Source organism: Mangifera indica, chromosome 13, assembly GCF_011075055.1.
Source record: "Mangifera indica cultivar Alphonso chromosome 13, CATAS_Mindica_2.1, whole genome shotgun sequence".
NCBI classification, from domain to species: Eukaryota; Viridiplantae; Streptophyta; class Magnoliopsida; order Sapindales; family Anacardiaceae; genus Mangifera; species Mangifera indica.
The window spans coordinates 8,531,042-8,603,130 of NC_058149.1; the positions used below are offsets into that span (position 1 = coordinate 8,531,042).

Genomic DNA, 72,089 nt, shown 5'->3' on the forward strand with positions numbered 1-72,089 from the left:
CAAAAATTAGAAAAATTTCAAACATTTTTTTTAATGTTTTGACTGTGACTCTTTAGGACAAACTTCTTGCTAAATTCCACGGACCTTTCTAACCACTGAACATCGTCAAAATGGTCAAAATTTTCTTATCAATTGTCTGGTTTATTCTATGATGTGGCACTGAATGACTAGGTGTGATCCAATGATGCAATTTGCAATACGTTGGCTATTTGTGAGCCGTTCATCTAACTCTGCATCAGATCAAGTGGATATGATGTTCTAGTTAGTGAAAGGTGAACGGCTGATGATCAGCTGGACAGGAAAGTTGAAGTAAATGAGAAGGCGTAGGTTATGATTGAAGTGTGAACTGGTTTCACGTGCAGTTGAATAAGTACATTAACGTACTTTTCTATACGTTAATGAAAATATATGATGTAAAAGTGTCATATTATTATTTTCCATCAAACGATCGTGACCATTGAGTTGGTATACCCGAACCTGACAATTTATATATATATATATTTATATATGGCTGTGTTGTGACATAAGTGGGGCATTGGGTCCATCATGTTCTCGAATACCACGTGCATAAACCATTCAGTGCAATGCTCCGAAATTTGATTATTATACGGCCGAAAGACTTATTGCCCGCGAAGGTATGATAAAATCTTAAATTTTTATTTTTTAATTTTTAAAAATTTAAATATCTATTTATAAATAAATTTTAATTAAAAATTTAAGTTAAAATTAAAAATAAATTTATTATTTATTAAAAAATTTTAAATTTTATCATATTTTCCTCTCTAAATTTAGAAATCTTATAAATTTCTCTAATTTAAAAAGAGAGGAAAAAGTGATTAGAGAAAAAGATAAAATGGAAGGGAGGATGACCAATAATCAAAAATAGTAAATCGGTATCGAAGAAAAAAAGAACAAACCATATAGGGTATTTATTAATTTTCAAACTTTAGGTTAGAGAAAAATTATAAGATTTCTAAATATGAAGAGAAAAATGTGATAAACTTTAATTTTTTAAATTTTTTAATAAATAAATATTTTACCCCTAACCGTAACTAAAATTTTTAATAGAAATTTATTTATGGGTAAATATTTGAGTTTTTAAAAGTTAAAGAATAAAAGTTTAAAATTTCGCTATACCTTGGGTGGGAATAAGTCTTTTGGCCTTACTATAATCCAAGAGTTTGGTAAGAATAGTTGGTCACTTATTACGTATAGATTAATGGTTGTGGGTCGCTATTATGATTCCACTTCTACCAAGTCAACTTGTAAGTAAAATCATTTGCAACAACTAATAAACAATGACTAAATAAGTTTTCAATTCAAAATTTATAATATATTTTAGACTCAGTTATCATGATAAGTAATTAGGTAATGTCAAATCTATAATGTATAAAAACAAAAGTTTTTCATGTGCTTACAAAGAGGGATTTAACTAAATTCAATAAAACGTCTTTATATCAGTCATCTAGTAAAATGTTAACTAATTCTTTATAAACAAAGATGTTGTTGATGTAAATGGAACTCTCTCCTATTTAAATTCGAAACATGTATTCAAACCCTAGATTAAGAAAAATTTCAAATATATTTTTCTTTTAAAAAACTTGTACATAAAGAGGAAGAAAAGAGGAGAGATAACATACAAAATACAATATGCAACATAAAACCTATTGTATTATACTTCTATTAATGAAAACACTATAGACATGAGTATTTTGATTATTGGACTAAACCACATAAAAATGTCATGTCTTATATATTTCTTTTATTTGTTTAAATTCATTTTCTTACACATGGTAGTAAAGTCGCTCAAGTCCTTTTAGATTCTACTCACTATTACTAAAATTTATCTTGTATACAATAATCGGTGATAAGAAATTGCATCAATAGTGTGACATTGAAGGAGGGTACAAACACATATCACACTCTCACAATTCTAACAATGACTTGCATAAAATGACATTGAAAAATACTAGACAACCGATCATTAAGTAGTTCAAAGAGTAATGTCTCTCACAAAATTAGTTTATTTTCAAGGTTGACGCATCGTAGCCTGAGCGAGATACTATTCCAAGACTTCAAATTGATCTTTCTAATGTTGCTTAATCAGCACACAATCTTGCTCATTTGCTATATACCATAACAAAAGAGCCAAGTTTTAGGAGTGAAACGGTTGTAGACACATTCACACTGTATAAGAAGACTTCTACTCTTCACCCTCAACATTAACAAGAGTGATGAACCAACCGTTAATATACTAATTGTAACACTTTTCTATAGACATATATCCGTTAAAAAGAATATGAATTTAAAAAGATATGTTAACTTAAATTCTCTAAAACTCATGAATACATTTGTGGGTATGCATGATTCTGGTATAATACGGTTTTAAAACTTTTTCAAACTAAACTGAAAAAAAAAAAAGTTTGAAAAATTTTCAAACCAAACTGAAAAAATATAGTTTGATTCGGTTTGGATTACGATTTGAATATATTAAGAATCATTCACTTTCAAATATAGATGGCAAAAAAAATGATGCATAAACATATCTTATTATGCAAAAGAAATACCATGTCAACATAAATAATACAATTCAAAAGTTCAACATAATCATCGTTTTACACTTTAAGGAAGTTTAAGTAAACACGTCCACTGACGATTTCTATCCGACATCAAAAGATTTTTGTTAGATTTCAGTGTTTTCTACGCTGGGAAACCATTAGAGAGGGAGAGGCCTTATCGACGGTAGGATTGACGACACATTAGAGAAAATCATTGAGAAGAGGTCGTTGAAAAGAGAAAATGAAAATTTGGGGTGTAAGGAATCTTTTTAAAATTTGAGGGGGGCGCGTTATCTCCAAAATATGAAAACCCTAGGAACCCCAAATGGGGAGATGAAAAAGTAATTTTTTAAAATTAAGTTAAGTTTTTTATATTGAATTAAAAGAAAAATGGTAAGTTTTTAAAACTAAAATGAAAAATAGAGATAAATTATTCTTTTTTAAATAATGATTTTGCCCTTAATAATAATAACAAAAATTAACGAATGAATGAATATTTGAGATTTTTTAAATTAATGGATGGACATTTAAGAAAACAGTAAACTTTGGGGTGGAGGGGTAGGTGTTTGGCCATTCACAAATAGGAAACATTAGTTCAAATTTGTCATAAATCAGACAACATTCCTTTTATTATACAACAGTTTTCTAATTATCTTGAAATCACTTATCTGAATTTCCATAATCATAATTAGAGCGTCATTGTTCTTTTACTAAATCAAGAACACAACTACACCTATCAAACCACAACCTTTTGCACTTTATAAGATAGTTATACATGTAACCTAACTTTCACTAATATAGATTCCTTACGATGGGAAGGGTAGAATAGATACACTTTTTAACATTCAATTATGGTTCTAACCTTTTTAATACAACTCTCTTTTATTACTAAGAGTATTACAATATCTTATACGTAGACTCTTACTATTTATGGCGGAACCGTATTAAAAGTTGACTTTTTTATATGTCTCTTTATATTTTTACATTAAATTTAAGAATGGTTTAATCTATTTCTCGTCGGTGTAAATTTTGACACTAACAATTGATCTAAAATAAAAGTGATGTTATGTATTTATAATAAATATTATTTTAGATATAAATAATGTGTTATGATATGATTTATTATTTTTTTAATTGACAAAAATAACTCGATACGATCATAATTGATTTGAATGTTTTGAAGAAGTGTTATTTTAATAGAATTTGTTAGAAATAAATTATAAAAATGTTAAAACACAATATCAATAATAGTTGTATATTTACAAATTATATAGTTGTAATTACTGATGTTATTTTTTATTTTTATTTTATTATTAAGTAGTAAGATTACGATTTGGTTAATTAGATTATTGATGTATTTTAAAGGTCTTCGTATGTAATTTTTAAACTATTTGTAGATAAGGTAAAATATTATATTGTGTATTTTATTAATAGTATATTGAAATAATTTGGTGAATAAATTATAATAGTAAAAACACTTTAGAGAGTGAAAATAATAGTTAATTTACGGTCAATTTGAATCAAATCGGATTAATTCAAATATTTAAAAGTTGGATAAGGGTTAAAAAAATTTAATATCATTATAATTTAAATCAAGTTAAAATTGAAGATTTTTGATATGAAATTCGAACTAATATAATACAAAGACGACCCTATGACCAGGTCAAAAACTTTCACACTTCCAATATTATATTATCGCAAGTATAATTAAGTTCAATCTTTCCAAATTTGAAATCTTCAAAACTGGCTTCAAAGAAGTCTTTGGTCTGTCAAACTAGTTGTCATCTAAGAATCTGACGGCCGAATGTTTCCTACAATTCGGATAGAATACTTCGATGCCACACATCTCAACGACCAACTTTTTATCATTAATACATGTTACCTGTAATATTTTTCACCAGAACTTCCGAAATGGATCTATTGGAACCTGTCTAGTCTGATTGAAACTGATTTTTTCAACATTCCCTTTGAGGGTTCAGTTCAGCTAGAATTCTTCAAACTTAACGGAATTGAGGGTTGTTTTTTTTTTTTTTTAAAGAAAAAATCTTTCTAAGAATAATCTTTCTGGCTCTATACCAAAAGGTATTTATCCATCTTGTTTATCCATTTCCCATAGATATTTTTTTGTCAATAAAATAATCTATAATGTTTAAAATTTCCGCATCATGAAAATTTTAGGTCATAACTTTTAATGAATAGTCTGAATGACAAAAGAAAATGTTACATATATAAGAGTACATGAGTTCAAATCTTTTTTGATAATATATTAAAATTAAATTTTTAACTTACTTAATTCAGTGATTGTAAGATTTAATTTAATCAGTGTGGGTAGTTCTATCTTAAAATAATAATTTGATTAGGATGAAATTTCTCATTACAAAAAAGAGAAAATTGTGTCGCAGAGGGATCAAATCTCCATTCTCTTAATGGAAGCACCAGCAAATGTTGTGTTCAGTAGCTAGCCTTATTCAATAGAGGATAAACCGATTCAGCATTCAAGCCGGGCCCAAAAAATCCACAGCACATTTGATACTATGGAGAGATACTTGTCAACTTTTTTTCTTTTTAAAGTAACAAGTATTATAAACAAGACGAAATGACTGTTTCCGATCCAAGGTTTGATGTAATCCAACTTTTTATTGTTAAATATTAAAAATTCAAATGTCTATCTATTTATTAAATTTTACTGTTATAATTAGAGATAAAATTGTTATTTAAAAAAATTAAAAATTTATTACATTTTCACCCATTTTCAACCATTATTGACCAAAGAAATCAATTGACAGGACAAATCATTTGTCTTCAGACAAAGATATGATTTGTCTTTGTCTAGAGATAAAGAACAATCTTTGTTTGGAGATGAAGAACAGTATTCGTCGGTTGGTTTCCTCAATTGGTGGTAACCAAAAATAGAGTGGGATTGAGAGAGAAGCTAGGAGGGAGGAGAACATTACTGTTGTCGTCGTCTCCAATTGCTGGTAGAGTACTGGAAAAATCTAAGGGGGAAAATGTAAGTTTTTTGAACTTTGGGTGAGGGAATTGTTAGTTTTTAAAGCTAAGGGGTAAAAATGTGATAAATTTTTAAATTTTTTCAAATATTTTTATTAAATAACAATTTTACCCTTGACAGTTATAATAGAATTCAACAAATAAGTGAGTATTTGAGTTTCTGATAATTAGCAGATGAAAAATTAGGTTTGCACCAAACCTTGAGTGGGAAACAATTATTTGACCTACAAACAAAATGAGAGTTGAGGCCTCAAAGCGAGCTTAAAGAAAATAACTGAAGCTTATCTTGTTTTGAGAAAGAGCAAGATAGCAAAACTAGACAAACAATGAAAACCAAGAGAAGAACACACCACAAGACCAAACCAAGGACAAACCGCTTAGATATATTTGTCATTGAGTCTATTAATGAAAAGCTGATTACTGAGATGAGTACATTGCCTACCAAAATATCACATGACTCCTAATATAAAGATTATTGTCTTTCTGAAATATGACCTTGCCAACATGTGAACATCATTTTCAACACCCCTCCAAATCTTAACGTGAATATATATAGACAACGAGGAATCTCATTTGAGTTGAACTACTTTTTTGGAAATAAATTAACAACATCAAATAGAACAAATTCTAGATTTAATAACCAACCTCACATTACTTAATTAAATAAATGAAGAATTTAATCTTAAAGTATCATCAGAAGAAACTTAAATTCAAACTCTTTTATATATGAAACATCTTCTTTTGTCACTCAAACAATTCCTTGATATAAAAAGACATCATAACATGAATTTTGATGATATCTAGATTGTGTTGATGAGAATAAAAGAGTCGTTTTCCATGTGAATCTTAGTAAAAACATCTACGATTTGTATATGTGATGGCATGAAGGTAGTTTTACTTTATCTTTGATGGAATTCTTTCTTCTAGCACATGAAAATTCATTTCAATATACTTTGTGCATACGTAAGAAGACAAGGCTTGTTGTAAATGGTTGTATTAATAGATATTTTATTGCGAAAATCGTTAGAGAACTTTCTTTGATCTTCTTTTTCGAGTAGTCATTAGAACAAGTGTGTTTCATCCTATAAAAAGCACGCTAAATTAAGGGGTGCAACTTGGCGTAAGCAATTAAGAAGAGTAAAATTATAGAGAAAGTTTCATCAATATAACAACTAATCAACTCTTTAGTATTTCTTTCGTAAGTTTAATTGAAAAAGAAATTGACAACGTAACATCAATCAATTGCATATTTTGACATTCCCTTTTTTGTAACCTCTCCGTCTATTGGAAACTAACATAATAATCAACAAAGCCTTATTTAGAAACGAAAACTTAAATAAGAAGAATATAATTATTAAATATAACCAAGGAATAAAATAATAATACAAAACTGATTTTATTTTCCAACCCAGAATATCAATTTATTGCAATTCACTTGGGCTTTAGATGCAAGTCTTAAAAATAGCCCAATTGGCCCAATACCGCAATTCCGTGGCCGATTGGGCATAACAACAGCTACTGGGTATGCGGTGCCAATTGGTGAGACGCCCAACCGTTAAATTAATTAGAAGAAAAAATCAATGAAAGAGATTTAAGGTATTAAAATAGAGTAATACCATAAACATCTTTTTTAAATATATAAATAAATATAATTATATATATTATTATGTAATTAAATATTATTTTATTTTTAATTTAAAATTATTTAATTACATAATATATATATTTATATATTTATATACATAAAATAAATATATATAATTTTATTGGATAAAATAAGATATTTGGACATAATAAAATCAAATAAAAAATATGTACACTTGTGAGGTGGGAAATTAGCCTTTCAATAAACAATGATAATTACAAAGAATGACGTAAGACATCGTTTGCTTTTAACTTTTTCAAATAATAGAAAATTATCATAAAGTTTGAGTGGCTACTTTCTTTTACTTGTGTATTTTTTTTTTGAGTAAATTACATTGTCCCACCCCAGGTTTGATATAAAGACACTTTGCTACCTCTTAATAGCATAGATAATATTTTTATCCAAAGTTAAACTATATTAATGAAAAAAAATTCTGATATAGTGTCAAGAATAAAATCACTGTTATCTTTTTAGTATTTTATTTTTTAAAATTATTATATAACTACAAATTAATAAAAATTTAAAAACTTTTAAATATTTAAATGACATAAAAACTCTCTTATATCTTTTTTTTAATATTTTAATCCTTTTTTTTTTCTATGTTTTTAGTTGTCTCTCACCAGCTCTTTTTTTCTAACAACCCATAACCTTTTAATTTACCTTTTCTATAGTACACTATCTTTCCCTTTTTTTAATACAAATATTGTTGTCCTCTATGACTTTTTCTTTGTCATGATTTTATACTATCTTGACTCGATACCCATCATTTGATTAAGTCATTGACAACTCAATCAAGTGAAAGAGTCATCAATAGCAAATCAAATTAGGACGCAAAAAAAGATAATAGGGGCTGAAGCTCGTGACCACATTTAGATTGTGACACTGGTGAAGTAGTAGTGTTGGTAGGTAGGGTTTTTAAAAAATTTTAGAGCCTAATTTGCAAGTTTTTAAATCTTTTAATGGTTAAACGGTTATAGTTAAAAGATTTAGGTTTGATCTATTAAAAAAAATTCTAATTTTGAATGAAAGATAAATTACTATTTTACCCTTATAATATTAATTTTTTAAGTTAAAAAAAATATTATATCAATCAAAAAATGGAAAAATGTTTCTGGGCAAGCCTGTGGTTGGAAAAACCAATTTACTTTTTTCATCATTCTCACTTTACACCTTCTTCATCAGAAACCCACTAACTAACTACACAGATATATAATAATCTAGGCTGGCTGGCAAATTCATGAAAGTTATGACCTGTCGAATTAATAATTAATTTTAAACATTTCAGGGATAAAGAAAATAATTTGTTAATTACCAACAGGTCCTTTTCTTAGGAAGCCATACAGATAAAATAATTATACCATTTTTAGTGGTGGTTGAATGACAAAAACAATAGCGATAATGTTGAGCATGGCTTCGGAACTGAAGGACCACAAACTTAGGGGATTGTCAATTCAATGGAAACAGACAGTTTTAAGGCCACAGTTTCTCTATTATTCAAAAGTCTATCTAAAACTTCTATAGGACGAGCAATTTTACCTTAAATTTTATTATATTTATTAATAAAATTTAAGGTAAAAGGCTAGCAATAGGTTAATAGCTAGTGGTGAATTTTTATGGTGTATGGCTCAAGTAATCTTTTAGGCCAAAGTCTATTATTAAACTCTAATACATTAAATTTTGAAAAATCAATTACTCAATTATAGTTATTAAAATTAACAAAATTTATTAATATTAAAGATATAATTATAATTTAATTAGTAATATTAAAAAAACAATTTTATCTCATTTTTTCATTTTAATTTTAAAAATTAATAATTTTTCTCAACTAAAATTTTGAAAATTTAATCTCTACCCACCCTTCCCAACATTTCATTTCTTTCCTCCTTTCTCCGACAATTGAAATCTGACCAATAACCCAACTTCTTTCTCTGTTGACGCTCTCTCTTGCCTCTTAAAGATAGATGAATTAGCCAAACTGGTCGAAGACGAATTGTCAAATTGAAGCATTCATTGTGCGATTTATCAATTTGTCTTTGCCATCAACTCTTTAATTCGTCTTTGTTGTTGTGATCCAAAGACAAATGAATCAGCTCTTCATCATTGGGTGATCTTCGGATGAGACACCCTTCATCTTCGTTTGAAGATCGTATAAACACAAATTGACTCTTTGCTTGTATCTAAAATGAAACCCTAGAGGGGATTCTAGAGAAGATGGGTTGTTAGTGCTGATTGAGAGAAAGTGTTGACAGTGAGAGAATATAGGTTGTCAGTTGGATTTCGGTAGCTAGAGAAAGGAGGAAAGAAATGAAATCTTAAGGTGAAAAAGTTAAGTTTTCAAAACTTCGACCAGAAAAAATTTTAAAATTTTAAAACTAAAGTAGAGAAATTAGATAAAATTTTATTTTTGTAATATTACTGATTAAATGATAATTATATTAATGAATTTTATTAACTTTAACAACTGAATGGTAGGTATTTGGGTATTTAGATTTTGAAACTTAATGGCTGAAACTTTGACAATGAAATAAACCTAAAAATAAGTCTTTTGATGAATTTTTTATTATCAAATATGAAATATTATCACAAATAATTATCCAAATCTATATTAAGGAAAAATGATAGTGATTTAAAGTGTAAATTAGTTTTGTATTTGGTCAAATTACATGTCTTATATTAAAGAGTATGTTGGTATATTTTCTAAAATTTATTTTTTATTAATATATTATTGTTAAATTATGAAATTAATTACTAAATTATTTTTTTAGCGGTCATTTATTGTTAATTTTTTTTTTCTAAAATGGTAGATATGTTAGTTGTTATTTTAATTGAAAATGTGGGTATATGTGTCCTAAAAATTTAAGAATTAAGAATAAAATTATAATAAAAATAAGAAAACTTTGTTAATATATTTTTTAACACTTAAAATAAAATGATAATGAAATTACCTTTTATATTAACTGTTACATCATATTTAACAATAAAATATTACTGAAATATATTATTATCTAACAAACCAAATAAATTAATTTTAATAATAAAAAAAGATTATTAGCATAATCAAATAAACGTAAAATTAAAAGTAATGCCAAGTTTATAACTTTTTATACTAATATTAAGAACTTAGAGTGAGTTTAATAGAGTAATATTTTATTATTAAAAATGAAAAATTACTTTAATGATAAATTATCTAAAAGATTACTGGTTATAAATTATTATTATATTTGATAAAAATTAATAGGTTTAAATGATATTATTTTACTTAAATATCATTGATATAATTATTATAAAATTTTTATCATGTTGTTATATTAATTAAAAATAAGAGTATTTTTGTTTTAAAAATGAATAAAAAATAAATTATAATAAAATTAAAATTACTTTGATAATACTATATTTTTCTACCCAATTAGCCTAAAAACAACTTTTACCGCTTAAATACATAAATTATACTTTTCCATTTAAAGTTTCACATGTATGACAAATACTTAAACTTAAATATTTTTTTTGAAAATTTTAATACTCTACTAGTTTCGTTAACTTGTGATATAATTCAAAACTTAATATACAATTATAAAAAAGTAAAATCGTCGTTTTTCATTTCTCAAATTTTGAAAAAAAAGAAAAAAGAAAAATAGAATCGTTTCCTCCTTCTCCGATAACAACCATCCAAGTTCCCTCTTCATCTTTACAAGCTCATTTGGCAGTGTCACTGAGGAAAACACTACTATTTCTTCCATCTTCTTTGACAACAATTCATCACAATCTCACATAATCAATACAGATCCATTTATGGGATGCACCAGAGAGCTTTGGTACCAATAAAACACCGATCTCAATGAACTTGTAAAATGTCAACATTTAAATGAGAACACTATAGACATGAGTATTTTGATTATTGGACAAAACCACATAAAAATGTCATGTCTTATATATTTCTTTTATTTGTTTAAATTCATTTCCTTACACATTGTAGCAAAGTCGCTCAAGTCCTTTTAGATTCTACTCACTATTACTAAAATTTATCTTGTATACAGTAATCGGTGATAAGAAATTGCATCAATAGTGTGACATTGAAGGAGGGTATCAACACATATCACACTCTCACAATTCTAACAATGGTTTGCATAAAATGACATTGAAAAACACTAGACAACCGATCATTAAGTAGTTCAAAGAGTAGTGTCTCTCACAAAGTTAGTTTATTTTCAAGGTTGACGCACCGTAGCTTGAGCGAGATACTATTCCAAGACTTCAAATTGATCTTTCTAATGTTTCTTAATCAACACACAATCTTGCTCATTTGCTATATACCATGACAAAAGAGCCAAGTTTTAGGAGTGAAACGGTTATAGACACATTCACACTGTATAGGAAGACTTCCACTCTTCACCCTTAACATTAACAAGAGTGATGAACAGACCGTTAATATACTAATTGTAACACCTCTCTATAGACATATATCATTTAAAAAGAATATGAATTTAAAAAAATATCTTAACTTAAATTCTCTAAAACTCATGAATACATTTGTGGGTGTGCACGATTCTGGTATAATATGGTTTAAAAGCTTTTTCAAACTAAACTGAAAAAAAAAAGTTTGAAAAAATTTCAAACCAAACTGAAAAAATATAGTTTAATTCGGTTTGGATTATGGTTTGAATCTATTAAAAATCATTCACTTTCAAGTCTAGATGGCAAAAAAAATGATGCATAAACATATATGCAAAAGAAATACTATGTCAACATAAATAATACAATTCAAAAGTTCAACATAATCATTGTTTTGCACTTTAATAAGGAAGTTTAAGTAAACACGTTCACTAGCGATTTTTGTGTGACATCAGATGATTTTTGTTAGATTTCAATGTTTTCTACGTTGGGAAACCACTAGAATGGGAGAGGCCTTATTGGGGGTAGGATTGACAACACACTAGAGGAAATCATTGAGCAGAATGGTCATTGAAAAGAAAAAATGAAAATTTTGGTGTGTAAGGCAATGTTTTAAAATTTGAGGGGGGCACATTATCTCCAAAATATGAAAACCCTAAGAACCCCAAATGGGGAGATGAAAAAGTAATTTTTTAAAATTAAGTTCAGTTTTTTATATTGAATTAAAAGAAAAATTATAAGTTTTTAAAACTAAAGTGAAAAATAGAGATAAATTATTCTTTTAAAAATAATGATTTTGCCTTTAACAGTAATAACAAAAATTAACGAATGAATGACTATTTGAGATTTTTTAAGTTAATGAATGAAAATTTAAGAAAATAATAAACTTTGGGGTGGAGGGGTAGGTGTTTGGCCATTCACAAATAGGAAACATGAGTTCAAATTTGTCATAAATGAGACAACATTCCTTTTATTATACAACATTTTTCTAATTATCTTGAAATCACTTATCTGAATTTCCATAATCATAATTAGAGCGTCATTGCTCTTTTACTAAATCAAGATCACAACTACACCTATCAAACCACAACCTTTTGCACTTTATAAGATAGTTACACATGTAACCCTAACTTCCACTAATATAGGTTCCTTACCGTGGGAAGGGTAGAGTAGATACACATTTTAACATTCAATTATAGTTTTAGCTTTTTAATACAACTCTCTTTCATTACTAAGAGTATTACAATATCTTAGACGTAGACTGTTGCTATTTATGACGAAATTGTATTAAAAATTGACTTTTTTATATGTGTCTTTATATTTTTACACTAAATTTAAGAATGGGTCAATCTATTTTCGTCAGTGTAAATTTGACACTAACAATAAATTTAAAATAAAAGTGATGTTATGTATTTATAATAAGTACTATTTTAGATATAAATAATGTGTTATGATATGATTTATTATTTTTTTATTTGACAAAAATAACTCGATACAGTCATAATCGATTTGAATGTTTTGAAGAAGTGTTATTTTAATAGAATTTGTTAGAAATAAATTATAAAAATGTTAAAACACAATATCAATAGTAGTTGTATATTTACAAATTATATAGTTGTAATTACTGATGTTATTTTTTATTTTTATTTTAATATTTTATTTTATTATTAAGTAGTAAGACTGTGACTTGGTTAATTAGAGTATTGATGTATTTTAAAGCTCTTCGTATGTAATTTTTAAACTATTTGTAAATAAGGTAAAATGTTATATTGAAATAATTTGGTGAATAAATTATAATAGTAAAAACACTTTAGAGAGTGAAAATAATAGTTAATTTACGGTCAATTTGAATCAAATCGGATTAATTCAAATATTTAAGAGTTGGATAAGGGTTAAAAAATTTCGATACTATTATAATTTAAATCAGGTTAAAATTGAAAATCTCTGATATGAAATTCGAACTAATATAATACAAAGACGACCCTATGACCAGGTCAAAAACTTTCACACTTCCAATATTATATTATCGCAAGTATAATTAAGTTCAATCTTTCCAAATTTGAAATCTTCAAAACTGGCTTCAAAGAAGTCTTTGGTCTGTCAAACTAGTTGTCATCTAAGAATCTGACGGCCGAATGTTTCCTACAATTCGGATAGAATACTTCGATGCCACACATCTCAACGATCAACTTTTTATCATTAATACATGTTACCTGTAATATTTTTCACCAGAACTTCCGAAATGGATCTATTGGAACCTGTCTAGTCTGATTGAAACTGATTTTTTCAACATTCCCTTTGAGGGTTCAGTTCAGCTAGAATTCTTCAAACTTAACGGAATTGAGGGTTTTTTTTTTTTTTTTTAAAGAAAAAATCTTTCTAAGAATAATCTTTCTGGCTCTATACCAAAAGATATTTATCCATCTTGTTTATCCATTTCCCATAGATATTTTTTTGTCAATAAAATAATCTATAATGTTTAAAATTTCCGCATGAAGAAAATTTTACGTCATAACTTTTAATGAATAGTCTGAATGACAAAAGAAAATATTATATATATAAGAGTAAGTGAGTTCAAATCTTTTTTGATAATATATTAAAATTAAATTTTTAACTTACTTAATTCAGTGATTGTGAGATTTAATCTAATCAATTTGGGTAGTTCTATCTTAAAATAATAATTTGATTCGGATGAAATTTCTCATTACAAAAAAGAAAAAATTGTGTCGCAGAGGGATCAAATCTCCATTCTCTTAATGGAAGCACCACCAAATGTTGTGTTCAGTAGCTAGCCTTATTCAATAGAGGATAAACCGATTCAGCATTCAAGCCGGGCCCAAAAAATCCACAGCACATTTGATACTATGGAGAGATACTTGTCAACTTTTTTTCTTTTTAAAGTAAGAAGTATTATAAACAAGACGAAATGACTGTTTCCGATCCAAGGTTTGATGTAATCCAACTTTTTATTGTTAAATATTAAAAATTCAAATGTCTACTTATTTGTTAAATTTTATTGTTATAGCCAAGAGATAAAATTGTTACTTAATAAAAATTAAAAATTTATTACATTTTCATCAATTTTCGACTATTATTGATCAAGGAAATCAATTGACAGGACAAATCGTTTGTCTTCAAACAAAAATGTGATTTGTCTTTGTCTAGAGATAAAGAACAATCTTCGTTTGGAGATGAAGAACGGTATTCGTCGGTTGGTTTCCTCAATTGGTGGCAACCAAAAATAGAGTGGGGTTGAGAGAGAAGCTAGGAGAGAGGAGAACACTACTGTTGACGTCGCCTCCAATTGCTGGTAGTATAATGGAAAAACCCAAGGGGAGAAATATAAGTTTTTCAAACTTTGGGTGAGAGAATTTGTTAGTTTTTAAAGTTAGGGGATAAAAATGTGATAAATTTTTAATTTTTTTAAATATTTTTGTTAAATAACAATTTTACTTTTAGCAGTAACAATAGAATTCAATAAATAAGTGAATATTTGAGTTTTCGGTAATTAACAGATGAAAAATTAGATTTGCACCAAACCTTGGGTGGGAAACAATTATTTGACCTACAAACAAAATGAGAGTTGAGGCCTCAAAGCGAGCTTACAGAAAATAACTGAAGCTTATCTTGTTTTGAGAAAGAGCAAGATAGCAAAACTAGACAAACAATGAAAACCAAGAGAAGAACACACCACAAGACCAAACCAAGGACAAACCGCTTAGATATATTTGTCATTGAGTCTATTAATGAAAAGCTGATTACTGAGATGAGTACATTGCCTACCAAAATATCACATGACTCCTAATATAAAGATTATTGTCTTTCTGAAATATGACCTTGCCAACATGTGAACATCATTTTCAACACCCCTCCAAATCTTAACGTGAATATATATAGACAACGAGGAATCTCATTTGAGTTGAACTACTTTTTCGGAAATAAACTAACAACATCAAATAGAACAAATTCTAGATTTAATAACCAACCTCGTATTACTTAATTAAATAAATGAAGAATTTAATCTTAAAGTATCATCAGAAGAGACTTAAATTCAAACTCTTTTATATATGAAACATCTTCTTTTGTCACTCAAACAATTCCTTGAATGTAAAAAGACATCATAACATGAATTTTGATGATATCTAGATTGTGTTGATGAGAATAAAAGAGTCGTTTTCCATGTGAATCTTAGTAAAAACACCTGCGATCTGCATATGTGATGGCATGAAGGTAGTTTTACTTTATCTTTGATGGAATTCTTTCTTCTAGCACATGAAAATTCATTTCAATATACTTTGTGCATACATAAGAAGACAAGGCTCGTTGTAAATGGTTGTATTAGTAGATATTTTATTGCGAAAATCGTTAGAGAACTTTCTTTCATCTTCTTTTTCGAGTAGTCATCAGAACAAGTGTGTTTCATCCTACAAAAAGCACACTAAATTAAGGGGTGCAACTTCGTGTAAGCAATTAAGAAGAGTAAAATTATAGAGAAAGTTTCATCAATATAACAACTAATCAACTCTTTAGTATTTCTTTCGTAAGTTTAATTGAAAAAAAAATTAACAACGTAACATCAATCAATTACATATTTTGACATTCCCTTTTTTGTAACCTCTCCGTCTATTGGAAACTAACATAATAATCAACAAAGCCTTATGTAGAAAAGAAAACTTAAATAAGAAGTATATAATTATTAAATATAACCAAGGAATAAAATAATAATACAAAACTGATTTTATTTTCCAACCTAGAATATCAATTTATTGCAATTCACTTGGGCTTTAGATGCAAGTCTTAAAAATAGCCCAATTGGCCCAATACAGCAATTCCGTGGCCGATTGGGCATAAGAACAGCTACTGGGTATGCGGTGTCAATTGGTGAGACGCCCAACCGTTAAATTAATTAGAAGAAAAAATCAATGAAAGAGATTTAAGATATAAAAATAGAGTAATACCATGAATATCTTTTTTAAATATATAAATAAATATAATTATATATATTATTATGTAATTAAATATCATTTTATTTTTAATTTAAAATTATTTAATTACATATACATAAAATAAATATATATAATTTTATTGGATAAAATAAGATATTTGGACATAATAAAATCAAATAAAAAATATGTACACTTGTGAGGTGGGAAATTAGCCTTTCAATAAACAATGATAATTACAAAGAATGACGTAAGATATCGTTTGCTTTTAACTTTTTCAAATAATAGAAAATTATCATAAAGTTTGAGTGGCTACTTTCTTTTACTTGTTTTTTTTTTTTTTTGAGTAAATAACATTGTCCCACCCCAGGTTTGATGTAAAGACACTTTGGTACCTCTTAATAGCGTAGATAATATTTTTATCCAAAGTTAAACTATATTAATGAAAAAAAATTCTGATATAGTGTCAAGAATAAAATCACTGTTATCTTTTTAGTATTTTATTTTTTAAAATTATTATATAACTACAAATTAATAAAAATTTAAAAACTTTTAAATATTTAAATGACATAAAAACTCTCTTATATCTTTTTTTTTTATATTTTTATCCTTTTTTTTTCTATGTTTTTAGTTGTCTCTCACCAGCTCTTTTTTTCTAACAACCCATAACCTTTTAATTTACCTTTTCTATAGTACACTATCTTTCCCTTTTTTTAATACAAATATTGTTGTCCTCTATGACTTTTTCTTTGTCAAGATTTTATACTATCTTGACTCGATACCCATCATTTGATTAAGTCATTGACAACTCAATCAAGTGAAAGAGTCATCAATAGCAAATCAAATTAGGACGCAAAAAAAGATAATAGGGGCTGAAGCTCGTGACCACATTTAGATTGTGACACTGGTGAAGTAGTAGTGTTGGTAGGTAGGGCTCTTTAAAAAATTTAGAGCCTAATTTGCAAGTTTTTAAATCTTTTAATGGTTAAACGTTATATTTAAAAGATTTAGGTTTGATCTATTAGAAAAATTTCTAATTTTGAATAAAAATAAATTACTATTTTACCCTTATAATATTAATTTTTTAAGTTAAAAAAAATATTATATCAATCAAAAAATGGAAAAATGTTTCTGGGCAAGCCTCTGGTTGGAAAAATCAATTTCCTTTTTCATCATTCTCACTTTACACCTGCTTCATCAGAACCCCACTAACTAACTACACAGATATATAATAATCTAGGCTGGCAAATTCATGAAAGTTATGACCTGTCGAATTAATAATTAATTTTAAACATTTCAGGGATAAAGAAAATAATTTGTTAATTACCAACAGGTCCTTTTCTTAGGAAGCCATACAGATAAAATAATTATGCCATTTTAGTGGTGGTAGAATGACAAAAACAATAGCGATAATGTTGAGCATGGCTTCGGAACTGAAGGGCCACAAACACAGGGGATTGTCAATTCAATGGAAACAGACAGTTTTAAGGCCACAGTTTCTCTATTATTCAAAAGTCTATCTAAAACTTCTATAGGACGAGCAATTTTACCTTAAATTTTATTATATTTATTAATAAAATTTAAGGTAAAAGGCTAGCAATAGGTTAATAACTAGTAGTGAATTTCTATGGTGTATGGTTCAAGTAATCTTTTAGGCCAAAGGCTATTATTAAACTCTAATACATTAAATTTTGAAAAATCAAATACTTAATTATCAGTTATTAAAATTAATAAAATTCATTAATATTAAAAATATAATTATAATTTAATTAGTAATATTAAAAAACAATTTTATCTTATTTTTTCACTTTACTTTTAAAAATTAATAATTTTTCCCAGTTAAAGACAATTGAAACTGACCAATAACCCATCTTCTTTCTCTATTGACGCTCTCTCTTGCCTTTAAAGATAGATGAATTGGCTAAACTGGTAGAAGACGAATTGTCAAATTGAAGCATTCATTGTGCGATTTATCAATTTGTCTTTGCCATCAACTCTTTAATTCGTCTTTGTTGTTGTGATCCAAAGACAAATGAATCAACTCTTCATCATTGGGTGATCTTCGGTTGAGACACCCTTCATCTTCGTTTGAAGATCGTATAAACACAAATTGACTCTTTGCTTGTATCTAAAATGAAACCCTAGAGGGGATTCTAGAGAAGATGGGTTGTTAGTGCCGATTGAGAGAAAGTGTTGACAGTGAGAGAGTATAGGTTGTCAGTTGGATTTCGGTAGCTAGAGAAAGGAGAAAAGAAATGAAATCTTAAGGTGAAAAAGTTAAGTTTTCAAAACTTCGACTAGAAAAAATTTTAAAATTTTAAAACTAAAGTAGAGAAATGAGATAAAATTTTATTTTTGTAATATTACTGATTAAATGATAATTATATTAATGAATTTTATTAACTTTAATAACTGAATGGTAGGTATTTGGGTATTTAGATTTTGAAACTTAATGGATGAAACTTTGACAATGAAATAAACCTAAAAATAAGTCTTTTGATCAATCTTTTATTATCATAAATAATTATCCAAATCTATATTAAGGAAAAATGATAGTGATTTAAAGTGTCAATTAGTTTTGTATTTGGTCAAATTACATGTCTTATATTAAAGAGTATGTTGGTATAATTTCTAAAATTTATTTTTTATTAATATATTATTGTCAAATTATGAAATTAATTACTAAATTATTTTTTTAGCGGTCATTTATTGTTAATTTTTTTTTCTAAAATGGTAGATATGTTAGTTGTTATTTTAATTGAAAATGTGGGTATATGTGTCCTAAAAATTTAAGAATTAAGAATAAAATTATAATAAAAATAAGAAAACTTTGTTAATATATTTTTTAATACTTAAAATAAAATGATAATGAAATTACCTTTTATATTAACTGTTACATCATATTTAATAATAAAATATTACTAAAATATATTATTATCTAACAAATCAAATAAATTAATTTTAATAATAAAAAAAAAAGATTATTAACATAATCAAATAACCGTAAAATTAAAAGTAATGCCAAGTTTATAACTTTTTATACTAATATTAAGAACTTAGAGTGAGTTTGATAGAGTAATATTTTATTACTAAAAATGAAAAATTACTCCAATGATAAATTACCTAAAAATTTATTGATTATAAATTATTATTATATTTGATAAAAATTGATAAGTTTAAATGATATTATTTTACTTAAATATCATTGATATAATTATTATAAAATTTTCATTATGTTGTTATATTAATTAAAAATGAGAGTATTTTTGTTTTAAAAATAAATAAAAAATAAATTATAATAAAATTAAAATTACTTTGATAATACTATATTTTTCTACCCAATTACCCCAAAAACAACTTTTACCCCTTAAATACATAAATTATACTTTTCCATTTAAAGTTTCACATGCATGGCAAATACTTAAACTTAAATATTTTTCTTGAAAATTTTAATACTTTACTAGTTTCGCTAACTTGTGATATAATTCAGAACTTAATATACAATTATAAAAAAGTAAAATCGTCGTTTTTCATTTCTCAAATTTTGACAAAAAAGAAAAAAGAAAAATAGAATCGTTTCCTCCTTCTCCGATAACAACCATCCAAGTTCCCTCTTCATCTTTACAAGCTCATTTGGCAGTGTCACTGAGGAAAACACTACTATTTCTTCCATCTTCTTTGACAACAATTCATCACAATCTCACATAATCAATACAGATCCATTTATGGGATGCACCAGAGAGCTTTGGTACCAATAAAACACCGATCTCAATGAACTTGTAAAATGTCAACATTTAAATAATACACAGCCATTACTGGGATGCATCTAGAGAGCTTTGGTATTAATGACACATTGATCTCAAGGAACTTCTAAAATATTAACATGTAAATAGCCTTTACAATAACAACATAAAAAGTGTTACAATAGAAAACAACATACACATCGAGGTGTTCCATGTTCCAATACTAGTTTGCATCCATGCAACTTAACTTTGTTTTGGGGTTACTGTAAGAATACCATTTGCCTTGGTGCTTGGCACAGTATTGATCAATACTGTCCATGTTCCTTGTCTTTGCCTTGAATTCATCTTGGAGTGTAAAGTCCAGAAAATTCACCAGCAGAAGAGAATTTAGTGCTAGATATCATAGATCTGTGAGTTTGTCACCAATTTGAGAGATAGGTGACTACGACCCAACCTTACAAGCACCAAAAGTGTACTATCAATGAACCTTGAAAAAAACCACTGTCTTTTTGACAAAATCAACCACAAAAATTGAAGACGGATGACTATAGTCCGGACCTTGCTTGCACCAGAAGAAGAGTTTTCTTCACGTGACTTACTAATCTCACCACCATCTCCCTTCTTTAAAACACACAACACCTCCGCCGTCGAGCCAAATATGCCCTTTAGTCTTTACCATGATCTCAAAAATGCCACTCACAGACACATACGGTGATAGAGAAGCAACAATACGGTATGTTGATGTGACAAGCTAGAGATATTGTCTTGCATGCATGTGACCTTCCATAGGACAAAGGATATTAGAGAAGTTAATTGATATACGAAGCATAGACTCACTAGTGGAGGAGACCCTGAAGGGTAGGAGTCAAGATGATGGTCCCTTGCCAGAGGTGTGCACGATTTGATTTAGTATGCATTTAAGATTTTTTTAAACGAAATTAAAAAACCGATTTGAAAAATATTTAAACCAAACAAAACTAACAAAATATAGTTTAGTTCGATTTAAATTACGGTCTGAACCCACTTTTAAATATATATTATATAATAAAATTAATTAAATTATAATTCATTAGAGTATAATATAAATATATAAAGTAAATATGAAATATATAAACAACACACATGTAAAAATAATAATAAAATAAATATAAAAAACAAATTATACACCTAATCATTTATTGAAAATTCATGTCAAATATAATTATATATATGCATTTAAAAAAATATAGTTTACAATTTGATTCAATTTGAAAATCTTTAAAACTGTAACCCAAACTAAATATTGTTTTTCAAAAATTTATCAATCTAAATTAAATAATTATATAAAATAAATTAAATTTTAATTTTTATGTGATTTAGTCTGATTTTATAATTTGAATCAAATTAATGACAGTCTTATGCCTAAATTATAGCTATGACAGTGACAACAATGAAGTTATGGTAACGTGGCTTAAGGTGAGGAGGTTTTAGGTGATGAATTGAGGGCGAGGTTGCGCATGATAGACATGGGGTGCAGAGGGGCAAGGTTTGAGCTGGACAGGTTTTTGTGCAAAAGAGCAGCTCCAAGCCCATGTGTTAATATTTACCATTAAGGTTAAATGTAAAATTGTTAATTAAAAAATAAAAAAATAAATATTTTTCTTTCATAGGTTTAAAAACTAATAATTCCCCCCAAAGGTTTGAAAATTTGTCATTCTCTTTTAGGGTTTGAAATTTTTTCCTAGATTTTTCGGTGAGCTTCTCTATCGCAGTCTCTGTCAATCTCTTCCTCCCAATACCCTCTCCCTTATCGGTGCTCCCTCTCCCTCCACATGTCGTTATCGACAATGAACAATTTTAAAACCCACAATTAGGTTTCAACCCTAACGATGATCGATGATAGACGACACTGGAAAGACCAAATGCATGACGAAAGAGATACTGGGGAGATGAATCATGTGAGGATGACGCTGGGGAGACTAATCACGTGATGAAAGAGATGATGGGGAGACAAATCACGCAACGTCGTTCGGGAGATGAATCATGCAATGACCACCCTTGAGGAGACGCTTTTCCTTGTGGTTAAGATCCATCGACCTTCTTCTTTGGTCATCAACAGTAAATTTTAATAGATAAGTGAGTATTTACATTTTTGAAAGTTAATAGGTAAAGATCTGTCTTTTGACTAAACCTTGGGTGGGAAATACTCCTTTGACCCTATTTTAAATAAACAAATAAGTATATATTTATCTCAATCATATACTGATATATATAAATGTGTATATATTTATATACTAAAAATAAATGCGAATTCAAGTAATGTTTTTATATTAGAGTATATAAAAATGAATACTCAATCAAAATTTGATTTATTAAATTAAAAATAGTCATAATAAGACAATAATAGTAATTTTAATTAAGATCTTTGAATTCGGTTCAAAGATTCATAATAAACTTTTGAACCAAGATTCAAAAGTGGTGCAAATAAAGAGAGAGCACGTTTGAAAAATTCCATAATAAAATCAAATCAACACCATATTTATATAAAATCTATTATAAAATTGGAGTAGAAAATTTCCATAATGAAATGAAATCAAAACTGAATTCATATCAAATCAATCATAAAATTGGGGGAGTAGGAAACCTCATAAATATAATAATAATAAAATTATATATATAAATAATTTATATAATTTTATATATAAATAATAATTTATTATTATATAATAAAAAACAATTTATCTTTAAATTAAAATTATTTTATTATATATATATATATACACACACACCCGAGATATTATTGGGAAAATTCAAAAAGTAATAAATGTGCATGGTTAAGTAAGCATATTACTGGAATATTTCCTTGATTCCTTGACCTTTTGTTAATAATTTAAAACTTGGACAATCATAAACCCGCTGGACTCTCCACCCTTCCTATACTATTGACATCTGTCTTGTCTATTCAATTAATCAAAGTCTTCCTGTACTATTGACATCTCCACCCCTCCTACACTCTTATAATTAATGTTGGCGACGATAATAAAATTATTAGTAATTTATTTTAAATATCTCATAATATAATTAAATATTATTTTACTTTTAATTTAAAATTATTTAATTATATAATGATTTATTCTTATTTGTATTTAATTTTGTGTTTTTGTGCACATAGAAAACTTTGAAACAGTATTTATTTATATAAATTTTAAAAAGGCAAAGAACTATTTCTGTTCAAGTTTTAGCTCAATTTAAAAAAATACATTTACAACAGATGAAAAATCTAAATATTTATTCATCCCTAAATTATCGTAAAATATAAAGGTAAAATTATTATTTAATAATAATATTAAAAAATATATAATTTATCTAATTTTCTCTTTCAGGTTTTAAAAATTAATATTTCATTTTATGCATGAATTTTGAAAAGTGATTTTTTTCTTAGAGCCTTAAGTTTTTTTTCACCCCTCTCTCTAGCTATTACCAATCAGTGTGGCGTGTTGCTAGATGACAAACATCGTCCAGTGAGGATGACACTTGTTGTCTACTCTAACCGACTCCATCTCGTTCCTCCGTTGTAGACTCTACGGGAGAAAGTGAATTTTTTAAAATTTAATCTAAGGGAAAAATATTAGTTTTCTAAATAAAAAAATATAATTTTAATTATTTTAATATTATTGATAAAATAATAATTTTATTTTTTAATTCTAATAAAAAATTTGTGAATATATTTTAATATACTAAAACTTGGAATTGTATACTTGCCAAAACCTAAACGGAGTCGTTCGATTGACGGAATTAATTTTGTGATATCGCAGTCATAAATAGGGTAAAATTTCATTTATAAATTATTTACATTTTAATGAAAATGAAATTAATTTTCTTCCGTATGCTCACAGAGACGAGAGCGAGAGCAGATTAACGGTGTTTTACATTTCTTTCTTGGGACACCAAAATCCCGATTTCCTCTCTGTATTTGTCTCTTTCTTTCTCTATTATGACACCACTTTGAATTCACAGCACACCGTCCTTATCGTGTTACGAACAATAAACGCCATTCTCTCTTCTTCTTCTTTCTTCCAGAAGAGTTTAGCAACTTCTTAACTTCCTTTAAATGGCTGGAAACGATTGGATTAACAGTTACCTTGAAGCAATTCTCGATGTGGGTCCAGGCCTCGACGACGCTAAATCGTCTCTGCTTTTACGAGAGAGAGGCCGGTTCAGTCCTACCCGATACTTCGTTGAAGAAGTTATAACTGGCTTCGATGAGACTGATCTCCATCGCTCGTGGGCTCGTGCTCAAGCCACCAGGAGTCCTCAGGAGAGAAATACGAGATTGGAGAACATGTGTTGGAGGATTTGGAACTTGGCTCGTCAGAAAAAGCAGGTTTGATTTCTGTCTTTAGATGTTTTAAATGTTATTGAGGATCTAGTTTTAGGATTCTATGTGGTTGGCTTTTGAATGGTTTGTGAGTTGTTATGTAGCTTGAAGGGGAGGCAGCTCAGAGGATGGCGAAGCGTCGGCTTGAGCGCGAAAGAGGCCGCAGAGAAGCAACGGCTGATATGTCTGAAGATTTATCAGAGGGAGAGAAAGGGGATGTGGTGGGTGATTTATCATCTCATGGTGATAGCAACAGAGGGAGATTGCCTAGAATAAGTTCCGTTGATGCAATGGAGGCATTTGTTAATCAACAGAAGGGGAAAAAACTCTACATTGTATTGATAAGGCATGAACTCAACTTGGTGCTCTAGTTTCGATCGTGTCAGGAGATATTTCGGTTATTATTATTATTATTTTACCCTCAATAATTTATGCAAGTGTTGTAACTGCTGTTTCGATATTAATGGATTGACTGAGAAACAAAATTAATGGATGATAAAACATGTTTAGTTTCTTTTATGTGGTAAGATATTCGGAATTTAGCATGTTCTGCTATGCATGATGGCTTTATTAACTAAAGGTATCTGTGCAGCCTTCACGGTCTCATTCGAGGAGAAAATATGGAGCTTGGTCGTGATTCTGATACTGGTGGTCAGGTAATATCTGCTTGCAAAAACTTATTTCCTGATGTTGGTACATTATAGATGCAAAGAAAGTAAAAATTATGTGATGGGCATTTGTGGTTTCTTAAACAATTATGGTTTTTTGAAACATCTTTGCAGTTATTGATACATTATTTCTGTCTTCCAGGTTAAGTATGTTGTGGAGCTTGCAAGAGCTTTGGGGTCAATGCCCGGAGTATATCGAGTAGATTTGCTGACTAGACAGGTGTCAGCACCAGATGTAGATTGGAGTTACGGTGAACCCACGGAAATGCTTACTCCTGTAAATTCAGAAGATTTCATGGATGAGATGGGGGAGAGTAGTGGTGCTTATATTATTAGAATTCCATTTGGTCCAAAAGATAAATACATTCCCAAAGAACTTTTGTGGCCTTACATTCCAGAGTTTGTTGATGGTGCTCTCAACCACATAATCCAGATGTCCAATGTTCTTGGAGAGCAAGTTGGTGGTGGGAGACCAATCTGGCCTGTCGCCATCCATGGGCATTATGCAGATGCGGGTGACTCTGCGGCTCTTCTGTCTGGTGCTCTAAATGTACCTATGCTTTTTACTGGCCACTCACTTGGACGAGATAAATTAGAGCAGCTTTTAAAGCAAGGCCGGCTGTCAAGGGATGAAATAAACACAACATACAAAATAATGCGTCGAATAGAAGCTGAGGAATTAGCTCTTGATGCATCGGAGATAGTTATAACAAGCACTCGACAGGAAATTGAGCAGCAGTGGCGTTTATATGATGGTTTTGATCCTATCTTGGAACGTAAACTACGAGCGAGGATTAGGCGTAATGTGAGCTGTTATGGAAGGATCATGCCTCGCATGGTTGTAAGTGCCTAGACATAATTTAATTTTATTGCTCTTGGTGTGACAATAATTGTTTTGAAGCCAAGTGCACTTTCCTTCTCTAGAGCTTGGGTTCTTTATCTTTATCTAGGTAGAGTGGGGAGCTTAGTATGGTGGTGATGAGTTTTGTTGGACCTGGATTGGTTTCATCATACTCTCATTATATATATTTATTAGACACTTGTTCTCTTAAAAGTTGGACATCTGAGAACATGATATATATGTCTGCCGGTGACTATACTTACAGGAATACTCATAAGAGAAGGCAACTTTATTTGCATAACTATCGTAACACTTTGAGGTTGCTATGCAATTCTGTCCAAAGACTTAGACTTACCTCCAAGTTTTCTTGTTTCATTCTATGTTTTCATCTACTACTTAACAGCATAGAATCATGGTTATTGTATGTTTTTTTAATTATCATTTTCTTTTATAAGAAATTTAGATGCATATTAGTAAAATATAATAAGAATTTTAGTATGATGTTGACATGATGCTCACAAAAAGCACAAAAACCATGAAGGGGTAAGTTAAATCTACTTGACACACACTCACACACACACACACACATGTATATGTATGTATAATGTGTGTAGTAAGTTAATCTATTTGAAATGCTGATCACAAAAGAAGGTGAAGTTCATAGCAGGGTATCAAAGGGTGCTGGCCTCATCAGAACCAATGATGGGCTGGGAAAGAGTATAGTTTTTTTGGGTAATTTCATTTTCAGATGTATCATAGGCTCAGCTAAATGGATTAAATGCTAAGCATGAAGTGAGCCGGGATAGGCTTCTTTTTTTTTTTTTTTTTTTAAGACCAGTCTGGTTTATTTGTAAACATTTACTTCCTTATGGGATTGTCTTCTGGTAAATTTGTAATATTGTGGCTAAACACATTACAATTTCCATGTTGTATAATTAATGTACTGTAATTTTGCAGATAATTCCTCCTGGAATGGAATTCCATCATATTGTTCCACAAGATGGTGATATGGATGGTGAGACAGAAGGAAATGAAGACCATCCAACTTCTCCAGATCCACCTATCTGGTCGGAGGTATTAACAATTCTTAGGCACTTGTTTGATGTGTCCTTGATAGATGACCTGTATACTAAATGAAACTTGGATAATGTGCTGGAAGCCATGAATCATTATGGTATGTTGGTGTCTTGCAGATAATGCGCTTCTTTACCAACCCTAGGAAGCCTATGATACTTGCACTTGCTAGGCCTGATCCAAAAAAGAATATCATGACTTTGGTTAAAGCATTTGGAGAATGCCGTCCACTGAGAGAGCTTGCTAACCTTGTATGTTTTAAATCCAATGACACTTGATTGTTGATGATATCTTTCTGTTCAGCCTAATTTGCTTTCTGTTGAGGTCATTATATGTTTTAATCTTGATATTTTTCTTGGAGCCCTTCAGACTCTAATTATGGGTAACCGAGAAGGAATTGATGAAATGTCAAGCACGAATGCTTCCGTTCTTCTCTCCGTACTTAAGCTCATTGACAAATATGATCTCTATGGACAAGTGGCATATCCTAAGCATCACAAACAGTCTGATGTTCCTGACATATATCGTCTTGCAGCAAAGGCAAAGGTACTTACTGGACCTTTTTTGTATCATTAAACTCAGTGCTAGTTAACTACCAATTTTTTTGCGGTGTACATTAGACATCTGTTTCAGAGTGTCATAGGCTTTCTATATTTGGATATTATGTGCCAGACATGACTTCTTATTATTCTGTGTGCATATGATAACTAATTTATGAAATTGATTTACTATTATTATAAATTATCATTATTCACCACTCAACTTCATGCTCCCTAACAAAATTTTGGTTTATTTTCTTCCCTCATTACCTGGCATCGTGCTTTGATTTGGTTGGATATTAGCTTTCAAGTCAAAAGTTGGGTTTATGGGGTTTTGATTGATTGTGTATACTAGAGGCATTCAATTAAGCTGATTTGCTAATTTCATTATTATGAAAATTGAGTTCATTATCAACATATACCTATCAAGATTAGGTTTCATGTATGTGCTTGATTAATGTTCTCATATCTTAAATATCCACTTATCAAAAGAGGTTAGGCACTTCATACATGTTATATATTTTGTATTTATAATTTATCCAACTTTTGTGCAGGGTGTTTTCATTAATCCAGCTTTCATTGAGCCATTTGGGCTTACTTTGATAGAGGTGCTGTTTCTAATACATGTAAAGATATTTCTTCCAACTAGGCACTTTCATGTCAAAATCCAAAGTGACTGGTTCTTTTGTTGAACAGGCAGCAGCTCATGGTTTGCCAATTGTTGCCACAAAGAACGGAGGTCCTGTTGATATACATCGGGTATACTTGATAGTATATATTGCTTACGTGATTTTATGTTTATATTGCCTGAATAGAAGTTCATTAAGTTTTCTAAATTTTAGTGGAAATAAATTACAGGTACTTGACAATGGTCTTCTTATCGATCCCCATGATCAGCAATCTATTGCTGATGCTCTTTTAAAGCTCGTTGCTGATAAGCAGCTTTGGGCAAAGTGTCGACAGAATGGGTTGAAGAACATTCACCTTTTCTCTTGGCCTGAGCATTGTAAAACTTATCTGTCTAGGATAGCCAGTTGCAAACCAAGGTATCCACAGTGGCAAAGAAATAATGATGATGGTGAAACATCAGAGGAAGAGTCACCAAGTGATTCCTTGAGGGATATACAGGATATATCTTTGAACTTGAAGTTATCATTGGATGGAGAAAAGGGTGGGGCTAGTGGAAATGATAATTCCTTGGAATCTGAAGGACCTGCTGATAGGAAGACTAAATTAGAGAATGCTGTTTTAGCATGGTCAAAGGGTATTGTAAGGGACACACGAAAGACTGGGTCCACAGAAAAAGTGGACCCAACTACTGGTTCTGGTAAGTTTCCAGCATTAAGGAGGCGGAAGCATATCTTTGTCATTTCCCTAGATTATGATACCACTACAGGTATTGTTGAAGCCACCAGAAAGATATTTGAGGCTGTGGAAAAGGAAAGGACTGAAGGCTCTATTGGTTTTATATTGTCAACATCTATGACCATATCTGAGATACACTCTTTTCTTGTATCAGGGGGCTTCAGGCCTAATGATTTTGATGCTTTTATTTGTAATAGTGGGAGTGATCTTTACTATTCAACTCTTAATTCTGAGGATGGTCCTTTTGTGGTTGACTTTTATTACCACTCACATATTGAATACCGTTGGGGTGGGGAGGGACTGAGGAAGACTCTAATTCGTTGGGTGACTTCAGTTAATGATAAGAAGGCTGAGAATGAGGACAAAGTTGTCACAGCAGCTGAACAACTTTCAACCAACTACTGCTATGCTTTTAGCGTTCAAAAGCCTGGAGTGGTATGTTTTGTTCTCTTATTCTTTTGATATTATTGTTCACTGTTGAACCACTGCTTTTTTCCTAAATTGCGGGTCAGTTGTGTGGATTAAGATCTAATGCAGTTGGCTTTGCATCTTGGAAAATCATTTATTTTTGTGTTCCGTATCTCTATTTAGGTTACCCCCATGAAGGAATTAAGGAAGCTTCTGAGAATTCAAGCTCTTCGTTGTCATGTTATTTTTTGTCAGAATGGGGCTAGGATAAATGTTATACCAGTTTTGGCATCACGTTCCCAAGCTCTCAGGTAAAGATCTAATAGTATATTGCCATGTATATTCAAGCTTATGACTTGAGAAGGGTGTAGTCAGTCATTCACTATTTGAAGTACAGTTGAATTAAATTACAGTTTTATTATTCCTTGATGCACAACTAGTATGTTATGCATTGAGCATTGCTTGCATGATATTGTTTGTATCATATGGTAGAATTAACTGTGCAATTTTTTGTTTTAAACAATGTGTAAATAGTTTCAAGCCATATAAATGATATCAATAACTTTTAAAACTATTTCAATTGATATGTATATACCAGATAAAAAGTGATTAAGCTTTTAACTGATAAACTGATTGATCAAATTGATTGCTATGACCTATTTGCCTTAGTTGTGCAACAATCAATATGGTCCTAAGGATCCTCATGGTGACTTATGGCCAATGTAGTCTGAAATTTACACTTGCAATAGTACAAGAGCTCTGGGTAACTTGCTCCTGTTCTTTCTTGTTAGCACTGTGGTAATGTATCAATTGTAGTGGCTACATTGTAGTACATTTAGGTTGAGGATACTAATCATTGGAGTTCTTCAGATGAATTTTGATTTTAATTTCACCAGAACTGGGATCATCGGGGCACAGGGAATGAGGGTTAAGAGAAATGTTGGAGGATATTAGTAAGCAATAGGATTTGATTAATCTACCTTATTTTATTGGCATATGTTATTGAGCTAATTGTACTTAGATTCATTCATGAGTGATCCTATGTGCAGTTATAGTGATTCAACATGGGTTCTTATGATAATGTGTTATCATGTGATTAAGTATTATTTTATCTTTTATTTAAAATCATTTAATCACATGATGATATATCATTTTTGATACTTCAATTAGTGTTTATTATAAATACACATAATTTTATTATTCATTAATATTTTTGTGGAGCTTAATGACCTAAAGCATATGTCAGGTATCTATATGTTCGGTGGGGTGTGGAGTTGTCAAAGATGGTGGTTTTTGTCGGAGAATCTGGGGACACAGATTATGAAGGACTTCTTAGTGGTCTGCACAAAACTGTAGTATTGAAGGGAGCTTGTAGCAGCACGAGTAATCAAGTCCATGCCAACCGGAGTTACCCTCTGACAGACGTCATTCCATTTGACAGCCCCAATATTATTCAGACTGCTGAAGATTGGGCTAGTTCTGAACTCCGTAGTTGTTTGGAGAAACTGGAAGTTCTCAAGTGCTAGAAAATTTCAAATTTGAAATTTAGTTGAAAGCTTGTCTTGTTTATAACTGGGCCTTTTGTTGTTGCTGTTGTTGGTCGCACAGACTAGCATTCTGTCAGGCAGTCCTTATGGCAGTTGTCTTGAGACCTAAAATCTATTACATTTTCTGTTTTGCGCATTTTGTATATTCAGTAAAATCCCAAGAATATTAAGTCTTGCTGCTGCTACTAGCTGAGCTTCTGAATTAAAGCCAGCTTCTATGTTGTAAGCAAGGCTAGTGTTTGTATGTTGTAATGTATCAAAGTGTCAACAGGTTTTTGTGCTGGAGGCAAGCCTTTTTGACAGAGAATGTTTTCTACGAAGTATCTTAGGCAAATATATCAAATTTGGGTGGAAATAATGCCTAATTCTCCTTCAAATCTTGTGCATTTTAGTTGACAACAATTTATGGTGGTCTCATTGTATGTTTTTAATTGAATTTCTAGGTGATAGCCAAACTGATTTTTGCACCCTTTTTGTTACTGATGCGAATCGGCCAGGTTAGAATATATATAATACCTTTCTACGAATACTCAAATCCGTCCCTCTACCAATTCTTAAATAACTGAGTGGAACAAAGGTTAAATAATGATAATGACTCTGAAGCCAAGAGACTAGGGGTCAAATCCGATGATTTTGATTTGTTGGATGATCTTGACTAATCGATTGATCACAAACTAGACATGGTTGGGGGGTTAATCCCCTCTTTTTTAGCCAACCTGGACCACTTTTTTTTAAGCTAACCCCAAGCCTACTTTTTTAAGTCCAGCCCGAGTTCCCTTTTCTAAGCCCAACACATGGGCGTATGGCCCATGGGCTTAGACATCAGGCTTGTAGGCTATTTCGATACAACTCACTACTCTAATCGGTTGTTAAAAAAATAAAAAAATTAAAAAAAATTATTACCGTTTTGCACCCATGGAGGCCATTGGCTAGACCAAATGTGTTTAGCCTTAAAAAAAAGGATTTTTTTATTTTTATTTTTGTATATAAACCCTTTCTCCCCACTCTCTAAACCAAATCCAAAACATAATCTTTTTTTACATTTTCTCCATTCAATTTCAATCTCAAATTCTTTTAAATTTGAATCAAATTTTAATTATGTCTAAAAAATTAGTTTTTGTTTGTTTAACAATTTTCACTTTTTCAATTTTTTTCTTTAGAATGCTTTTATAATGAAGAAATTTAATATATTCTAACTGAAAAATATGGTCAAATGATTAAGACAAATTCATTTTTATAAACTTAAATGAAAATAAATGAGTTTAGTATAAATATTATACAAGAGACCTCATTGAAACAAGTAATAATGAAATCGGACTTCTAATTGTCATACATAATTACAAAGATACTTTCGTCTAAGAAATCCAAGTAAAGTAGCAAATAAAACAAAAACCGAAAGTGAAACTTTAAATCGTTTTTTAAAACCTATTTACACCTTATAGGTTTTACCCCTTTTGGTTGATATGCCGATGTAATACTTTCCTCTATAAGTATTGCCCTCATGTTACACCTTATAGGTTTTACCCCTCATGTTATTTTCATCAAGTGGAAACATGTCAAAGGATGTCTAAATGATAAAAACATTATCCATAACATATATAGTGTAGCAAAATACATCAATATAAAATTGTGATACGTAAATTGAAAATGCCAGAAATGGCCTCAATTGCTTTATGATTGGTGATCGCCGCTGGCCTCGTAGCCATCATGATCGCCTGTACTTGCACATATGAAAGTAGAGGAATGAGTAATAAAACATTAAGTAATTAGAAGACTATACTACTAACTTTTACATATTCTCTAAAATGCCCTTAGCTCAATCCATCATACTCTATCATCCGGAATCCATTCCTAGACTCCCATTTGGATGATTATGAGTTCTATATGTCATATTTGTAATTGTTATTGAATTATCTAGGCAACAAATCATAACTCTCAGATCAAACTATATCTCGTTTGATCACTGAAGAATCACTCTCTTGATTCCTAACTCGTGTGACCATATCATCTCTAGGTGATAGCTCTATCATTTGGAAGTTATGTCATATAGTTGTATACTAGACTAATTGGATTAGATCGAATACAAAGATTTGACACCTTGTGTAACAACCTTTTTTAGAAGTGCTACCTTCCAAGATTGAGCATGCATTCTTATGACAATTAATTAAAAGGGAAAGGGACTATTTCCCACCCATTTTTTAGCCCTAACTCAAAAATATACTCACGTTTGATGAAAAACCCAAACATCTACCCATCTCTAAATCGCCGTTAAGTTCTCCGTTAAATAGAGGGGTAAAACCGTTATTTTACTATTTATATTCCAGTTATATAATTTTATCGTATTTTTCCTCTTTGATTTTAAAAATTAACTTTTACCCACATCCTTGAACTTTGAAAAGTAACTTTCACCCCCCTAAATCCCTAATTTTTTTTCATTTTCTCTCCGACCACCGACGACGACGACATGGCTGGAGGGAGAGTGATGAGTGTCATTTAGATTTGGACGATACTCGTTGAGCTTCACTGGACGATGAAGCATCATCTATTCGTCGTCCAAATAATGGATGACGCTTATTGTCCAGAATAGACGACGAAATGCCATCCAGACTAGACGACGCTTCGTCGTTCAGAGACGCTTCGTTGTCCAAAGATCTGAACGATGAAGCATCATCCAGATCTGGACAATGGTCGTCCTTCTTGTCATCATTGTCTAGAGGTGGTCGTCTTCTGAATGAAAACTTCTCCGCCGTTGTCAGAAAAAATGGCTATATTTTAGAGAGAAAAAGTAAATTTTTTAAAACTTAATTCAAGGGACAAATGTTGGTTTTTCAAATTAAAGGGGGAAAATGAGATGAAATTTTAATTATTTAATATTATTGATAAAATGACGAATTTGCCCCTTAACCCTAACAGAAAATATATGGGTGGATCCAAACAGATTAAACTTTGGGTGGGTGTTTAAGTTTTTCATCAGACGTGGGTATTAGTTTGAGATAGGGCTAAAAAATGGGTAGGAAATAGTCCTTCTCCCTAATTAAAAACATCATTCAACATTTAAAATTTCTGAAATACCCTTACATAACATGTTGTGGAGACATATTTAAGGATGTTCAAAACATAACATAAACCATAATGTGTAGCTGAATACATCAGAATAAATCCAACTACATAAACTGAATAATAAACACACTAACATAAATGCCTTCAACTGCGCTATGCCTATTGACCACCATTTTTCCTGCAACCACTATGATCGTCTATATTTACACATATAAAAGTAGAAAAAAAAGTGATAAAACACTCAATAAGTAGGAGACTCTACTGCGATCAAAATGCCCTTAGCTTGACCTATCATACTCTGTCATTCGTAATCCATCCCTAAATTCCCATTAAAATGATTATGGGTTCTACATCTTATATCTATAACTTATATTGAATTTGGAAATGTCTAGGCTACTGTTCCTCAGATCCTTAACTAGTGTAACCATATCATCATTCGGTGAAAGCATTACATTTAGAAGCTATGTCCCATAGCTGTATATTAGGCTAATAAGACTTGATCGAATACAAAGATTTGACGCTTTGATCATGTAAGCATTTGTTGTGTAGTCCACTCACCTACACCAATATTAAACTGTGGAAACATAAACATAATCGAAGGGTATAGTGTTTTATTGTAAACGTGTTTTACTATAGGCAGTGTAGGGAATATGTATTCATGATGCCCCCTTTAACGACCCTATGACATTTAACATATATGCATCTAAAGCCTTAGATCACCTCAGACTCGTATTCCCTTTCACCTTATTCATAACTTGTGCCCTAACATAATCTTCTCTCTTGAACACATTGGATACTATTGCATACCCATAACATCTATATTATTTCTTATGATGACCTATATACTTTTAGCCTAGTTCTTTTTTTTTCTTTCTTTACTCTGGGCGTGTACTTTCTCTTATGCATGCGACACATTTATTCCTTTAAGGGCATGCCACTTCTTTGCTATTGGGATAGACGTATTACTTTTAGAACATAGACACCTTTCTTTTTCATGTTGTGCATAACCCTCATTCAACATGGAAACTCTATATATATATTATTTGCACACACACGGGTATGTTCCCTTTCTAGGGATGGGCATATGTCCACTTCCAGACTTACACTTTTCTAAACTTAACTTCACATCAACTTGTGCACTTCTTATGGGTATTTTCATTTTTTTACCCCATACATCATCATTCTCTCATCATACATGAGTGAACTCTGTGCCCAAGTTAACTTGTCATTGGTAGATGACGTCCAATAGTTGTTGAAATGCCAAAAAACTCAATCTAAAATTTGGGCTATGTATACACGGGCATGTGTTCCATACCACATAACTGTTTATGATTCCTAAAAATGAAATTAGAGGCTTATTCTTATACCTTAATCATCGTTATGCACTTTCTATTCATCATAATCATAAACGCAAGATTTATAGTTCTAATATGCTATCTAGATCAACCATACAACTTGTAAATTCACCTATAATTGTGAATCATGTCATTATTTATAATAATCAATGTTGCAATCTAGGATTTATCAATCAACTTCCCATGTATTTATCACAACCCTAACATATACATAATTTAATATCCGAATACTCAATCCAATCATCAACAATTTATAACACCAATATTCTAGAACATTAACACTTCATATGATAGATTACCAACTCATTTAAACATTAGTTTGACCTACAATAAGCAACAATCTTCATGTTTTTCCTTAAGGCATTATACTTATGATCCAACAAATATAAACATGTGTAAACATCATAAAATTGGCAAAGCAAAAGCCTTTGTCCACCATTAACAAAAATTATCATAGGAGGCACAAAAAAGTTCCTACTTACCTTTTTTTTTCAATTGTTTGAGGATTTGAGGTTGCCTTCACACTTTTCTTCATAATTGCTTGTTACCTCTTCTCATTAGAAGTCTAGTCGTTGTTGGAGAAGCTCACTTGGATCTATACAATTATCATTACCAACTATCTCTCTCTGATTTGCACATGTTAGGATAAGGATAAAAATCCCTAAAACTAAACTAACGTGCATTTTTAAAACTATCGATGTGTAACACCACACATGAACATGTGCCTTCTGACACATAGCTGTGTGTCATTTAAAATCAATCTAATGTAAAACCTAAGCACTCTGATTGATGTGACAACGAACACATGAGCATGACTATCCTATGCATGATCACCCTTACTTAAATTTCACAACTCATCATTTACTTCATGACAACTCAACCATACATCAACTGTAACATAAAAATGATTATAATGACCTTGAGACATACCTGTGCGTGTTATACTTTGGCCATATGGGCATTCGCTATGTAGTCCACTCACTTAGATCATTATTGGACTATTGAACATCATCATAACTAGGCTCTATTCTAAGTTAGTACCCTTCTATGGGTATGGTGTCTTGTTGTGGATATGCTTTATTATGCATGGTATAGGGGACAAGTACTAACCATGCCCATTCGTAATGACCCTATGATGTCTAGCATACATGTATCTCAAGCCTCAGATCACCACAAGCTCGCCTCAAATTTCACTCTAATTATGAACTCATGCCTTTACATTATCTTATCTTTTAGACATGTAAGATACTACTATGTGCTTGAAACATCTCTATGTCTCTTGGGATGACCTTTTAAACTTTTAGCCTAGTTTTTTTTCTTTTTTCTTTAATACATATAGACGTCTAATATTGGGATACATGAGTGTGTACTTTTCCTAATGCATGAGACACGACTATCCCCTTAAGGGTGTGCCATTTTGTGCCATTGTTACTTCTAGAACATGAGCACCATTTTTCTTCATGTCATACACAACCCTTGTTCACCATGAAATCTCCCTATGTTCATCTTCAAGCATACACGAGCATGTGTCCCTCTAGGGATGAGTATGTGCCCATTTCCAAACTTAAACTTTTCAAGCTTAATTTTAATTTGACTAGTTCACTTCTTGGAGGTATTTTAGTCATTTCACCCCATATATAGTTGTACATATAACATAGACAAGCAAACTTTGTGCCTTGGTTCACCATTCATCAACGATATCTAATAGTCGTCGAGTTATTAGAGAACTCAGTTTGAAATCTGAGCTTCGTGTACATGATATAACACCCTCTCTAGAAGTACTACCCTCTAGAGGAAAAAAGGTAACTAAATTGACCATTTTGAGCATACATTTAATTTAAAATATGTAATAAATTCATGAAATAACAAAATAAAATATATTTATTAAACCTTGTAAAATTACTGAAATACCTTTATCAAATTAAAGCGAAAGCATTTAAAAGATGTCTAATCTCATAAACATAAATTGAAAACCATAATATGTATAATTAAATACAATTATAAAAAATCATAATGAAATAAAACTGATAAAACTGAAATGCTCTTGTAACTCTACGCTCGTTGATTACCATTTATCCTACAACTATTACGACACCTGTAACTACACACATAAAAGTAAGAAAGTAAGTGATAAAACACTCAGTAAGTAGGAGATTCTACTGATGACTTTTACTTAAATTCCCAAAATGTCTTTGGCCTCGACTCTTACTATCTATGTTATTTGAAGTTGGCATTAAACTCATTTGTGGATGATGATAGGTTCTACATATCAACTCTGTGGTCATACTGTACTTTAGAAAATATCTAGGCTATGTGTTATAGCTCTTGGGTCGAATTGTGTTCCACTCAGTCACTAAGGAACCATTCCTCGGATTTGTCTCTAGTATGAATATACTGAACTTAATAGAAGCTTCTGAATCTAAAAGTTGTAACTAAAATTTTATACTATGTCGATTGATTTGGATCAAATACAGAGATTTGATGCCTTAGTCATGTAAATTATCTGTCTGTTTTACTATTCAAACTTTATCTCAGCTAGGCTTTATTGTGAGTAAATATTTTACTATTGGTTTGATGTCTTAATGCAAACATGCCCTATTGCTGATAATATACAAAATGTGTACTTATGGTGTTTGCTTGTAATGATCACATGATGTTTAGCATGCATGCATCTCAAGCCTTTATTTAACTTAGCTTGTTCTCACTTCCACTTAAAAACTATATCTCGTACCATATTATAACATAACTTAGGCACATAGGGTACTGCTGCATACTCGAGATGTTTATACTGTCATTTAGGATGACCTTTAAATCTCTAGATTAGTTTTCTTTCTCTTTCTTTAATTCTACCTTAAACACACGGGTGTGTGTCTCTTGACACACCAGGGTATGTCTCACTTTACCCATACATAACCATTCCTTCATTATGGCCTTTCCCTATGTGTTAATTTTTCTATACACATGAACGTGTGCTCTTACTTACACAAGTATAATGCAGTTCAGATATTTATTCTACTTTCCTTTTCTATTCTCTTCTCAAATGCACTACTTTTCAAAGGTATTCTGGTCATTTTATCCTACAAATAGTCATGCTAATGCTATACATGGGAAGTCCATATGTCTTAGTTGACTGCCCTTTGATCAACAACATTTGATGGTCATCGAAACATTGAAAAGCTAAGCTTGAATTTTAGAGCTTGCATACACAGGTGTGTCCCATACCACATGGTTGTGTGACGAACCCAAAAAATAACCAAACATACCTAATTTGCACATAAGTTTGACCATACACATTTACTACTCATAGGATACACTTTATCACCATTCATCCATTGATTGTCGAGTTATGATGATGCTCTATACAATAATCTAATCAACAATATTGTAACATAATGTCCCAAAACATACAAACTAGGGCTAAATCATGATAGACACTTATGGTGACATGAGATTCATATCAAAACCTCTGATCACCGGAACTTTGCAAAATCTTGCATTGTCTCAATAGCTCAGTTATGAACAATAACAATTCTACATCACAACAAAATATCAAAGCAATCATATCAACACATATATTTTCATAGTGCATAGGACTTATCCCTTTCATCTCATAATCGCATCATTATAAACATATGAACAAGCTTATCAGTAAAGGAAGACTTTTTCAAACCATATTCAATTATGCTTAATCAAAGGGATTTGTAAAGCCTACTTACCTCTTAGAGTTATTGTTGCAAACAAGGCACATGGGAGGCTCTTTCTCTCTTCTTTCCTTATCACCATATCGCCAAAATCAAACCATCGAAATCACTACATAAAAGCCTGATATTTAAACCTTTGCTTTCTTTCACTTTTGGGAAATTTTGTGCATTTAGGGATTACAACTAATAATTCCTAAAATGCAGTGACTTGCCTTTTATAAAAAACTAAAACACACAATTGTACACACCAATGTGTATCATTTGATACATAATTGTATATAGTAAAATTTTAATTTTACGTGGAATCTATCTTATTTGACTAACATGACACGACACATAGGTATGACCTCTCTATACAAGATCACATGTGATTAAAAGTTTATACTTTGACTTTCAAATCATATTTAATGCTTCACACAAAATTCAAACTCATGCATAAAGACTATTTTACCCTCGAGATGTACATAAAGGTGTTACACATGAGAGTGTATCCAATACCACATGATCATATGTGAAACCTAGAAAACAAAAAAACAATTCTAGCATAGGCACGCTTAGAGGCTAAAGTAATCTTAATAATAGCTGGTGCTCGACCTTAACTTACTGACAAGTGAGACACTTGGCAACATACTCACTTAAATCCTTCTTTATACCTGACTACCAAAAACACCTTCTTAAATCTTCATAATCTTTACATTCTCGGGTGGACAGTGTAAAGAATTGTTAGCTTTTGAAAGAAATTTCTATCTCAACTCATCTACAGGTGAAACACATACCCTATCTCTTAACTTGACAACACTATCATAACTATCTTGAACTTTTTGAGTTTTCTACCTATTCCAATCATTAACTAATTGAGCAACTTTGATCTTCTTTGCTAATGTGGACTTGATCTTCAATTTGGCTAGAGCCTCATTCACAAACTCAATCTACTTTTGGTCTAGATCTATCTGAATCTCTTTTTGCACAGTCAGTTGTGATAAAAACACTTTTTTTGCTAAGACATCTACTACTAAATTTGCTTTGCTTAAGTGATACTTGATATCATAGTCATAATCCTTCACTAACTCAAGTTATCTTCTCTGTCTCATATTTAGCTTTTTATGGGTGAAGAAATATCTAAGACTCTTGTGATCAGTGTAAATAATACATCTTACCCCATATAGGTAGTGCCTCCAAATATTAAGAGTAAACATTGTAACTACTAACTCTAAATCATGAGTGAGGTATCTGGTCCTAAAGTCTTTCAATTGTCTCGAGACATATGTTATCACCTTGCCTTGCTATATTAACACTACTCCCAGTTCACTATGACAGGTATCTATACACAAATCATATAGTGTTAACAAACAACTCTAAGCCTTGTCAACCTCATGTTTTCGTACAATATGATCTTTCTATCAACTGATATCTCTAGAGGTTAAGATATAGTTATAATGTCTATCTCAAGGACTCTTCGATATGAAGAAATATCCATCAATGATTAAATGATTTGAATCAAGCTTTGACTCGGTCCTATTGTGGCCATAGATTTGAGTGGTTATCAATGTCTAGTGGTGTTCTCATTAAAGATATCTTCTCTTATGCCTAGGAATGACGATTCTTTTATTGATCTACGATAGTCTTCAATTCAAATCTCGATATGGTTAATCACCACTTTTATGGTTACCTTTTTTACAATAACATGTTAGGTAGCATCAAACCACATTAATATTGCATAAGATTGTTTGATGACTTCAAGTCAAAAGATTACATGTGCTCGTAAGTTAGCGGATGTGTATCATAAACACTGGAACAATTATCCATATGAAAATTCTTAGGTTGGGTCTTTTTGGTAAATATATCTAAAACGTGCATCTATGTGTTACACTAAGTTATTGATAAACAACTTTCACATGTGAGAATTGTCACAAAATTTTGATAGGCTTGCTCTATATTATGATATTTCTATCACCATTACTTGTACCTCTAGTCAAAGCAATGTCGATATTACAAACGTTTCTAGAATGACCGTCTAATGTGTATATAGGGTTTCCACGATTAGATTTTTGATTCCCTTGTCATAGTTCTACCATTATAAAGACATATTGATTATACGAACATATTGTAAACCAAAATATGAATAATCAATATAATCCTTTTACTAATAATAATGTAACATCTTTTGTCCAATAACCTAGCCCACTATCAAGATATTGTCCACTTTGAATACACAATCTATCATGGTTTTGCTTCTAAGCTTTGCAATCCAAAACGTGTCTTAACAGTTTAAGAAGCTCACAGACTATTTAACCAATCAAATTCTCTCACCTCTAACCAATGTGGGATACATAGATAGAGTATAAATAGACCTAACATCTCTCTCATGCTTTGTCGATATGGAATTTGCCTAAAGGTATCACATACACTCCTCTTTACAAGACTCAACATCCTTACTAAGGTTTGCCCTACTATCGTTCAAGAGGACACGTGGAGCCACTCTGATACCATTTGTAACATGCCCAATCCAGTAACTTGGTTTACTATCAAGATATTATCCACTTTGGATACACAATCCATTATAGTTTTACTTTTGAGCTTTACAACCCAAAATATGTTTTAACAATTTAAGAAGCTCATAGGCTATTTAACCAGTCAAATTCTCTTACCTCTAACCGATATGAGATACATAGACAGAGTACAAATAGACTTAACATTTTTTTCGTGTTTTGTCGATGTGAGATTTGTCTAAAGGTATCACAAATAAATTATAATTATAAATTACACAAATCTGTTTGGTTTTGAGACACTACCTTAATAGTCATAGTGGTGTAGGTGAATAAATTGTATAATGATGCTCATATGGCAGAGGTGTTGAGTTCTTGTATCAATCCAATCCAATCGGTATAATATATAGTTTAGTGTGAGATAGTTTTTTCACTCAAACAAGTAAGAGATGAGATAATCACCTTAAAATTTGAAGTGATTCTTCTTTAACTAGACATGACAGGGGGTTGGGATAGCTTGAGCCCCATTTGGTCTAGCTAGTAGGAGTACAACTCACTATTATAGTAGTTTATACTAGATTCATGGGTTGGCCAAGTCATGCCATAAGCCTGAATATTAGGCTCGCAGGCTAACCTAACACGATTCACTACAGTAGCAGATCATTAAAAAATTAAAAATTAAAAAAAATATTTCTATTACTACCCCCGCCAAGTTGACAAAAATTTTTTTATTTTTTTTTATTTTCATTACTTTTTTTTTCTTATATAAACCTTTTTCCCCCTCTTTCTCCCTACTCTCTCTAAACCAAATTCGAAACATAATTTCTCAATCTCTCTTTATATTTTCTTCATTCATTCTCTCTAGATTTTCTTTGTTTAATTTTAATCTTTAACTCTCTTAAATCTCCATCAAATGTGAGAAATGACATTATCTGATGACCATATGTGCGAGTTTCTCAATGCTTATGTTGGTGAAGCATATGAGTGACAACTATCTTGGATCAAACATCGAGTAAGATAAGAAGATATAGTTAGAGAAAACAAGTCCCAATACAGACTAATAATCTAAAAAGAGGGAACTTACTTCATTATTATGAAAACTATGAATCAAGAAAGTGACTATGATATTCGTCCGCCATAAGTGAGGGATTATCGATAAAATTTTTGAAGTACCTTCCTCGGTTTTAGTTATTTGAAAATGAATTTTATTTAATTTTATATAATAATTATATTAAAAATAATATTTTATTATTTGATTAAAAACTGACCTGATAAATGCCCCTGAGTCGGCTCATTAAGTGTCTGACATAATATGACCCCCTAAAATGTGGGTTGTGCTATAGGTCTTAATATATTTATAGACAAGCCCATTATAATATAAACATTGGCCCAACATGACCCACTACACCTCTATTTGTGATTGAGTGGGACTTAGTTAATCATGAGAGCGTAATACCAAAGCTAAAGGTTCCCGAGTGATTTAATAAGAATAGTAATACCTACGTCATTACAATTGTAGTTAAAAGAGACACTTTCTTAATGACCGAGTTATAATGGATTGAGCTAAGGTTACTCTGGGGAATTGGTAAAAGTTAGTAAAGTCTCATACTTATTGAGTAATTTTCACCCACTCTCATTCTTCTATGTTTTATAGGTACAAGTGATCGTAGCAGCTGCAAGACGAGTGGCAATCAATGAGCATAGTTTTAGCATGTGGGCATTTAGATCATTTAAATTTAAATTTCTTACATTTTGATTTTATAAATTATGTAGACATGTTTTATGATGTGCTACATATAGATTATTTAAGAGTTGTTTTTTTTGGTTGGATGTCCTTTGTACACTTTCGAATGATGTTATGATAAGGGTAATTCAATAACTTTGATAATTGTTTGTATGTATGTGTGGAGAATTTAAGTGAATGCATGCTCAAATAGTCTAAGTAAGTAGCGTTTCCTCTAGTGGACAATACTTTTAGATGGGGGTGTTACCGTAAGTGTCTTGATGATCGGTGTAGTACTCTCATTGTGGTTTAGGGCAAGAAGTATAAGTCTTCCTACATAGAGTAGTACCTTAGAACTAGTGAGAAGTTTACGAGCATTTCCCTCTTAGAACTGGCTTTTTTGGTAGTAATGTATAACAAATTAGCAAAATCACGTGTTAGCTGAGCAATATCAAAGAGATTAGTTTGAGGTTTAGGAGTAGTACCATGCTTAGGCTATAGTGTGCCAACTTTGAAGACGAACTGGAGTTGAGAAAAAGGCTCTGTAGAACTCTTGGAACTACTTGAAAATATGCTATCTAGTGCCTTTCGTTGCCATTTTCTATGAACCATTGCTAAATTGTGAAAGAGTGAGATGTGTTTGTGTCTTCCTTCATAAGATACGCTACGGTAATAGCAATTAGAATCCAAGGAGACTTGAGTTAGTTTGCTGCGAGTGCATATGAATGTTTTAAGAAATGAATTAAAACAGGTTAGAGAATTGGATGTGACATCAATGTTTTTACATGGTTTAGCTCGATGATTTGAATGTCTGTCCACAGTGTTCTCACTAGTTTTTATGTAGTATAAGAATGATACAATAATTTTGTGATAACTCTAGTATTATGTTTGTTTCTTCACATCTCTTCCTTTTCTCCACTACTCTTCTCTTTATATACAAGTTTTTGGATGAGAAATCACGCTTGAACCTCTTTTTTCATAGGCTATTGACCTATGATTTTAAATTTAAATAGATGGAATTATGTTTATGTTAACAATAATTTTATTTACATGAAAGTTAACATCTTTATTGGATGACCATTATAAAGATATTGTGTTATGAGATCCGATTACACCCTTCTTTTAATAAATTAGAAGAGTATCTTTTTTTTTATTTGATCCATCGGTTGTTTATTATGGTATTGAATCTTGAATTTGTTGTGATCTTCAGATTAAAGAGTTGATTAAATATGTTGTTATGGTACATTCCTTTTATGAATCGTAAAATTGATATCATATATTTGCCCGTTGCTAGTTGCTTTTCATGGTATTGAGTCTTAAATTCATTGTGATCTTTGGGCTGAAGGGTCGATTGATCATTATTCACTGTTTATTGTGTCAAGTTACACTCGACGACTGATTTCAGGATGCTTAGTTTGACTGTATAATATTAACTTCAAAGGTTTAGTTTGATCTTTTAACATCTATAAATATGTATATGGAACAGAAGTTAATATAATACCAGCATTGGTACATGTATAAGGAGGTAATGTATTTGCTCTAACTTTTTTTAAAACAAAAATAAACAAAACAAGCCAATCGGAGTCCAACGTGAACAACCAAAACAACATGTACTATTTCCTTTTTCGAGTAATATTATATATACTTATTTTAGGTGTATAATTATGTATATATATATTTATATGCATAATAATATAATTAAATATAAAATCATTCATTCATATAATAATATATATAAATATATATTTTATATATTTAAAATAAATACATATAATTTTATTATATTTTTTTATTTTTGTAGATTGCAACAACCTTAGGTGGAAATGCCTTCTGCTTTGTCATTTATTACAAGTGGAAATGCCAACCGCATCACATGTAGGGGTGTTTGGTAATAAAAAAGTCTAATAATATTCTATTACCAATGCTCATATAGTAAATAATAAAAAGGGTAATTTGATTACTCCCTCTACTTAAGTGTTAAAAAATCATTAAGGTAATTTTGATTTTATTATAACTATATATATATTTATTAATTTTTTTGGAGAAAAAATAATTTTATTTTCAATTAATATAATAAATAAAATAAAAATATTTTAGAATAATTATACCTAAGGGTATTTAAGTAAAATAATATACTAGTATTATTTTATTATTGCTAACTAAACATAATAATTATTTATATATACTTAGTTTTATCAAATATAATAATAATTTATACCAAGTAATCTTTAAGGTAATATATCTTTAAGGTAATCCTTTAATTTTGATAATAAAACATTCTCTAAACTAAACACTCCTGTAGAGTTTACGACCATCCTTCCAAATCTATCAACATCTAATGATCTAAACCCTTATGAGAAAAAAAAAAACCTCTTATCTCATTTTAAATTCATTTTTAAAGGTAACAACTTAATATAATAAATTAATATAACATTTAATTTTAAGAATAGTTTCGGATTGAGTAATATTATATTACAAAAAATAAAAAATAATTACAAAAATAGATTAATTTGGAGATTGTTAAATATAAATTATTATTATATTTGATAAAAATTATATGTATAAATAATTATTGTGTTTAATTAAAGATAATAAAATATTATTTTAGTTAAATGACTTTGGTATAATTATTCTAAAATATTAATTGAAATAAAGTATTTTTGTTTAAAAAATTAATAACTAAATATATAATTATAACAAAATCAATATTATTAACTAAGATGAAAGTGATAATTAAATTATCTTTTATATTATATACCATATCCCCATTAGTAATTGATAATTATTGGAATATTTTGTTACTTATAAACTAAATAGAATAATACAAATAATAAAATATTGGTTACTAGAAAAATTTTTATATCTTTTCTATCGAAGGTGAGAAGGTTGAGTATATTTGTAAAAATGATAAAGTATAGGGGTAAAACAGGATGGATAAAATGAATAATTTTATTCAAAAAATGGATAAAATGAAGGCTGGCCACTGGTTATCTATTATTAGACAAGAATGGATGATCAACCTCCAACCATATAAATAGTAATGGAAGAAGTGGTCTTTAAGTTACTTAAATTTAATTACTTAGATTTATGTTTAGACAAAATTGCCTTCTTTATGACCCTCATCAATACCAAACTCTTTTGACTTCCTCCTAGATCCAACAACTCTTTTTTGTTTTTTAATTTTTCTTCTCCATTTTTATCAACTATATATCAACATCAAATTATACAATATTGCTATATATATATATATATATATATATTATAAAAATGGCCAAAGGATTTATACCTACTTAAAATTTAGTTTTTTTTTCAAGTTTTTATCCATTAACTTTAAAAAACTTAAACATCTACTAATGTATTAATTTTTAGGTTAGTATCAGGGGTAAAAATATTATTTAGTAAAAATATTTAAAAAAACTAAAAATTTAATCACATTTTCCTCTAAATTTAAAAAATAACAATTCCCCCCAACCCCACCCAAGATTTTAAAAATCATCATTTCCCCCTTAAGGTTTTGACAACAACTCTCTGACAATGATCTCTTCTCCAGTCAATAGTGTTTTTTCTCCCTCGTAGTCTCTCTTGGTCTCCTTATCATTTTTGTCTTAAACGAAGATGATTCGTTATCTCTTAGACAAAAACATTATTAGCTAGAGAAGAGATTATTGATAGAGAGTTGTCATCGAAATTCTAAGGAGGAAATAATGATTTTTTAAACCTTGAATGGGGAATGAGAAGGGAAAATTATTATTTTTTTAAATCTAAGATTAAATTTTTAGTTTTTTAAATAATTTTGTTAAATAATAATTTTTTTTAACACTGATTAATTAATAAATAGGTGAGTGTTTAAGTTTTTTAAAATTAATTGACATTAACTTAAGATCACTAATTGTTGGATGGGAATAAGTACTTTGCCTATAAAATAATACAAAAGAAAAAGTCTGGTCGTACAGCTCATAAAACAAATAATAAAACTGGCCTTCTATAATTGGCAAATGATTTTTTTACCAAATTAAAGTTAATGATAAAATATACTGATGAAGGGAAAAAGGGAGGATGAGGAGCAAAGTGAAAGACAGTACACAGTTCTTACAAATCCGTCTTCTGACAACTCACATTACAGGGAAGAAGATAAATAAAATATTAGTCTAAGACGCCGACGACTCAGCCGAAGCCAACTCCTCTCTCTAATTCTTGGTTCGATTTTTCTTTCCTTTCAGACCAACCAGCTATTTTCTTTTCCATCTCTCTCACCTCCTGGTATGCCCATCTTACTGTATTCTTTATTTCTTTCTGTTGTTTCTTGTTAGATCTTTTGTGGGTTCTGTTTTCTTTAAATTTTCTGCTCTTTTTCTTTTATGGGTTTGTATTTATTTGTTTTTTTTTTTTTTAAATATTTATTATGTGTAAGTTTACATTAAGTTGTCGGAATTCTCAAGTTTTAAGTTCTTGTTGATGATTTTGTGGTTTGATTTGGAGTTAGTTTGTGAATTTTAATGAGATTATGTGGTCAAAATATGGATTTCAATGCGATCAGATCTTATGTGGTGTGATATGAGCTTCAAATTATGAGCTTTATGTTGAGAGTTTTAATGAGTTTGTTTAGCCTTTGATGAGTTATGGGAGACTGAATTTAACCGTAATGAGTGAATTGAATTGCATTTTTTATGGAGAATTTTAATTGCTAAATAACGAAAATGATGTCAACTAATTAATGGTTAATTGTAGGATTTTTGTGATTGAGTGGGAGAGATAATGTCCGGCGGAGGAACGCAGAAGAGCTTTAGGAAAGCACTGGGAGCCATTAAGGATACTACCACTGTTTCATTGGCTAAGGTCAATAGTGATTACAAGGTATGGTTAACTGCATCTAAATATGAAGCTGGTCGTTCTTTTTGTGGATATCTGATCTTCTTTGGTGGTGTTTAATTTTATAGGAATTGGACATTGCTATAGTCAAGGCTACCAATCATGTTGAGCGTCCTGCAAAGGAAAAACACATTAGAGGTTAGTTGTTGCATGCTTTCTACCTAAATATAGCATGCAGATTATGTTTCTTTGTTTTGTTGGTGCACACATTTGGTTTTTATGCCTATACTTATTTGCCGGTTATCAAAGACACATTACCTGCCTAAGCATTACCTGCCTGTGAAAGAAATAGGGAATGCTTAGGATCTTACGCTCTACTCCTCTGTGCAGCTATTTTTACTGCTATTTCAGCTACTAGGCCTCGTGCTGATGTTGCATATTGTATCCATGCTCTTGCAAGACGGTTATCAAAGACACATAATTGGGCTGTAAGTGTGGCATAAGAGTAACATTTGTTGATAAGAATACTGAAGCAATCAAACATGTGGAAAAATGTCCAGAATATATTGAACAATGTTATGTGTATTACTATTAGTGTCCCAATAAATGATTAAAGTATGAAAAAGCTATCAGCATTATTATTAACAAGCAAAGTAAGATAAAATTTAGAAACACTGATGGAGGACTGCATCTATTGTCATATTCCTTCATTAGAAACTGTTTAAGATTAGTCTGATGTTGGTGCTGACTATCACTGTGAATAAACAAAACTTTAAGGGAAGCATTGTATGTGATGTTTGTATGTTTTTCGTTATTGGGGGATAATTGTGTACTTGACTGGAAATAACTACTAAAATAAGCCAATAAGCTGGTAAAACATTTTTTGATATAACAAAGTATGTATGAATAATTCATTCTTGCATGTCTTTGAAATTTATATCCCTTGTCATGTCCTTTTTACTAATCAGGCTTTATGAACATGAAGCACTTTTGATTGGTTATCGATGTGTTTTTTGTTTTCCTTTATTAATGGACTCAGAGATCTGATTTTAATTATAATGTATATCTGTTTGGCCTTAGGTTGCATTGAAAACTTTAATTGTCATTCATCGTGCTTTGAGGGAAGTGGACCCCACATTTCATGGGGAGGTCATCAATTATGGTCGAAGTAGGAGCCATATGCTTAACATGGCTCATTTTAAAGATGATTCCAGCCCAAATGGTACCTTATATTATCTACAGTGAATTGTTATTTTTATTAAGATTTCAAGTTCATTGTTTTAAAATATGTGCGGTATGCTGCTCAGCATGGGATTATTCTGCCTGGGTGCGGTGTTATGCCTTATTTTTGGAGGAGAGGCTGGAATGTTTTCATGTGTTGAAGTGTGATGTTGAGACGGATCGCCCTGTAAGTTCATCTCTTACATACTAAAGAGTGGACAAGACTTTAATGTTGGATGAAATTTAAATTCTAACAGGGCAAATTTTATGTCATATGATGGTTCTTTTCTGAATTGGTTGTCGGAATTATTAATCTGTGTTGTCCTGCACAACTTCAGCTCGCCCATATATCGGAGGAGAAGTTATGTAGGCCCTTTAACTCATTCAGTAATCTCAATTTTTAATTTTTCCAGTCCTGCCCTATTGACAACATATTCTGTTATTTCCTTTGATGTCTACATGTGTGCATATTTGCTAGTGTGTTTTGTTTTTTTTTTTTAATTGGTTAAAGAGATCCCATTGGACTTTCTCCGTACTGTTCTGTCTGACATTATATATTTCTGTAGCTCTGGTATTTTGTTATAAAATTTGTTTCATTGAGGAATTTATGATCAAAGCACCTTCACAGCTGTGCACACTCAAACCAAAATAAATAATTAAAGAGAGAGAGAAAGAAGGAAGAAAGAAAGAAAGAAAGAAAATATAATTACTAGTGATAAATATAAGTTCTGATGCAGAGAACCAAAGATTTGGACACTGCTGAATTGCTGGAGCATTTGCCAGCTCTGCAGCTGCTTCTGTTTCGAGTTCTTGGTTGTCAGGTAATTCTTTTGAATGTTGTCAATTTAGTATATTATGTCTTAATATAATGATAGTGCCTGTTAACCGCGGACGAGTTTGACTGCAGATCAGTTTTGTACAATAAAGGTTTCATTAATTTTGTTCCTTTTTTCTTCTTGATTTTGTATTTGATTGATTGTGTTTGTTGGAAAATTCTACAGCCACAAGGGGCAGCAGTTCATAACTTTGTGATTCAGTTGGCCCTTTCATTGGTATGTGAAGTTTAAACATATGTGTTTGTCCATCATGCTAACTGTTGTTACTTAAATTATAAATTGAATCTATCATTTCTTATTGTTTTCTGTAACACAAACAGGTTGCTTCTGAAAGTATTAAAATCTATCAAGCAATTAGTGACGGTACAATCAATTTGGTTGACAAGGTAGGCAAAGATATACATATATAAGTTTTTACAGAAAAGAGCTTGGTATCCAATAAATTTTGCTTACATGACGCCCTTAACTATGACAGTTCTTTGAGATGCAACGCCAAGATGCTTTGACGGCCTTGGATATATACAAGAGGGCTGGGCAGCAGGTATTGCTATTCTTGTAGTGTGTACTGAAGGTCCTTTTTCATTTCATGAGTAGACTTTTAATTTTCTGCATTTTTAGGCTGAGAGACTGTCTGAATTCTATGAAATATGTAAAAATATTGACATTGGAAGTGGAGAAAGGTTTATAAAGATTGAGCAGGTTTGACTTTTTTCCTAGTGTTTGTAAAATCATTTTTCTTCCAATAGATTTAGTTTTGTTCTCTAAAAAAATTTTTCCTGATTAATATTTGCATTTATGATGAAGCCCCCTGCTTCATTCCTACAAACGATGGAAGAGTATGTAAGAGAGGCTCCACGTGGTTCAACATTTCGGAAAGATCAGGTAGATAAGTGCTGTTTGTGATCATCAATCATATGCATGTGTGCAGATAAACAATACAAAGGAGCATTGGATATCTTAGTCTATCAATTGATGCAATAAAATTTTGCAATTATGTTACGAATCCCATTAGCAAAGCTTGATCAATTGGTTTTTAACAATACAGAATGGTAGTTGAGAAGTTTTTATGCTAGTTTATTTTATTAAGAGGGATATTCTAATGCATCAACATAAACCACCATTAAATTTTAATTGATTAATGGAACTACATGTAATTCCTGATATATGCTTTTATTTTCTTTTGATTGATGATCATGCATTTTAGTTCAGTATCCAGCATTTATAAATCCTTTTAGTTGAAAGTGTTTTGAATTGTTCAGATTTTCATTAGAATACTTCTAATTGAACACATGTGAATTTCAAAATTACTGCTAGGTGGCTGACAATAAAATTGCTGCCCCTAAGGAAGTTTTGGCCACAGAGTACCAAAAGACCCCAGAGGTGGAGGAGGCAAGGCCACCCTCACCTCCTCCCCCAGAACCGGTAAAAGTAGAAGAACCGGTTGCTGAACCTCCTGATTTGTTGGTGAGTATTATTTGCATAATCTCTTTCTTGGAACTTAGTGATCAGCTGAAGTCTTCTTAGTTACCTTACGGAATTCTTTTTTCCCTTTTCTCCCAAAGGGTCTGGATGATCCTGCTCCAGTTGCTTCAGAATTAGATGAGAAGAATGCTCTTGCTTTGGCTATTGTTCCAGTTGGTAAGTTAATTTCATTAACTTTAAAATGTCTAGCAGAGACTGGCTCAAAATTTTGTAACTTAGTTTGGTCCTGTAGTGAAACAAAATTGAAACGCATCAATATCTTCTGTTCTCACTTCTCAACAATGTATGCTAGCACAATTTTATGGAGAAAAGGCCTCTAAATGACAAGAAAATTAATTAGAGAAAAATTTTGGGAGTTGTGACAGGCATGGAAGCAAGAGAGTGAGATTAAGCTTTTATATTTCAGGTCTGTTTATAATAAAGAAATTAAATTCATGTTTTTTATGATGTTTATAGCCGTTGAGCAACCAACTTCTGTCGCTCCCAATCATACAAGTGGAACTACGGGCTGGGAATTGGCCCTTGTTACTGCTCCAAGTTCAAATGAAAGTGCCACCACTGCTAGCAAATTGGTATTCTTGATTTGACCAATTCCTCTATTCATTTCTATGTTATTTTGAATTCAAATGTTAACTAGGCCCTTAGGCATATATTTTTCCCTCTATAATAAAGGGCTGTTTTGAGTAATGCCTTACTTTGTCAAACTGAATTCATTGAAAAGGCCGGAGGCCTGGACATGCTTACGCTAGATAGCCTTTATGATGATGCAATGAGAAGAAACAACCAGAATGTAAGCTACAACCCTTGGGAGACCCCAGCAATGGCTGGTCCAATGGTGCAACAAACAGCACATGATCCCTTTTTTGCCTCAGGCATGGTTGCCGCTCCACATTCAGTGCAGATGGCAGCAATGATGAACCAACAGCAGGTTTTGTTGTTGCAGCAGCAGCAGCAACATCAGCAGATGATGATGATGGCTCAACAACAACAGCTTTCGAATCCTTTCGGAAACGCATATGGAACTGGTGTCCATACCTATGGCACAGGTATGCCTGTTCAAGCCTACAATCCATATACAGGCCTTATATAGGTGATTTATGCAAGCAAACGGGAATGGTGAGTTTGGGTATTCAGAGGCGGTGATGTTTGAAGAATATACAATTGTGTACCATATGTTGTGCATGTGCAGTGGTAAGGTAGAATCAAATTCTTTCTTTAATAACTTTTGATTGTTGATTATTTATATTGATGAAGATTGGAATAATATTTTTGTAAACAAGCTGTTGATGCGGAAGCAGGAAACCTATTTTTTGTTCATTATTGTTATTATTATTATTCCCCCTTTTACTGTTGTGGTAAGGTTCATGTAGGTGATAGAAATTGATTTGTAACACTTTTATTAATGAGACATTTAAATTTGATCCACGGTTGGTGTGTATGATGAATAGAATTTTCTGGTTGTCAAAAAGTTGAGTTGAAAGGAAATGAATTTTCTTAATTTTGTGCTGCTAAAGAATGGAAACAAAATTTCCTGCATCCAGACATGTCAAACCAAATTCTTAGTGAAGCTGGCAGCCCAACTGCCTGAATTTTGTACCTTTGTATAAGGTTGGATTAAATCGAGTTGTTTCGAGCACGTTTGCCCTATAGAAGTATAATGTCAACGAGAATTGAGTGTGAGAGACAAAAACAAAGATGTCGAAACACGCAAACCCAGCTAAAAATAATAACAATAATACTAAATAAACAAATGATAACAAGAAGCCTCTTTCACCCATGGTTAGAATGACAGTGGGGGAATAGAGTTAAATAAAAGGCCAAAAGACTTCTTCCCACCCAAGGTATAGTGAATCCCCAAATTTCCACCCACCAACTTTCAAAAACCCAAACACCCACCTATGGTTCGGAAAACTAACACCTACCCTCCAAAATTAAGATAAAATTAAGGGTAAAATCGTCATTTAACAATAATATTTGACATTTATATCATTTTACCCCTTTAATTTGAAAACTAACAATTTCGCCCAAAATTAAGTTTTGAAAAGTGACATTTTACCCCCTACCTAGGGTTTCCAATTTTGTTGACGAATTTTCGACCAACGATGGCCGATCTCTCTCCCTCCCGATGTCGTCTCTCCCTTCGGTGTTCAATATTGGACCGATGACGTTTGGATTCGATGAAATCCAGACAAAGAGTCAAAACTCTTCTTCTGGATCTTCATCGTCCAGACGAAGTTTGTTTAGTTTGGACGACGATGACGGTCCAGAAGAGACTGATCTCCTCATTTGGACTGTCGTTGAATCCAGATGTCGTCGGTCTAATATTGAACACCAAAGAGAGTGATAACACTAGGAGGGAGAGAGATCGACCATCATTGGTCGGAAATTCGTCGGTGAAATTGGAAACTACGTAGGAGGGAAAATGTCACTTTTCAAAACTTAATTTTGGGCGAAATTTTTAGTTTTTCAAATTAAAGAGGCAAAATGATATAAATGTTAAATATTATTATTAAATGATGATTTTACCCTTAATTTTATCTTAATTTCAAAGGGTAGGTGTTAGTTTTCTAAACTATGGGTGGGCGTTGGAGTTTTTGAAAGTTGGTGGGTGAGAATTTGGGAGTTCACTATACCTTGGGTGGGAATAAGTCTTTTGGCCTAAATAAAATGACCAATTCTAGTACAAGTCTCTATCATTTGGTTGAGGTGGATATCTATTTGTATTAGATATTAGAGTATTAATATCAATAAAATATGTATTTTTATATGATTTGATATTTAGATGATATGTCATCATTTCATTAAATTATTTTAATTAAAGATTAAAAAACTTAATTATATAATAACAATTTATCTATTTATTCATTTATATATTTACAATTTATATTATTATGTAACCTCACACTTGAGATGTGGCTACAAATGTCTAAAGATACAAATGACAATAGGATGGGTTATTTATAAAATTATAATACTTCGTTGTACTAGATCATGTCCATTCTTTGTAAATCAGATATTTATAATTTTAATTTACAACTAAGAAATGCGGTCAAAATAACTCAATAATGACATGCTAACAGAAAATAAATTTTTTTAACTAAACCATAATATAAATCCTATTAAAGATAATTTTCCACCCAAGTTTAATCTAATCTCAAAAGTATACTTACAGCAGATAAAAAACTAAACACTTACTCATGAACTAATTGCTATTAAAATTTTTAAGTAGAGATAGTGGTAAAATTGTTACTTTATTCTTAAACCTTAAAATCTTAAAAATTTATACTATTTTCTCCCCTTAGTTTAAAAAACTAATAATTTACCTCTATGATTAAACTTTAAAAAATGTACTTTTCTCCTTTTTCTGGGTTTCATCTTTGGTGGCTTAGAGAATCTAGCCAGTGATTGAGAAGAAACCCTTCGTCGTCCATATCTGGATGTCTTTCATTGTTTGGATGACATGACAAAGGACAATTCACATCTTCCAAACGACAAAGGATGACATTTCGTTGTTGTGGGTGATTGTCTTTTGTTGTCTTTCGTGGTTGAATTTGGAAGATGGATAGAAAGTGCAAGCCGTTGATCAGAATGGTGGTGGCCAAAGAAGGGAAACAAACCCTAGAGTGAAATCTAACTTTTTAAACTTTGATAATACGGTGACGTGTTATTTTTTAAAACTTGGGGGGGGGGGGGGAGGATATAAATTTTAAGGTTTTAGGGTTTAGGGATAAAATGATAGTTTTACTCTTACCTCTAATTGAAAATTTTGGCAAGTTGAATCAATTTGTTTGGAGATTCTTTGATTAGGGTTGGTGTGGCTTCATGTGTCGTTGATATGTTACTTCAGTAAAATGATAGTTTTACCCTTACCTCTAATTGAAAATTTTGACAGTAGTTAACCCGTGGGTGAGTATTTGGATTTATCATCTGTCATGAGTATAATTTTAAGGTTATGTTAAAACTTGGGTGAAAAATAGTCCTTTTCCTTTACATAAAACCCCAACCAATAATAAATTTATTTCTATTTACAAATAACTGACCTCATCCATTTGCCTATAAAAAACTTATTCCCACCCAAGATTTAGTCCATTGACAAAGTTTAATCCATTAATTTTGGAAAATCCAAGAACCTTTTTATCTATTATTACTGTTAGTGAAATTTGTTAATAATAAGAATATAAATGTCATTGTTTTCCTTGAATATTAAAATCATTTTAAGCATGTTTTACATTTAAAAATATTAATTTTATTTTTACAAAATCTACAATGAAATAAATGTAAGGTGGTTGAAAAAAATTAAAAATTTTTCCCTTTATCCTGTTCATTTTTTACATCTGCAACACGGATGATATTTTGGCAAGTTGAATCAATTTGTTTGGAGATTCTTTGATTAGGGTTGGTGTGGCTTCATGTGTCGTTGATATGTTACTTTAGTAAAATATAATCAACTGATTAAACAAAAAATCGATGATGGAATTTGAATTTTAAAATGCCAACCGTGTCAAATGTAATAAATGTCATAATTACACATGAGATTGACAGTTAAAAATTTTGGACCCAAATCTACGGGTAGAATTAGTTTAGAAAGTTTTAGCAAATATAATTATGACATGTGGAATTGGTTTTGTCATTTCACGTAGAATGAATAAAATGATTTGAATTTAAAAATATTTTATCGATTTGAAATTGAATCACATGGCGACATGTGGACTTACGAGTTTAAACCAAAGAAAAGGAAAAGGAAGAGTTTTATTTCATTTCTTCCTCTTCCTTGAAACTTTGTCGAGTTCTCTATATGAGACTATCGTATGTGTGAAAATTGTTAAAAGGACATAACAATGATGACAAAATCAACAAAAACTATACTAAGGGCAAATGATTTCACACATACACAGTGTGAGTGTTTTTACTATTGTTTGAGGACCACAACCACAGTGTCAATGCTCTATTTAGAGTTTAAAAGTTAGTAGATTATGTCTTATCACTGTGGAAGTGTATTTCGGCAATGAGTTTTATCAGTTTTTTTTTTTGTGGTCATGGTTTGGTCTTTCCATGGGTTAGCATGTTTGTTATAATGTTTATTTATTGTTTGTACTAGGTTGTGGACTGTGTGTATGTTTAAAGTACATTGGTTTGTATGTGTTTTGATGTTTTTTAGGGTTTCTTTCTTGAACATAATTTTGTCTTGTGTTAGGGTTTTTTATATACTAGTATAATATCTGTATAGTTTAGGGTTTTTGTTGCTTATATATGGATTGTGCACATGTTAATGTTTCAAAATATTTTTTAGGATGTCCTTCGACTGTATGGGTAAGATTTTATTATACTTCTGTTATGCATATGTTAGATTTTGTTTTGAGGCTTATATAATATAGGTTTTTAAATTGGTGTGATGTTTTTACTATTATCAGGTTTGGTTTGGTTTTTATGGTAGCTTATTGTATGTGTTAAGATTTAATATTTCAAAGATTACTGTTTATAAGCTGCTTACTCTCTATAATGTGTTGTGAGTGTTTTATAAGATGTGATTATGTAGGGTTTGTATTCATTTGATATACGTTGCATTATGTGTTTGCTTTTGTGGGGTTTGAGTATTATGATTGCTTACTATAGTGATCGCATAAATGGAATGAATTATCTCTTATTTAGACTGAGATTCAAGTGAGAAATAATTGTATTTATAACACAATAGTATATAAGTTGGAAACCTTAGAAAATAATGCTACTGGTATGAAGGATTGTTTTAGCCTTAAATTATCTTTGGTATAACAATGCTGCATACTAATGATGTGTTAATGAAGTTTCATAAAATGACTAAAATGTATCATGTTTATACACTATTATGTAGTTAGGAATAAATATATTAGTGGACATTACAATTCATTAATTGACAAGTTTCTTATTCATACATTGTTATTTAGTTAGATAATTACTTGTTGACATTGTGTAAAATGAATTTAATGTGCACTATTTATACACTGTCATTTAGGGTTTAGGGTTTAATTCAATTTCATTAGGCATTGTCCATTGGTTTGTTATAGTGATTGCATAAATTGAATCAATTGTCGCCTGTTTAGACTTGCTTGAAATTAAGGCTTGTAAACATGTTAGGATGATGTTTGGAATTATCTTACATGATTTGAATTGAAAATCACTTCAAAATAAGCCTTGAAACAATGAAATCAAAGGCTAAAATGGAGACTGAAGTTATGTTCTTTTCGTCATGATTCCATTGGATTTCAACAACGTTAACGCTGGTAATTGGTACGATGATGACCATTAGCATGGGCTCTTTAAAAGCCCTATGGTTTTCGGCCTGATAGATGGCTGAAAATGATGAATTTGATCAAAAAATTTCTAGGGTTCTTTAGCCATTCACGGGTTGCATTCAAGTTAGGAAAATTCGATTATCCAACTTGTTTGGTCAATAGGTTGCTCAAACCTATTGGTCAATGGTTCAATCCGATTTGTCAACTGGATGACTTAAACTGGTTAACACCCATTCAGGTCAGTTGACCGATCACTAGTCAGCGATGGTCATCAACGGTCAAAAGTCTAACAATAATGCATGGTGATGTGTTGATAATGCATGAGGCTAAGTTCCAATGTGTGATAACATGTGTGACACTGTTCCGATGTGTGAATGTGCGTAAGGGCACTATCTCGATGCATGAAGGCTCTTGGAACCTTGTTTCAGTGCGTGAAACCATCCTATCGACATGTGACTGTTAGGGTAATGCCCTAGAACCAATTATCACAATTAATGTTAATGTAATATTTGGTATTTAATTAATAAAAATGACATTTATATTATCTATATATTATTGAATAGATAATTGTCCTAAGAATAGTTGAATTGTGATTAGGTATCAATGCTCGACACTTGATCATGATAACCCTATATGCATATAAGGTGGTTGTTCTTGAAACGTCTGTAACTATGATAATATCATGATAAAGGGAACATATAATAGTGATAAAGTTATCATATTGTTGAACAACCTTATTGAAAGATGATGATAGTTCTCATATGTTGAAATTGTTTATTGATGACTTTGGTGCAATACATGGGTGCATGTTATAAAAATGTCTACTGGACTTACCCACCAAGAGGATTTTTGTATAGATGATTACTTCAATATCAATGAAAAATATCATTTTAATGAACGAAGGTACATGTGATAATTAGATTTAAGGTCATTGAACCATCTTATACAAAAATTGATATAGTTTGACACCAACCTAACGTAGTAAAATCAAAGGATTGCTATAAATATGGTGATTAATCATATCGAGATCTGTACGAAGACTATGATGGATCAATAAAAAATTCGTCACTCTTGAACACAAGAGTTGACATCTTAGTTAGGGTCTACTGACGAATGTCAATGATCAATTAAATCTGTGCCTACAGTGTAATTGAATTGATGGTCGATTCAATATTATCTAGTCATTGACAAAAGTAAACTATGTATGAGTAATCGTATTATTGATAGGTTAAAAGAAGTCACATGCTAACCTCTAAAAGTTAATCTTGGTTTGTGTTCGGATAGATGTCGAATCGAAAGCTTGATAAAATTCAATTACTACAAAAAGAGTTGATGAACTCTGGAGGCTTGAAGATTATCCAAGTTAGATACAGTTCAAATTTTGGATTGAGAATCTAAAGACTTAGAAAGATTAATAAACCTGAAATACATTTTAATATATTTTGGGACCTTCGTGTAATAATTCTGCATTGGTAAGATGTATGTGAGAATTGGCAGAATTGAATTAGATTGACTCAAATCCACATCATCTAATTTGAAATTCAAATTAGGATGATGTGAGATTTTATCTTAATTTGATTAATTAAATAATCTCATGAATCATGAGAATTAAATAAAATATATATGCATTTAAGAGACATTGATTAAATGTATAGCTCTTGTGAGTTGTACATTCATGCACACAGGTGGGACAATTCCCATCTAAGTTGTGCACACTTGGGACATTGTTTTGTCCCAAACATGCATGAGGATGCTGTCTTGGACATATTCAAGTCCTAGGTGCCACATACAATTTTATATATATATATATATGTCTCCTCGTTTTAAAAAGAATGAATATTATTATTTTATAATATTTTTTAACCCTAGCAACAACACAAAGATATCCTTCCCTCTCACCTAAAGTTATCCTTTGTTCTAACAGGCCATGAGCACAGTCGAATCCTTCATAGTTACTGCTTCATGTGGATAACAAGGAGCAAGCATATGCTTGGTTATGAGGATGACTTATTTGTGACCTCTCTCCATCAACAAAAGACGAATGAGCCATCCACATAGGTAAATCTAACGAAAACCTTATATTTGGTTTGTATGTTTGTGAATTAATCTTACTACAAGGATGATCCAAAAAGGGATTTTACGAATTGTTTGATATTAAATTACATTTTTAATTTGTTATTCCACTGTCGAAGATCCCAAAATTCTTACAATGACAACTATTTGATGTTCAAATCGATGTGTGGAACAAATCCAATGGGTCTTATGATGTGTAAAGCATGTAATACCTCGTTTTGGATCATGCAAATGTGTAAAGATGTTTTGAAACATATGTTTCTAAATCATGCAAATTTGATGAATATGGACTATTATATGAAGTATAAGATGTAACTATTTGATACTCTAATGGTGCATGTTTGGACTACATATATCATAAATATTTAGACTTAAAAATAAGTCGCAAACTTTTAACTAGAAAAGAGATAATATATGGTCTAATATGTCCACGCGATTTATTGTAGTTAGGGACCAAAGTGTAATAATTCTTAGGTGTTTATGCATAAAGAAAATTTTGGTAATTGGGCTTTATCCAATTGGTAAAAATAAATCCATTTGGATATATCGTCTCTATATAAAGAGACAAAATTTCACAATTTCGCATCTGTTCATACATATATAGAATGCACGCCTATGCATTTGAAACACCTAGTTATGCATCATGCTCTAGCAAGCATTGGTGTGCTAGTCAACGCGTCTTAGAGTTCATGCTTTGTGTAGATACCTAGATGCATCCCTATTCTTGGGTTTGAGGGGTGATTGCAACTAATCTTGAAGGTTGCCAAAGTAAAGGAGCTGCCAAACACATGTATGAGTTCTTAGAATACCTTATGGTTGTTTGCCATGTTTGTGATTCAATATTCCTACAAGAGTGATCTTAGTCAAGGTTATGCAGTTTTTTTATGTTTGTTTTAAAAATTTTAAAAGATGGTTTCATTGTCAACGAAGGCCACATAACCTTACAGTCAGTTAGTGGAGAAAATTTATATGAAACATCTTGAGGGATTTAAGGAGTTTGAAATAACATCTAGTTCACAAGTTAGGGAAGTCTCTTTATGGTTTGAAGCAGTAACCTAGCTAATGATAAAAAGCTTTGACTCTTACATGTTGAGTATTAGCTTTACCATTTTGACCATTGTGTGTACTTTAAAGTTCTAGATGATGGCTCTTATATTTGCCTGTTGATAAATGTTGATGATATGTTGATTGGTGTGAGAGATATGGATAATGCGTCTTAGCTTAAGTATTTGTAAACTGAAAAAATTGATATGAATGATTTAGAAGCTACTTGAAAAATTCTTAGTTTGGAGATCATAGATAGGAAGAACATTAAGCTATGATTCTCATAAAAGACTTAATTTTAAAGGATTTTGGAGAGATTTGGTTTGGATGAAGCTAAGCTAGTCAATACTCTAATGACTAATCATTTTAAAATGTTTTGTTATCAAAGTCCAAAATATGATGAAGAGATACATTTTATATCAAAGGTTTCTTATGCTAATATTATTGGGTGTTTAATGTATAAAATGGTTTGCACTAGACTAGATTCAGCTCATACGGTTAGCATGATTTTTATGTTCATGGCTATCTTGGCAAGGAACATTAACAAATAATCTAATAGGTTCTCAAATATTTAAAGGTACAACATGCTATAGGATTTGCATTGGAACAACTAACAATTTATTTTTTGTTGTGGTTTTTATTTATTCAAATTATGTTAGAGATATGGATAATGGGAAATTTTCTGTAAGCTATGTATTCATCGTTGGAAGTTGTTTAGTTAGTTTGAGGCTAACCTTACACAGTGTAATAACATTATCCACTATCATTAAAAAAAAAAAACTAACATTAGCGAGAGTAAAATGATGAATAGATAAATATCCAGTTATTATAAGTACTATTTTTATGACCAATTATTTATACTTTAATTAAAATTAAATAAATTTATGATTTTAATAAAAGGAAAAATAGTTGCTAAAAGTTTATTTCCTGTCATTAAAAAATTTAAACACGAAAAAAATCTTGTTCTCGTCTATTGTTATAATTTTCCTCGTTAAAAGTAGAATGAGCAACACTAATAGCTTGCAACGGGCATTTTGTCACTTGGAATGCATGTTCTATTGAGGAAAGACCAAAGAGCTTTTATAAAGGTAAAATTGTGTTTTAGGTTTCCTACATAAAAGAAATCCTACATTTAACAATGTAAGTAGTGTAATCAAGTGTTCTTTTTTTTTTTTCAAAGGGTAGCTCTATAGACATAGATAGACTCAATTAGGTTGGGTCTCCAATAGCCTGACCCAAAACATGAATTTGAAGTGCGGTTCGACACTATAGCGTGCCAAACTTGGCCCATGAGCCTTCCGAGTTTAGTTATAGATTTTAATATTAAACCCATGAGTTAACCTGATCTGATTTGGCCAGTTACTATTTTAAAAAAATATCAGAGTAGATGGAAGAAGAGCTTCTACCCTTCGGCCAAAGCAGAACCCACATAAGCCTTTAATTTTTTTTTAAATTTTTTATTTTATGTATTTTTTTCAATATAAAACAATCCAACTCTTTTTCAACCCAACCTCAATTCTTTTATTATATTTTCAATCTTATTTTCCTTCGTTAACTCTCTTTCATAAACTATTTGAATTCACAAATAATAATTCTTTGTGTTTACAATTTCATTTTTATTTCAATTTTATCATCACAAAATATTACAAATAGATCCAATGTTGAAAGAATTTAGAGATTTAAATGTTGAAGATGAGTAGATTTATGATATAGTATATATATATATATATTTTATTTATGTTTATAATTTCTATAGTATGTAAATTAATTTATTTGAATTATATTATAAACTTATAATATTTTTCATCATGTAACCACAGTATTCCCCCGCCACAAGTAAGAGATTATAAATAAAATGTTTGGACTACTTTCCTCGGTTTTAATAATTGAAAAATAATTTGGATTAAAAATTTTAATTAAATTAAAAAAAATTGTTTAAATACGCTGACCCGACCCTATACATTTAGGGCCATCAAAAATGTATAAGTTGACCCGATTTGAAGGTCCATTATTGTATGGGTCTAGGGCCCAACCTGACCCATAAGCCCGATGGGTTGAGCTGGAGCCAGCTCGACTCAACCCATTGCCATGTCTGGACATAGACATATTACTAAACAACATAAATTTTGTGTATATTTTATGTAATTTATTGATTGATTTTGTCAATAATTTCTCCTGAGATTATTATGTTATTCAATTTGAGTCTCCTCAAGGGTAGTAATTTCACAACAACTTAGGACCTGATTAATGTAAGGTCCTATTCCTCTCACAATTAAAGAAAAAGTCATGGTCATGATCAAGACATTCAAGTTGCTAGTCTGCCTGCACATGAGTGAAAACATTTAAAGCAACTGAAAGATGAGAACGAGAGGTAATGCTTTCCCACTTTCCACCAGAACATAATGTGCCATGGGGCCATGACTTTATCTTTAATTGTGAGAGGAACAGGAACTCAGATAAATCAGGTCTAATTATTGGTTAATAAACTTGAAACAAATCGATTTGAATCCATAGGGGCACTGATATTGTCAAATCAATTAAAAATTCTACTCTGATATTTCTTCCTACAACTATATATATATATATATATATATATATATTTAATATAATTTTCTTGTTTATAATATATGAGTTTATCACCAAGGGTTTAGATTACTTGGTAATTAGATAATAAAATATTACATTAAATTATTTTTTAAAAATTATAAACAATAGAATACCTATTATAAATTAGACTTCTGCAAACTAAAGTGTTTCTAGAAATTGGCAATTCCAAATTTATTTATAATAGTTTCTTACGATTAATTAAAGAAAAATTACATAGATATTTTACATATAATAAAATTATATGTGTCTATTTTAAATATATATAAACCAAAAGACTATTTTTCATCTAAGATTTGGTGGAAAAATAAAAACACTTCTATAGAAGTTTAAAAATTCAAATACTTACTTATCTTTAAACTTTCGTTAAAATTATTATTAAATATAAGGGAAAAACCTATCATTTTAATAATAATATTAAAAAATATATATAATTTTATCTCATTTCTCTTTTAGTTTAAAAAATTGACATTTCAACTTAGGCTTTTAACTTTGAAAAGTGACTTCCTCCTCTCCCTTCAAATCCCTAGGTTTTCTTCTCTCCGACGATAAGGGAGGGACAATGACAACCACCACCATCTCCTTCCTCCCTTCTCCTTCTGCTACCACGGATGACTCTAATGATAGGTGAAGAAGTTTCGGGCGATAATGAATTGAATCAAAGATGAAGAATCAACTTTGATGATAGATCTGTCGTGTTTCTGTTGAATTAGTTGCGGTTTGACATGTTTCCGTCTACTTCTATCATCAGCTTGCTAATGGTTCCAAGCATGGCCATCGATTCCAACCAATGAAGTCAAATCGACGATCTCGTTAATTCATTTGAACGAAGATGATTTGTGTTGGCTTTGTTTAGATGAAGACTTATCTTCTCTGATGAAGACGAGTTTGGAAGAAGGGAGAGAGAAGGTCGTGCGATGTCGGTTGTCAGAGAGCGAATGATTTTGTCAGAAAATCGAAACTCTATAGAGAAAAGTGAATTTTTCAAAACTTAATCATGAGAAAAATTGCTTGTTTTTCAAACAAGAAAAGAAAATGTGATATAATTTTATTTATTTTAATATTACTGGTAAAATAATAATTTTATCTTTTAACTTTAATAAAAAATTCTTGAATACGTGAAAATGAATTAAACTTTGAATGAATAATTGAGTTTTTGAGATCTCACATGTGTGTTTTTAATTTTTTCACCAAACCTTGAGTGTAACTTTTATATATATGAATAGTTAATTTTAAATAAAATAAAAAATAATATTCTTCTATACAATAACATATATATATATATATATATATATATATATATATATATATATATATATATATATATATATATATAAATATGTATTTAATTGTATATTCAAACCAATGTATATAATATAAACCGTTTTATTAAGATATTTTACAATATATTCTAAAATACTGTTCATATTATAAACAGCTCGACCGATATTGTCCGCTTTGGGCTCACAACTTTAAAACACGTCGTTCGAGTTAAGGGCTTCAGACCCTTGTTTATATACAAGCTCAAGAGACAGCACGAGAGCGATGTGGAACTTCAGGTCACAACACACCCCCCCCCCCCCCCCTTTTGGGCTTTAGGCCCTCACAGCTTTAAAACGTGTCGTTCGAGTTAAGGGCTTCAGACCCTTGCTTATATACAAGCTCAGTAGACAGTACGGGAGCGATGTGGGACTTCAGGTCACAACACACCCCCCCCTCATCGTTATTGTGCTGATAACGTGTTATAAACAGCTCGACGATATTGTCCATTTTGGGTTTCAGACTCTCACGGTTTTAAAACGCATCGTTCGAGTTAAGGGCTTTAGGACTCTGCTTATATACAAGCTCAGTAGAAAGTACGGAAGTGATGTGGGACTTCAGGTCACAACACACCCCCCCTTTGGGCTTCAGGCCCTCACAGCTTTAAAACGTGTCGTTCGAGTTAAGAGCTTCAGACCCCTGCTTATATACAAGCTCAGTAGACAGTACAGGAGCGATGTGGGACTTCAGGTCACAACACACCCCCCCCCCCCCCCCCCCCCCCAATCGCTATCGTGCTGATAACGTGTTATAAACAGCTCGACGATATTGTCCATTTTGGGTTTCAGACTCTCACGGTTTTAAAACGTATCGTTCGAGTTAAGGGCTTTAGGACTCTGCTTATATACAAGTTCAGTAGACAGTACGGAAGTGATGTGAGACTTCAGGTCACAAACAGTTCAAAATAAAAAACAAAATTAAAGTTCTACAAGAAGTCAAAGACCGGAGTGAGTAAAATCCCAATTATTAACGCTGATGTGGCAATATTAACCTCACTATAAATTTGATAAAAAGATTCAACTCGAAGTAAAGATGTTGTTGCTCTCTAATTCTAGCACTACACTCAATCCCAAAACATCTTCCTAACAATGTCTTGGCTTTTCAAATCTCTCCAATCCGACGCTCCAGATTCGCCACCGCTTCAACATGAAGACGATAGCTCCACCAATAGAAACGGCGGCGTAAAAGATGACTTCTCACTCATCGGCCAAGCAATCGGCCGTCAATTACGTGGAGTCGCCGCTTTTCTGGCACCGCCTCCTTTAACTGAAACCGAACGGCAAGTGCAACCACCACAATCTTCTGATTCGCCGAACGCTGCGCTGCTTGGGATCCGCAACGATCTCGTGGAAATCGGTGGCAGCTTCAAGAGCGGACTCTCGATGCTCTCGAGTAACAAAGCGGTTACTGGAATTTCTAAATTCGCCTCTAATTTGTTGCTGCTTCAAAATCAAGACGAATCTGAATATGATTTTGATGGAGTTCCGGGGATCACCGAGGAAGTTGTTGAATTTGTTAGGAAAATTTCCGAGCGTGCGGAATGTTGGACGGAATTTCCTTTATCTTTAGATGATGGTAAGATTTTAATTTCGCATGTACTCCGAATTATTTTTTTGTGTGGAGTGTTAAAAGTTTGAAATTTTTATTTGGAGTTTATTCAAGGATTAAAGCTTAATTTTTAGTTGATTTATTTTATCTTTAAAAATTGCAAGAGGAATCGTACAATTTTTTTTATTGTTATTTGATAAAGCTGGATTTTTAGTGGTTCGGTTTTGTGTATTATGTATCTCTGTATCCTTATTATATATTATTCGACTAGGTTTTCTTACTTTCATCTTTGAGCAATTTTTTTAATTGCGAAAATATCTTCATATTTTTGCACAAATTCTAAAATATACCATGAGAGTGAGAGCCTTTAGCTATGGATAACCAACATTGGCAGCAAACATTAGCGAAATTGTATTCCTATATTGTGGGATTGAAAGCTTTAGCGGCTGCAACTTAGTAGGAATGAGATGACCTGCAGAATATAAGTTTTGTTTAAGCTGAATTACAGGGGATTGGTGTGTACTGTCTACTGCTTGATTCTTGAAGAACTTGTATCAAATAAAGAGTGGAGCAGATATGGAGAATATATCAATGGTAATGCGAATGCCACTTCTGTTTTTCTAAGTTTTGTTTTGATGCATCTTTTGGATAAAGGTGCACTTTATCATGTTTGTCCGGTACTTAATTGCTGAGTGACAATCAACACTATTCCTTTCATCAGTGGCTAGTATAATCCGTAGCTTTGGAATGTAAAAAGAGGGTTTATTCATTTGAGAACATGTGTGCTATTTCTTTGAATCTTGTTCTTACTCTTTCAATCATGTGGAATGTATGGGTAATAAGACTGCAACAGTGGGTTTGATTTTTTGCTTGTCGTATTGCAGATTTTGAAATGTCTGATGCTCAGAGAGATCATATTTCTGCTGTTGAACATCTGGTCCCAAGTATCAGAGATCTTAGAATTCACCTTCATCATTACTTGGGAGACAGCCAATTTTGGATGATCTATTTTATATTGCTGCTTCCAAGAGTTAGTGAACATGATTTTGAGCTTCTGTCAACTCCAAAGGCAAGTTGGTTTTTTTTATTTGCATGCTGTTTCATTTTTTCTTAAAATATAAAAAACTTTAAATCATTTGTACATAAACCCTAGCAACCGCCCATTGTGGGTCCTCTTATGGGCCACTCAATCATTTTATCAGAGATTGAACTTTCTTTGTTGGCCTGGGAATATTGGGGCTTTACATCTGTGGACATTCAACTCCAAACCATGCACATTGGACTCATGCTCAAATTTTTGTGATGTTTTAATATGTTACCTTTATTTCTTCAATGTGTCTTCTATAGGACGATGATGCTGCATTTGTCAGAAAATGTTTGTGTCTATAATTTTGGTTATATCCTTTCTTGTATGAGCTATTGATTTGAAGGATTATACTATGTTGCTGTTACAAGGTCTTCTTTTTAGTTCTAACACGCAATGTTTTGGTTATGTGTAAGAATGTTCTAATTATAATATGTGAACTTTTAGATATCAATATAGGTTAGTAGTTTCTACACTTTGTGAACTAAAACATTGGCCTGGTATCAGTATTGGACCCAATTGTATGGCCTTGATTGAAGTCTTGGGAACACTGAGGCTTGAAAAACTACCTTTTGTTTATCTATATGATCAATTGCTTGTCTTTCCTAAATTAGGACTTAAAACTTCTGTAGTGGAATTGATGCCTTCTCTGCATTAGTCTAGTTTCAAAATTTTTACAGTTTGAAAATAAATGTTCTGTCCTTTGTGTTTAAATTTTCAAATTAAAATTACAATAATAAAAAAAAAGTCTCCAGTTCAGTATTAAGTTCTCTTGTGTTGCAGATTATTGAAACAAGAAATGTGCTTCTGCAAAAGCTACAAGACAATAGGACTGCACAAGCCAATAACTCTAGTACTCAAGCATCTACAGAAAAGGAGGTTGGTGAGATTGTAAGTGCAACACAAGGTCTAGAAATTGATGATGAAGAGAACACTGAGCGATGGTTAGATGATACAGATATAGATAGCGGTATTTCTGTGAATAACCAGCAAAAGATTGAACATGAAGAGGATGTCTCATTCAGTGATTTAGAAGACGATGGCGATGATCTTCCTTCTAGACTATCTGCCACTAGTGCAGGACATGAAGTTAAGGCTATTTCACTGACTGGATCCAATGATTGGATTAAACTTAATGATAGTTTTGAAAATCGGGGCAATGTAGAGAAGGCACGGCAGTCTACTTCTCGGGAAAAAGATTCGGAAGGTGAATCAAGCGATTGGCTTGCAGTTGATGAATTTGATTAGATGGTTGGCAGCTGTTTGATATGCAGCAGATTTATTGTAAAGTTTCACAGATTATGAGCTCTTGGGTCTCCAATTCTGTATTTAGGGTTCTCAACCTTTATGGTAAGGGTTACTGTTTAAAGTAATAATTCAGTCGATGTTGTCTTTTACTTTGCTGGATTATGCTACTACAATTTATATCCGTATATACTAAAAAAATGACAGCAGAATTATTCCAAGGTGTATATACTTCATTCTTTCCCTTAATTACTTGCTTACGAATTGTAGTTGACTCCACATATTTGGTCCATACACAGGATGTAATATTCTTTTAAAGATAAACTTAGAGAAGCAGTTGCATATTTAGTTTGATAAGTTGGTATTTTGTTTTAGAAAAGTTTCAAAGATTTGTGGAAAAATCTAGCTCTTTCACATGTAGGGCTTTTACTGACCTTAATAGGAGAAAGAGACATTTAATTTCTTCTGTTAAACCATGTTATAATCATTTAAAGCTATTGATATGGTAGTTAATTCTGTATCTGTAAAATGTCGAGGATATGAAAACTGTAAAATTCAACTGTCATTAGAGCCAGGCAAATTAGTCTGTTGCTATGTACAATATAATAAACTGTGGCTTCGACTATGTCATATCTATCGCAATCAGAATTTTTGTTAGTCTTTGACTCTGGTAGCAACTAATGAAGAGTAGCAGGACAACAGTTGACAGCACCGCTAGTATCATGGCCTCCAACCTCTCCATCCTGTTGGACGGATGGGATGATTGAAAGAAAATGCATTGCAGGTGGCCTGAAATGTAGGTTTGCATGCAATGCTATGGAAGAATTTGACTTCCATGGTACAAATCTTTCAGCGGATCTTGGGGGCATCAGTTTCATAGTAATGTTTATGGCGCAGCGGTTACGAAGCAATAAAAGGAATAACCAGGCAAAAAGAGGATAATCAACCATCACGCGAGTCAGATAGTTGCAGAAGAACTTTGATATGCTGGGTTAGGCACTTGTGAGTGGACCAAAGTCATAGGTAGTGGCCTGAAAAACTAGTTCTACACTTCAGATTATGTAGTTTTTTCATAAACGAAAGAAGGACTGCCTAATGCAGCAGCGGATATGCTCTCTGCACGTTTTAAATTTCATCAGATGTCAGCTTCGAAATACACAGTTCAATACAATTGCGCTAAAACCAAAACCACCACTTTTTTAAAGGAAAAATATTCTACTTAGTGTTACCAAAGAGGGACCTTAGAGATGCCTGGTGTGACTGTTAAGGTACTTCGTGCTTTTTAGCAGACAAGAAAACAATGAACGATGAGAATTTTTAATAGGGACAAAAGGATCAGCCATACTTATGAGATGGTATTGTTTATGAAAAATGGTTGATGGATGATGTATCAAAACAAATGTAAGGCTCTCAGAGTGTACAGGATCCTTGATCTAGATAATCAATTCAAAAAACTTAAATGTTCAGACATTTATGCGGCTTCTCAATTTTCCTGAATGATCTGAATTCAAACATGCTGAAAGACAATAACATATGTCCCCTAACCCTTAGTATTTCAGCATCCCAAATAATATTTATATCAAGATGATTATGTTATGTTAGTACTTCAGCATTCCTGTAATCCCAATTCTTTTGTATTCTCGTATCAAATTTGAACAAGACAATTAGGACGTCAGTGCCAAGTAAAATAGACATGGAAATATAAAAACGCAAAAACAGGAATGTTAAAACGCATTTTCTTAATATTATAACAAAAAGAAAAGCATACAGAAACGTGTAAATGTTAAAAATATGATGCAATATAAAAGTGGGTATGTCATACAAGCTCAAATATGAAATTCATCTTAATAAATAATTCTGCAAAAACCATCACCGTTAATTACTCAACACATCCTAGTTTTATTTGCCAAATGAATGCTGTCAACCAATAAAATTACACAAAGTGGTGGTATCACAATGCAGCAAAAACTATAATTTTTAAGAAAAGGAACTCATATAAATAATATATCATAACATAAATTAAATAAAAATTCAACTATTCAACTTTTGCTTCAAGAACCCAACATTCATCTTTCAAAGCATACAAAAATAAAAACTGAGGATAATAAATAACAAAAAAGTCTCTTAGATAATGAAAATTATTTGTTTCCAAGTTTCAAATCATAGTTCATACAAACACGATATATTCAAGAAGTAGAAAATATGATGCAATATTTATGGTATTTCTTCAACTTCGTCATTCCCCTTTTACACTATCTCATTAACATATTCATTGAAAAAATATGAACTCCTATTTTGAATCATTAAAGGAGAGATTTGCTAATTTGAGAACTCTCACATCTTCCATATTTCCAAAGTCATCTCCATTATTATGTCACACTTTATCCTTGTTATCATAATCCTTATAGGTAACCCTCGACAAAAAATTAAAATTTTTGTGAACAAAACCAAGTCCTCCATACATTTTGATATTAATTTATTCATTCTAATTGAGTGAATGAAGGAATAAATACTCAAATTCGTTTCACAACATGAGATGAAGTAGGTTGTCTAAGCATTTTAAAAGCCAACTTTTGAAGCAATGAAACAAAGCACTCCCACCGCTGCTTAGGTTTTGTATCATATCTAGAATAATAGAGTTAAGTGAAGGATTAGATGTGAAAAGGATAATGGAAAATCACATACATGAACTATTCATGAAAGAATCAAAATGCCATAGAAAAAAATGAAGAAGGATTAGTAATTTTATCTAATCCAAACTTACATATTTGATGAAGAATTATGGAGGAGAGCTTCACACTTGTCGAGCCTTCAAAGAAGTCCACCAAACCAAACTAATCATCTTGCCAAATTCTTAGAGAGAAAGGAAAGGAGGAGTTTTAGTGAGAGAAGTGTTTTTAGTTCAAAATAAACTTCATTAGCCAAAATGAACTAAAATGCATATTTATATGATGATGGCTTAATTAGCATAAATCTATTTGTTATTTAATCCTTGTGAAATCTTAATTTAAACTATGACCATGTATGTATATCATACATATATTTTAGCCATCTTAAAGTGTCATTTCAAACCCATATAACATTTTATATAATATAATCTTTATTACTCTTCAGAAAGTGCTAGTCAACCCCATGATAATTAA

At 31.1% G+C, this 72,089-nt stretch overlaps 3 protein-coding genes across 3 annotated transcripts; all 3 read left to right on the plus strand.

The window, feature by feature from the left end:
• The first annotated feature begins 24,140 nt into the window (after positions 1-24,140).
• On the plus strand, positions 24,141-31,463 carry LOC123194371 (probable sucrose-phosphate synthase 1). The gene is made up of 12 exons (XM_044607558.1): positions 24,141-24,650; positions 24,749-24,990; positions 25,237-25,300; positions 25,455-26,153; positions 27,111-27,227; positions 27,347-27,478; positions 27,597-27,773; positions 28,321-28,374; positions 28,463-28,525; positions 28,625-29,566; positions 29,723-29,850; positions 30,786-31,463. Exons 1-12 carry the CDS (start codon positions 24,378-24,380, stop codon positions 31,063-31,065), a joined length of 3,171 nt encoding a protein of 1,056 aa, XP_044463493.1. The 5' UTR covers positions 24,141-24,377; the 3' UTR covers positions 31,066-31,463.
• Positions 31,464-47,431: 15,968 nt separating this feature from the next.
• LOC123195192 (putative clathrin assembly protein At5g35200) lies at positions 47,432-53,184 on the plus strand. Its single transcript, XM_044608839.1, has 16 exons — positions 47,432-47,671; positions 48,140-48,265; positions 48,349-48,418; positions 48,611-48,708; positions 49,301-49,442; positions 49,528-49,628; positions 50,179-50,262; positions 50,443-50,493; positions 50,598-50,663; positions 50,753-50,818; positions 50,896-50,976; positions 51,082-51,159; positions 51,592-51,741; positions 51,840-51,915; positions 52,216-52,331; positions 52,481-53,184. Exons 2-16 carry the CDS (start codon positions 48,167-48,169, stop codon positions 52,847-52,849), a joined length of 1,647 nt encoding a protein of 548 aa, XP_044464774.1. The 5' UTR covers positions 47,432-47,671; positions 48,140-48,166; the 3' UTR covers positions 52,850-53,184.
• Positions 53,185-66,086: 12,902 nt separating this feature from the next.
• LOC123195126 lies at positions 66,087-69,167 on the plus strand. The gene is made up of 3 exons (XM_044608740.1): positions 66,087-66,644; positions 67,502-67,686; positions 68,485-69,167. The coding sequence occupies exons 1-3, from the start codon at positions 66,158-66,160 to the stop codon at positions 68,947-68,949; spliced, it is 1,137 nt and encodes a 378-aa protein (XP_044464675.1). The 5' UTR covers positions 66,087-66,157; the 3' UTR covers positions 68,950-69,167.
• Positions 69,168-72,089: the final 2,922 nt, after the last annotated feature.

What these genes read in the sequence shown, in the direction of transcription:
- LOC123195126 (XM_044608740.1), top strand. Translation starts at nt 66,158, where the DNA reads ATGTCTTGGCTTTTCAAATCTCTCCAATCCGACGCTCCAGATTCGCCA. An exon ending in TCCTTTATCTTTAGATGATG is followed by an intron (nt 66,645 to 67,501) that starts GTAAGATTTTAA and finishes GTCGTATTGCAG; the next exon opens with ATTTTGAAATGTCTGATGCT. An exon ending in AGCTTCTGTCAACTCCAAAG is followed by an intron (nt 67,687 to 68,484) that starts GCAAGTTGGTTT and finishes CTTGTGTTGCAG; the next exon opens with ATTATTGAAACAAGAAATGT.
- LOC123194371 (XM_044607558.1), top strand. Translation starts at nt 24,378, where the DNA reads ATGGCTGGAAACGATTGGATTAACAGTTACCTTGAAGCAATTCTCGAT. An exon ending in CTCTACATTGTATTGATAAG is followed by an intron (nt 24,991 to 25,236) that starts GCATGAACTCAA and finishes GTATCTGTGCAG; the next exon opens with CCTTCACGGTCTCATTCGAG. An exon ending in GTCTTGCAGCAAAGGCAAAG is followed by an intron (nt 27,774 to 28,320) that starts GTACTTACTGGA and finishes ACTTTTGTGCAG; the next exon opens with GGTGTTTTCATTAATCCAGC.
- LOC123195192 (XM_044608839.1), top strand. Translation starts at nt 48,167, where the DNA reads ATGTCCGGCGGAGGAACGCAGAAGAGCTTTAGGAAAGCACTGGGAGCC. An exon ending in TTCGAGTTCTTGGTTGTCAG is followed by an intron (nt 50,263 to 50,442) that starts GTAATTCTTTTG and finishes AAAATTCTACAG; the next exon opens with CCACAAGGGGCAGCAGTTCA. An exon ending in TTCAGTTGGCCCTTTCATTG is followed by an intron (nt 50,494 to 50,597) that starts GTATGTGAAGTT and finishes TAACACAAACAG; the next exon opens with GTTGCTTCTGAAAGTATTAA.